This window comes from Benincasa hispida, chromosome 12, assembly GCF_009727055.1.
Source record: "Benincasa hispida cultivar B227 chromosome 12, ASM972705v1, whole genome shotgun sequence".
Lineage (NCBI taxonomy): Eukaryota > Viridiplantae > Streptophyta > Magnoliopsida > Cucurbitales > Cucurbitaceae > Benincasa > Benincasa hispida.
The window spans coordinates 5,505,795-5,571,514 of NC_052360.1; the positions used below are offsets into that span (position 1 = coordinate 5,505,795).

Below are 65,720 nucleotides of genomic sequence, written 5' to 3' on the forward strand. Positions count from 1 at the left end.
AGTTGCTGGGCGTTACACACATTTAGGGTTTTGGGTTTTTGTTTTCCTCTCTCTTTTTAATAGATGATTGGAGGAAAATGAAAATGACGGGAGGGAGGGAACAAAATTTGGTGTTTTAAACTTATTTTTCCATTTTATTTCAAACAAAAAATGGGAAGTTAAAATTTGGTTTTAGACCGATATTATAGCCTCATTAAAATATACTTATGATGTCGGTTTAAAACTGATATTAAAGATTTTTTTTTTTTTTTGTGCAACTGGCATTGTACGTCCGTTTTTACTTTTTCAAACTAACATCTAAGGTCAAATTTCTTGTAGTATAGTGACCAAATATAAACTAGACCCAAAACCTAATGACCAAAAAGATTTTTTTTTTTCCTTTTTTTGGTTTTTAAAGAAAATAGTAAAAATCACTCCTAATGTATGGCAGTAACTGCAATTACACTTTAAATTTTCTATTGTAAAAATTGAGCCCACATTCTTATATAAGTATTAAAATTATACTCTCAAATTTACAATAGTTTTATACTGTGAGGATCTAATTTCTACAACAATTATAAATTTGAATATCTAATTTTAAAATCTGTATAAGCTTGAGGGCTCTAAATCTACAATTGAAAGTTTGAGGTGTAACTATAACTACCACAATAATAAAATAATAATTGAATCTTTGATTTTAATATTTATAGTACAGGTTTGGTGTTGTTTAAACTAGCTCATTTTCTTTTCTTTTCTTTCTTTTTTTAGTACAACCATAGGATGGGAGATAAACCTTTCATCTATAGGGTCAGAGCATATATTAATACCATTGAGCCAATTTTACTTTGGTTAGATTAGTTTAATTTCACTTACATAGTACATACAAATCATATTATTTGATATTTCTTTTGCGATTTTTCTTTGTCCATTTGCATATATTGCCTTAAGATTAAATTTTGTTTTGGTCCTAAGTTTGTAGGAGTTTTTTTTTTTTTTTTTTTTCATGAAAGAATGTTAAATTGTCAAAAAATTTCTCCATGGATTAATAATTTTATGGAATAAATTTATGTAGCTTCTATATATGTTATATATATATCATGTTATCCTTCTATTCGTCTATTTACACATGTTTTTTAATTCAACAATTTACGAGGTATGAATTTGAACTTTTGATTTTTTTATTAAGGTCATCGTATATGTTCGAGTAGTTAAGAGAGAGGCATCTAAATCATAAGAGATAGTTTGATTCACACGGTTTAGAGAATAGAGGATATATTAAGTCATGAAATTATTGAATTTGTGATTCTAAAGCTTGAGTTTATTAAGTTTCTATTTAAGTTGTTGTTGGACTTGGTGAGCCTGAAAACTATAGCTGACTGAAACAAAATTATTTGGGCTTTAATAGAAAGTCTAGCCCGAAACAAAAGCAATACCACTGGTAGAATTTGAGCAGAAACAAAACTGTGTGCTAAAAGCACAATCCTTGTGAAGAATAATCTTCCCCCTACACGTCGATGGCCACGATTTACTTCAAGCACTGAATTAAAGGAACTTTAATGACTAGCCCTAATCTTTTTTTTTGCAGGCGAAACCGAGAGAGAAAAGGGAAAACCAGAGGGAAAATGCTGCCGAAATTCTTCTAAACGATGGAGTGCCGAGGTAAACGATCAAGAAGGTAAAGAAGATGAAGGGAAGAAGAAGAACACCAAGAATTTTACGTGGTTTGACCAAAGAAAACCTACATCCACGGGAGAAACTGATGATTTACTTTGATCGAGGAGCTACAAAGAGTATTACAAGATGAGTATTTTTCTGTAGCTATCTATCTCTCAAAACTATTTTCTCTCTTTTTGATGTACAAGTAGTTTCCAGATGTATTTATAGACAACTTGTATAACTAATTTTAACAACCTTTGAAGTTATTTTTCACTACTTGTAATAACAGTTATACAGAAATTAGGTTTCTTTGAGTATATATTAAGTCAGAAATTATTGAATTTGTGTTGAGCCTAGGTATAGGTGTGTTAAAGTTTGTGTTTGAACTTTAATTTGTTGAACATAGATTTTTTTAGAAAGTGTTGAACATAGATTTACTAAAAGTGTATTTGATTGGTAAATTTGAAATCTATAATAAATAATGGATAATTTATATATATTTCTAGTAAATTTGTTCGTCTATTTTTTTTTTTTTGTATAATAATTGTTTTTTAAAGGATAAATATTTGATTGTTCATAAAAATATTTTTTGAACTATTTCTTAAAGTGTAAACAAATATATAGATTTTTTTTAAACAAATACATTCCACATGAAATTATATATAAAGAAAATACTATTAATGATTTATTTAAGATTTAAATCCTATTTTGGTTCCTAAATTTTAAATATTTTTCATGGTCCATAAGCTTTCTAAAATATCCATTTAGACTCTGAAATTTTAAAAAGTAATTATTTTTTGGTCCATACTGTTAATATTATATTAATTCTTTAAAGATGAAATATGTTTAGAGATGAAGTTGTATTTAGCATGGGTTGAGCAAGATAAAAGTAAAGTAAAATATCAACAACTAACGTGTCAAAATAGTAAATGACCAAAATCTTAGATTCAAAACGACTTGAAATCTTCTATTGAAAATTATTTTACTACCTAATTCAAAATTGAAACTCTAGATTATTTAACATGACTAACTTAGTTGGCAACATGACTATAAAAAAATACAAATCATCTCACAATTATGTTTAAAAGTTAACAAAGTCTTAATAACATGGACCAAAATAAACACTTCTTAAAGTTTAAGGACTAAAATGAACGTTTTTTAAAGTTTAGAGACCAATAAAATAAGATTTAAAGTTCAGGGACCAAAATAAGATTTAAAATTGTATTTAATTATTCAATACTTACCATGTTAACTAAATTTATTTATTAATTATCGTCAAAATTACTTTCAACTTAATTTCTTTATTTACAAATATATTTTTTTTGTTATAAACTATTTTATTTATTATATGTGTTTTTGTTTAACAAACAAAACAGAAACAACAAAACGAATTATTGAAAAAGGATGTTTCTTTTTCTTTTTAGATTTTCCCCTTTTTTTTTATAATATGATTTGATTTTTATTGGGAGAAATTAATGTCGCCTTACGAAACCTAGGATGTTTACACCGTGATGTCTTTTGGGCCTTTAGAACTCATCAAGTCTCTTCAAGATTGACTCAACTATTATTGGGTACCCTACCTTAAAATGACCTTGTCTTTTAGAAGGGTCATTTAGAAGGTTTCTTGACCACATTACCTCTATGTTAAATTGCACGTTTGTTTTTATTATAAGATATATGCTCCAAATGTAATTGGCCCACGTTTACTAATTCATAATAAAAATTGATATAATTGTAATTGAATTTCATTGACAGATTAATTGTAATGAGTCTCAATCACAAATGTAATTAAATCTTTTTTATCACATTTCTCAAATTTATTGTTACTCGTTATGGTTACCTCTACCTCTAAGAGCCAAAGTGTAATAGTATAGTAACCATAAATGTGTCAAATTTCATAGTTTTTCCTGAAACAGTAATGATAATGGTAATCATAATCATAACCATAACCATATTGGTAACCATAACGGTAACGATAGAACATAATTTTCGGAGGCAATTCAATTGATCACTTCACGCTCGTCATTCAGATTAAATTACTTGATTACGAATTTTCAATTGGGATCCACCTGTCAATACGAATTCGAAACACCAGTAAAACACTAACAAACATGGGGAAAATCTCACTTTTCAAATGTGGTTTTATATTTTTGATAATCGAATTCAATACTTTTTTTTGTATGTAACTTTATTTTTTAGAAGTCGTTTAGCTTGAAAAGTGAGATTGGAGAAGGGTGGGATGACCAAGCCTATTTAGGTTTGAACAATAATTTTACCTTTTAACCCCTCAATCACTATTTAATTTCACCCAATCCCTTCTCTATAAGGGTGCTTCAGCCCATTAACTACACAATTAGCTACATAATCTTAATGGGTCTCTTCCAGGGATGTTCATGGATTGGATTAGGTTGAAAGACTTTTTAGACCCAATCCAATTGTTTGGGTTATAAATTTTTTCAACCCAAATAACCCTTATTAAAAAATGAACCCAATCCAACCCAACCATGAAATATTTGGGTTGGATTAGTTCGGGTTAATTGGATCATTTATTTAAAATTTTGTTATAAAAAGAAGTAAAACGTAAATATGTAAAAATCTAATTTAATTGTTTTCATATATTGAGTTAAGGTTAACAACTCAATTTCAATTTATATAGTGAAAATTTTCTTTCTAAAGTGTAGAAAAATTACTTTTAAGAGTTGAAGAATAAATTATTCAAAAAATATTAGAATTAAATAAAATTAAAATCAATATATGTATAAATAATAAAAGAATATATTTTAAAGTAAATGATAAATTTGGGTTGGTTCGGGTTATATTAAGTGAACCCATGAACCAACCTAACCTATAAAATTTTCATTTATTTGAATCCAACCCAATCCAAATTGCACGGGTTGGGTTGGGTTAATCGATTTTTTCGGGTCATTGAGATTTTTGAACACCCCTACTCTCCATTTCTCTCTCTTTTGGAGTCAAACCATCCTTCACTAATTTCAACATTTCCTTTTCTTTTAAAAGATGCTTTTAAATTATAATCGTATAGTTCTTTTCAATTAAAACGTAGAGCTATATCATATTTATCTAAATAAAATTATTATTTTTTTATTTATACAAGTTTAATTCAACTATCAATGGTTCAAAATATGTATACTTTTTTATTTTTAAAATAAAGAAAGTATATTTTAGATGACTTACTCATATTAATTAATATCAATTATGAGAAAGAAAGGGGTTAAAATGAACCAAAATATTTAAAATATAGTAAAATTTTATTATCTATTTACGATAGTCTGCGATAGACTACTATGTATGTCTATCATGGTTTCAAACATAGGAAATACCAAAATATTTACAAATATAGCAAAGTTTTACTATCTATTTGCGATAGACCACAATAGACTACTATTTGTGTTTATCATATGATAGACAAATATAGTAGTCTATCGCGGTCTATGTAGATAGATTGCGATATTTTGCTATTATTTGTAAATATTTTCAACACTTTTGTCATTTAAAATAATTTTTCTAAAGAACGTATTTAATTTTCAAATTAGATAATATATATATATATATACACATGTATGTATATATTTACGTATAACCTTAATTTTGAATTTAATTATATTAAATAACATAAATATATGTTTTTTTCATTTTTAATTTAGTATATTTAAGATAACATGGAGAATGTATTTTATCTTTATTTAATCAAATTAAAACTAAAAAAAAAACTGAATGTATTTTTTTATTTTATTTAAATTACAAAAAAAACTGGTAAATTTTAAATTTCACATTTTTCGTTAAAACATATAGTTTTAATCTCATTAACTACTTTAACCTATGACACCGACACCTATACCAAAATTTTAAAAAAATATATTTAAAAATATTAGGAAAAAACACATTTTATTTTACTATGTGAACTTTCTGTCAAACTACTTTGTAAAATACACTCTCAAAATTCTAAACTTTATATTAAAAAAATTAAACGTTCTTGCAAAAACAAAAACAAAAACGTACGTGGTGAAATGAACCATGTTTGAACTATTTTCAAACTAAATTCCTAAAACAATTGAAAAAACACAAGGTTCATTCAGTACATTGATAATGTTTTTTTAAGTACTTGATAATGTTACTTTGTTTGCACACAATATAATTCCAATTTGTATATGATTCTATTCATTATTTAACACGTTATTAATCGATTTATTAATTTTTTGATTATTTATTTTGTGCATCTCATATTATTATTAAATATTATTATTGTGATAAGCAACAATAGACATAGAAATACATAGCCCTATAAATTTTCTTCAAGTCGTCTTGAGTAAAGAGTGAAGTTGAGATTTGTGAAATCGCGGAGCCCACATGATAAGAAGTTAATAAAACATAAAATTTATGTTTTTTATCCATGCAAAACACAAATTATATATTTGGACCCTAGAAAGTACAAATACTCCTAATTGTGCGTAGAATCAGTGCATATCAAATACAAATATGTCTAGATACGTGATTTGAAGTATCTATTTTTTTTTTTTTTCAGATACGCATATCTATATACGTGAAGGGATACGTCGGATTTTTTTTTTTTCGTTTTTTCAAATTTAAGTCCAACCCACAATCCATTTTATTTAAAAGTCCATTTAAATCTAGCAATCTAAGACAAAATAGATTAAAAATGATAAAAACATAAAAAGATTTTTTTTAAAAAAAAAACTAATTAAATCTTTATTCTTCCTTCTCTCTTATGATTTACACCTCCCTTCATCCTCAACTTCATTCTTCGATCTTCATCTTCTACTCCTTTTTTACCGTATGCTCTAGTCGCTCAATCATCGCTCGTCGTTGTTGGATTTTTTTTTCAAGTTTTCACTCTCTTATTGAATCTACTTTAATCTAACTTAAAATAAATTATCATACATACATACATACATATACAAATATTATATATATATATATATCTTCAAGCCAAACATCCAACTTGTTTAAGGATGTGTTTGATTTAACTTTTTAAGTGTTTAATTTTAAAAATAAGTCATTTTGGAAAAAAATTAAAAATGTTTGACAACCATTAAAAAAAAACTTTTGAAACACTTTCAAAATTTATTTTAAACCGTTTTTAATCAAAAGAGTTTAAATAAAAATGAACATTTAAAAAAAAATCTCTAATCAATCCAAACCGGCCTTAAATTAGACTCGAAGTCGTCAAGACTAAAATGTGAAGAAAATTGTCATTAGTGATCACTTTTGCTCTATTATAACATCAAGGATGACATGGATGCTATATTCTTAATTAGTGGTGACTAGTGAACATAGTTAACCATCCATTGTGGTATAGGGGTAGACCTATTACATGGGATATAGTCTTTTTGTAGAACAACTTCGCAGATAGAGTTTTCACAATCAATTTTAGTAATAAACAAATTAATACAATGATTATAGTGCGAAAGTTGGCATATAGTTTGACCTTAAAAGAAATGGGGCGTTTGGGACAAAAATTATCATCAAAATATAATAACCACCTCTTAATACAACAAAAACTATTTCAAAACCTCCAAATAGCTACCCTCAATACTATTTCAAAACTTCAATTTGCTACCGTATTTATTATTTACTTGAGTTTTTACTATTTTATATTCATCTATTTCTATGCGTACTTTTTTTTTAAAAGAAAAAAAAAGACAAGTAACTTATATAATATTTCTCAATCTAAAATTAGGCAACATATTTAAAAAGCTCACTATTCGAGTCCAAAACTAAAAGATAAATAAATAAATAACGGACCAAACCATAGATTAGAATCATCTAATCTCCATCTTCACATTTGAGTCCCCACAAAATCCACGAAAATATAAATCATTTAGATGTCTTCAACATTAAGTTTTTCGTTTATATTCATACTTCTCTTTCTAATATTTTCTTCTTTTTCTTTGCAATATGAGTCACTTTTCTATTGTATTTTATTAACTATTGTACTTCAACATCAGCATCTTAGATGTTGCTTTTTTGTATTGTATTTCAGCGTTTGTATTCTATTTCGTGCTATTGTTATTCACTTGTATGCTAAATTTATCTATATCCTAGATTTTTTTTAAAGAAAAAAATGTATCTTCAACGTATCAATATCCTCGTTTTTTAAAAATATATATATTAAAAAAATATATATAAAAAAGTGACGTATCCTTAGACGTATCTGTATCTTAGTTTTTTAGAAATTGACGAACCGTATCATGTAGTTGTATCTGTATCTGTGCTTCATAGATTATAACCCAAATTAAAATAATCTACACCGCAACCGCAAACTATCATAATCCAACTATAATAATAACTCATTGCCCCAAACACCCCCTAAGAGTTTATTTGGGACATCCAATTGATTATTATAGTCGGTGGATTATAATAGTATGTATCTGTTAACATATTATTTTAATCAGGATTACAAATGAGAAGAGAGGATATTATAAAGTTATAAATTCTATGGATAATTTTACTGTAATAAAATGTGAGTTATAATAATTGAGAATTTCAACTACTATAATATGATAGAGAAACCCAAATACTAGTTATTAATGTGGTAACCTAACCCAAAGAGTATTTTTTATCTACACATTATTCAATGGAAAAGAAAGTTAACAAAATTGGTGCAATGCCACCAACTTCATTTTCTCACCAATTACAGACACATATGTCATTTGATTTTCCAACTGGGGTTTTGGTAACTGCTGCAGCAGACAAACATTCAATTTTATGGTTTTTTTTTTTCTCAATAATTATTAGAGGTGTTTGTAAATTGAGTTGGGTTGGATTGAAGTACTTTTTAGATCTAGTACAATTATTCGAATTGTAAATTTCTTCAACCCAAATAATTTTTATTAAAAAGTGAACCCAACCCAACCATGAAATATTTGGGTTGAGTTGATTCAAGTTGTTCGGATCATTTATTTAATTTTTTGTTCTAAGAATAAGTAAAATGTTAATATGTAGAAATTTGATTTAATTATTTTTATATATTGAATTAAGATTAATAACTCTATTTTAATTTATATAATGCAATCTTTTTTATGAATTGTTAGAGAATAAATTATCTAAAAAATAATAAAATTAAACAAAAAAAAAATATACATGTATATATAATTATGTCATACGTAAAAAAAATATATACATTTTAAAGTAAATAATAAGTTGGGTTGGTTTAGGTTACTTTAGACAGTTGAACAAACTCAACCCATAAAATTTTCATTTATTTGAATTAACCTAACTTAAATGAGTTGATAACCCAATCCAAATCGCACGGATTGAGTTCGGTTGATCAATTTTTTTAATGCCCTATTAATTACTATAGGCTTAGCTTATAAATAGTAATTTGATTTATGCTAAAGGACCACCATTAATTAATTAAACTTCTTCTATTCTACAAATAATTAATATATAATGTGGAAGATGATACATGCATGTAGAGTAGGTAAGGACTTGTAAATACAAATGAAAAGTCTCTAGCCAAATTTCAAAGTTGGGATTGTTATTGTGTCCTAAAACCTAATTTCATAGCATATTTCAAAGGGGGGATTTATTAAAGCATTTATAGTTTAGACTAAGACTAGAAGAAAATGAAAGATTACCCGAAGTTTGTGAAGATGACTTGGTTTCCATTTTTGATTGATTTTAAAGATAAATTGTGTACCGGTTGATCAATTGATGTTGTACACTTTTCTTTTTGTTTGTACTTCCAAAAGTTTTCTCTCTTTTTTATATATGTAATTTTGTTTTGTTATGTAGAAATTACTCACTTTCACTTGCTCGTAGTAAATTTGTTTATTTAGGAGAAGAGGTGATTGAAATGAAATGACTTGGTATGGCATGGCCACAAATGTGACAAGAATGAGGTGATATGAGATGGGACGACGTGTAAAATATAAGAAGATTGACATATTGATTGGTGAACCACACACGCTTTGATACTTAATTTATGGAGTAGAGTCCTGATACATAACGGTTGCTATTTTTTTCTTTTTTTTCTTTTTTTAAGAAAATTGGAATGAACTTGCTTTCAATTGAGTTGTAATAGTATATTAATAGAAAAGTTCACCTTGACCTCTTAGTTGTGGCCGAAATAAACAATCGAGCCATTCTGTCCAATTGCCTCATTCTCCAAGGCTAATTAGGTCATAGATGGAGATTCATAGACCGTCTTCGTGGTTATCTTGAAGTTGGTTGACTTGATGCCCATTTTCTTTTTCAGCTTTTTCCTTAATTTAATATTAACTTTTATTTTACGCTTTTAAACGCAATTTTCATATAATCAAAATTAGTTTTGAAGGATTAAATTTAATTATATGTGAACACATGACTTTTCTAGACCACTTACTCTGATACCATTTTGAATAACTGATTGACCTAAAAATTTAAATTAGTAAATGAAGGTAAATTTAATTATACATCATTAACCATCGTATAATCTATACTTAATGATAATGTGATATATATTGGAATACGGACTTGAAGGTTAATGGTGTGCCTTTCAATCAAAAGAGAGAGAATAATGGGCTCCGAATTATTATCAATTCAATTCACATTTTAATTAAGCACACAGTCATTGTTGGCAAAATTATAAAAGAAAAACAAATAAAAATTTGCACACGCCCATTTAGAAAACTATTTTTCACAACTATTCAATTTTATTTTTTGTTTTTAATTTTAGATATTGAATAAAAGATTCTATGGTTTAAATCGACTATCTTATTGTTACAAATTTATTAGATTAAATTATAAGTTTAATTGGTCCTGTTTTATAGTCATTTTGTTTTTTTTTTCTTAGTTTTTAAAAGTAATCTTACTATTTTTATCTCTAGTTTTCTTACTTTCTTATTTAAGTTTTAAACACATTTTTAAAAAATCAAACCATACTTTGAAAAACCAAAAAGAGAGAGAGCGTGTGTTTTTGAAAACTTGATTTTATTTCTTTAAGTTCCGCTTAAAATTCAAATGTGTTTTCAGAAATTAAAAAAAAAAAGAGCCTTACCAAAAACGAATTTGTTGTCAATAGTGACACAAACTTTCAGATTTGTATTTTTCTAAAAAACTTTTAAAAGTGCTTCTAATTTAATTTCATATGGTAATCGACCAGAAAATTTTGATCTCTTTTTAGATTTGAAATAATAGATAAACAAACCATTCGTAAAAGATGGATGCAATATGTTAGAATACGATCATTTTTAACCACAAAATGCTAAATTAGGTCATTAGAATAATTGTCATTATTATACTAAAAAACTGTCTTTCTTGAATTTTATATTTAAAAAAACAATAAAAATAACTAAAATGTAGGATTTTTTGTTAGGATAATTTCCTTTGATGGAAACAAATCTTTGTTATTTCAAATTAAAAAAATTAATCACTATTATAATTATAAGAGTATTATAAATATTAAGATAATAGATGATCATTAGATGCTCATGTTTAATGTCAATTAACCACGTATCATGCTATATTTCCAAAAACGTTGTCTATGTATTTCAACATTACACATTATTAGTGTCTATATAATCTACATTTTCCTTGTCAAATTGCCTGTAAATAGTGACATTCGGTGGATTTTGAAACACATACATATGGGACAAAATCCAAAAAAATGGAGAAAGTGGAGAAATTCATCATTTTTATTTTATTTATTTTTTTGTTATTTATTTATTTCATATATTTATAAATTATGTTTAATTTATTTTAATATTTATTTTATTATTATATTCATTTTAATATTATTTTTTATTGGTATTCGTGTTTCCATTGTGCTCTTCAAGTTCACGACGTCAGCACGAGTTTCTTTCATTTTCCTCGCTCAAGATAGGTCCTAAAGATATGTCGATTTTTCTCTTTATAATTATTATAAAATTAGAATATGTGGCATTTGATCTTAATGGTAATAATTATTTGTCATTAGTACTTGGTGCCAAAAATACACCTGGATGTCATAAAAATATGATCACCAGAAAACAATTTTTCTTCCTAAAGCTCGTCGTAAATAGATGCACTTGAGGCTCCAAAATTTTAAATCAATATATTAGAGAAGACATTTTTCTATATCTCGGATATGCTCTTGCAGTAGCAATATCGAGAGAAAAGGTTTAAAAATATTATGCACTCATCTGATCTCTTATCGTGGCTTAATAAACTAACAAGTTATTGATTATATATATGTGTGTATATATATATATATATATATATATATATATGAATCTCAGTCAATTAGAGTAACAACATTCATTGAAATGAATGATATAGATTTTAATAATCTTGGATGAAAAATCATGAATCTCGACCAATTTGATTAACAACATTCCTTGAAATGAATGTTGTGGATTTTAATAATAATCGTGGTCGAGGTCGTGACTGTGATAGGGGAAGAGATAATTATTATTTTCGTGGTGGTGGTTCTAATAATTCAAATTTCAAAATAACCACACAAAATGTTGATCACAAAGGAAAAAATCAACGAGATAAGAGTTCAAAAAGTGTTGAAAATAAATGCTTTCGATGCGGAATGACTGGGATTAGTCACATATCTGTCATACGTTAAAATACTTAGTTGATCTCTATCAAGCATCCCTAAAGGAAAAAGAAAAAAAAAATGTGGAAGCAAATTTTGTATACTAGAATAATGACACATTTGACCCATTTCATATGACAAATTTGGATGTGGCGGACTTCTTTGAATCTCTTGGAAAGAAAATCACCAGAATTGATGGAACATTAAATGTTTCCTTTAACTTTAAAAATATCTTGATTTAATGTTGTTTTTTATTCATCTCCATGTTTTTTTCTTTTTAGTAGATGTTAACATTTATATATTCTAAATGTTATTTTTCTTATTGTAATTATTTTCTTTTAATGAAGAAACATGGATCATTTTCATATGTTAGGTGACTAAAAAATGAATAATGAAGATCTATGTTTGTCGGACAGTGCAATTACACATACGATACTTACAAGTAGAAGATATTTTTCCAAACGGACGATGTTTGAAGTAAAAGTCAATATAATATCAGGTTCTACGAAGTTGATTGGAAGATTTTGAAAAACAAATATTATTTTGTCTAGAAGAAAGAAATTTACAATTGACAATGGATTGTTCTCTAGTCAATCAAAGAGAAATCTACTTAGTTTTAAAAATATATGTTGTAATGGTTATCATATTGAGACTGATAGAAATAATAATGTGGAGTATCTTTATATCATATCTACTGTCTCATATGAAAAAAGTATACTGGAAGAGTTACATACTCTATCTTATGGATTATATTATACTCATATACAAGTTGAAACATATGTAACAATGAACCTGAAGTTCATGAATCCAGACATAATTACAATTTACCATAACCGTTGGATCATCTAGAATCTATAATGATGAGAATAATTATTGAGAATTCAAATGAATGCTCATTGAAGAGTCAGATGATTCTTCAATCTAATGAATTATCAAGTCATGCTTGTTCTCAAGGCAAATTAATCATTAGACCATCACCAATCAAAGTGAGATCTAAATCACCTGCATTTTTAGAACGAATTAATGTTTATATATGTGAACCTATTAACCCACCAAGTGGACCATTTAGATATTTTATGGTATTAATAAATTATAAATGCATCTAGCAGATGGTCACATGTGTGTAATGAAACGAACACATGCGCATCGAAAGGGAAAACTTATCTAAAGTACTCTAATTAGGTTAATTTCAAAGAATAGGCATGCAATTAAATTAAGAACAAAGGAATAGAAGATATACAACTTTTGTAGTCTCAAATATTCTTCAAATTAGCTCAAATCTCCTCACGAACGGTTCGTAAACCACCACAAGAGTCTTCTCGACTATTCTTGGGCCTTAGAACAGGATGGTGAGATCCAATGAATGACTAATTTGGAGAAGAAAAAGTTATGGATCTTAGAGAAAATAAGTTTGAGATTATCAAATAATCTTATAAAAAACCACTTTGGCCAAGAGTTTTAAAATTCCTAAATCTCTTATTTTCAAAGGTTATTTCATGCAAAACATGCAACTTTGAGTTTGATGAAAATTCAACAGTAAAAAATCCATTAACTCAGAGTGGGATTAGTTGGGCAAGTGTCTTCAATTGAAGACAGCATCTAGCAACGCAAATGTTGAAATTTCTCACTCAAAATTGTTGGATTTTTCCACTAACTTGGTCAAAGGTCAAAGTTTGACTCTCAAAGTCAAAAGTCAACAATTTTGACTTTTTGACTTTCAAACATTGCATTTTTTATCTAGTCAATAATTTTGACTTTTGATGCAATTTTGATCTAGTCAACTATTTTGACTTATATTGTAATTGTGACTAATTCCATTTAATTTCAAAATTAATTATAATAATTAGTTTTAGAATTAAATTAGTATTAAATAATTAATTAAGAAATTTAATTAATTTAATTTAATATTAAACCCAACACTAATCTCAATCAATATGAATCCCTATTCATAATCTTGATATTTAAATCTTATTTAAATATCTCCTATTTTATCTCTCTTTATGTTTAATTCACAATTAAACATTAAATTACGCCTTGCTCCAAAAATCGAATTCGAAAACTTCAAATTCGTTTGTCACTTTGTTCTAAGGTTTAGTCCGATATGAATTAGTAGGGGGACCTCATGGACCTACAGATCATGGACTCTATAAATCTGAGATTAACCAACTAAACTATTTAACTTAATTAACAACCATTCGTTAATTATCGGGTTACTCCACTAAAGTCCGGTAGTTTCATTCCCCTCACCGTAGATATATCGTGTCCACTCGATATAACCATGATTAGTAAGTTAACCCTTCAAGGGTTGTTTGTAATAACGGCTAGATCAAAAGTTGTTTTACCTCCGAGATTACATCTTGTCCCTTAAGTTCCACTGATCCTCTAATGAATAATTGGTTTATAATCCAATCACTAAACTGAGTCCTTCTCGAGCCAATGAGAGGGTGGGACCCCTTATTCAAGTCCCGGAGTCAGCACTTAAGGGAATAACCTCTCTACTATCCTTAAAAGCGGGTAAGAAGTGAATTCCATCTTGCATTCTATGTCTTCAGCTATCTACTTTGAGATCGGAGGTTTATTGAGTCAATACTGTTGAGTCAACCCTCACCTATGAAAATCTAAGGATAATCCCGAATAAACAGGAGTTCATAGTTAGCTTAGAATTAAGGTCAAGTTACCTAGGTCATCGCTTTGAAAAAGTCAGTCTTAAATAGTAAGCAACGTTATAAAGTAAGAATGACTTATTTTTTGGTCCAATTTATGCAAACTCGTTGCATAGAACACTCCTCATGTCGCTACACGAATGAATCAGGATCACTTCATTTGTAACACTTTACAACAAATTGTAACAACTACAGAGTGGGTTGCATCCAATAGTGTTACCATAATAAGGAACCTAACATTATTCATATACTATAGACCGTTTTGGCTATTTACTCAAACTTAATCTATCTTTATGTCGCCACATAAAGTTCAAGTATTCATATAATGGTCATGGATCTTTAGTTTATTGAAACAAGTCCAATTTATATATTCAACAATAGTTTTATTGAATAGATGTCAATAACATCTTTATTGATAATATAATTTGTTTAACATTACAAACTGCAAGTTTTAAGACATATAACCCAACAGTGTGCTTATTATTAAGTTGAAATCTTATATTTGCAAGATTACTTGCTCAAATAATTAAGTTAAGAGCACAATTTCCTGATTATACAATTATGACCTTTTGTCTTGATAATGTTGGTGAATTTACATCCTAAGCTTTTGATAATTATTGTATATGAATTGGGATAAGTATTGAACATCTTGAAGCTCATGTTCATACACAAAATGGTTCAACATAATCATTCATAAAATGTTTGTAGCTAATTGCTAGACCATTGCTTATAAGAGTTAAGCTTCCTTCATCTGTATGAGAACATGCTATTTTGCATGCAACATCACTTGTACGCATTAGTCTAGTAGCTTATCATAAGTATTCATCATTACAATTAGCTTATGGCCATCAGTCAAATAGTTCCCATCTGAGAATTTTTGGATGTGCAGTATATGTTCCAATTGCTCCGCCACAACGTACTAAGATGAGTTCTCAAAGGAAGTTAGAAATATATATTGGATATGATTCCCCATCAATTATTAAATATCTTGAACCCCTAACGAGTGATGTATCTACTGCACAATTTGCTAATTGTCATTACATGAAATGTATTGTTATTGTCTCATTTAGATCCCTGTATAGATCAATGTGAACCTAAAATTCAGAAAATAATTCATTTGAAAAATATAGCAAATTAGTTACCAGATGCATTTGTAAATGCTAAGAGAGTGACTAAGTCACATATACCAACTACAGATGTTTCATGAAATGCAGTAAGTTATCACTAATGAGTCTGGAACATGCCAGAAGTGTGATAAACCATTCGGTTCTAAAGATAAAAATCCTCGAAAAATAAATAGTCAATAAATGACTCAATTAAGAATATGGATGTTCTAGAAGAAATTCTAGTTATGAGTACTCATAAGGATATTGAAGTAAATAAGGATAATAATGAGATCTCAATAAATTATGGAACCACATAAGTGATGGAGTTGACATTAAATATATGGAAGAGATTTGGATCTTAAACACTCTGATTACATTAATTTTAGTGGATTAGCATTCAAGTACGAGAAAATATCAAGAATAGGGTTTGTAGAATACAACCTTTGTTGAATCCTCCAATTGATGCAATCTACCCATGAAATCTCTTCAAGAATTTGTCGTGAACTACCACAATGATCTTCTCTATTATTCTCAAGTGTTTGGATTGGGTGGTGGAACCAAATTGAGAAGGATTTGGGAGGATTTTAATAGTTGAAGAGAGAAAAGAAATTTTAGAGATTTTTTTTCTTTAGAAATACAGATTGCATGTTTATTTCTCTGTGATAAATCTTGTATTTATGTAAAATAAACATGAAATCTTAATTAAAGTGGAGATTGACACTCGATCATCCACTAATTAAATAGAACAGGTGTAACAATTAGGAAAATCCAACTTTTCCCACTATTTTCATTTATATTTACATTTAATCAAAATATTTCTTAAAAAATATAATTGGAATTTAATTTATTTATTTATAATTAATTTTATGTTTTTGAATTTCACAAATTCAATTTTAAATAAATAAATTATTAATTGATTAGTTAATTTAAATAAAAATTAAATTAATAAAACACCAAACTCAAACATTAATCATTATTCATGTATTTGATATTTAAATCATATTTAAATATTCTTAATTCTCCAAACATCGTCTAATTCGATAATTAAATGTTAATTATGTCGAATATAATAATCTACACCCTAAACCAAATCTGAACATTTCAAATTCTCTCAACATGCTATTCTAAGATTTAATCCTTTTACGAGCTAGTAGAAGGGCCTATTGGGGGTTGTATTAAAACTCGTAGTTTGTAATGTTAAACATATTCTATTATCAATAAAGATATTATTGACATTTATTCAATAAAACTGTTGTTGAATATGTAAATTGCATTTGTAAATACTAAATCTAATAAACTAAATATATAGAGTTATTATATGAATATTTGAACTTTACGTGGCGATATAAAGATGGATCAAGTTCGAGTAAATAGCCAAAACGGTCTATTGTATATGAATAAGGTTGGGTGCCTTATTCTAGTAACACTATTGGATGCAGCTCGCTCTGTAGTTGTTACAATTTGTTATAAAGTGCTACAAACGAAGTGATTTTGTTTCGTTCATGTAGTGACATGAGGAGCGGGAGTATCCTATGCAATGAGTTTGCATAAGATCGGACCAAAAAATTAGTCATTCTTACTTTATAACGTTTTTTTTACTGTTTAAGACTAACTATTTCAAAGCGATGACCTAGGTAACTTAACCTTAATCCTGATCTAACTTAGAACTCCTGTTTATTCAAGATTATCCTTATATTTGCATGAGTGGGGGTTGCTCAACAACGACGACTCAATAAACCTCACATTTCAAGGGTAAGATCTGATAGATAACTGGGGACATAGGGTGCAAGACGAAATTCATTCCTACCCACTTTTAGGGATAGTAGAGAGATTGTTCTCTTAAGTGTTGACTTCGAGTCTTGAATAAAGGGTCCCACCCTCTCATTGACCTGAGAGAGACTCGGTTTAGTGAGTGAATCACAAACCAATTATTCATTAGAAGATCAGTGGGACTTAAGGAACAAAATGTAATCTCGGGGGTAAAACAACATTTAACTCAGCTGTTATTACGAACAACCTGTGAAGGGTTAATTTACTAATCACGGTTATATCAAGTGGACACAATATATCTATAGTGAGGGAGCAATTATTGGGCTTTAGTGGGGTGACCCAGTAGTTAACGAATGGTGGTTAATTAGGTTAAAGAGTTTAGTCGGTTAATCTCGGATTGTTGGAGCCCATGATCTGTAGGTCCATAAGGTCCCCCTACTAGCTCATATTGGACTAAACCTTAGAACGGTGTGGCGAATGAATTCGAAGTATTCGAATTCGGTTTTTGGAGCAAAGCGTTAAATATATACGATATATTTAACCTAATGTTTAATTGTGAATTAAACATAAAGAGAGAGAAAATAAAAGATATTTAAATAAGATTTAAATATCAAGACTATGAATAGGGATTTATATTGATTGGGATGAGTGTTGGATTTAATATTAAAATAAATAAATAAATTATTTAATATAATTTAATTTTGAAATTAAATGAAATTGGTCAAAATTGCCATAAAAGTCAAAATAGTTGACTAGGTCAAAATTGCATCAAAAGTCAAAATAGTTGACTAGGTCAAAATTGTTGACTATGTAGAAAATGTAATGAAAGTCAAAATGTTGACTTTGGACTTTGAGAGTCAAACTTTGACCTTTGATCGAGTGAGTGAAAAGATCCAACAATTTTGTGTGGAAAATTCCAACATTTGCATTGCTAAGTGTTGTCTTCAATTGAAGACACTTGCCCAACTAATCCCACTCTGAGTCAGTGGATTTTTTAGTATCAAATTCTTATCAAACTTAAAGTTGCATATTTTTGCATGAAATGACCTTTAAAAAGAAGAGTTTTATGAATTTTAAAACACATGGCTAAAGTGAATTTTTATGAGATTATTTTATAATCTCAAACTTATTTTCTCTCAAAACCTTAACTTTTTCTTCTTCAAATTAGTCACTCACCGAATCCCACCATCCCGTTCCAAGGCTGGAGAATAGTCGGAAAAACTCTCGTGGAGGTCTACGAACCATTTGTGAGGAGATTGGAGCTGTTTTGGAGAAGATTTGAGTATACAAATGTTGTACATATTTTTACCCTTTACTCTTAATTTACTTGCATGCTTATTCTCTGAAATTAACTTAATTAGAGTACTTTAGATCCATTATTTCTTCTGTTGTACATGTATTCTGTCCAACACCTACAATTCATGAGCTCCAACGATTTGAGATTAATCAAACTCTTTAAACCGAATTAATCAATATTTGTTAACTATCGAGACACTCCACTATAACTCAATGGTTGCACTCTCCTCACTGTAAATATATTTTTATCCACTTGATTTAAGCATAATTAGTAAGTCGATTATTCATAGATTGTTCATATTTATAGCTAGGTCAAAATTACCATTTTACCTCTATAATACATATTGCTCCTTAAGTCTCCGTTGATCCTCTAATGAACAATTGGTTTATGGTTCTACCAATAAACCAAGTCCCTCTAAGCCATAGAGAGTGTGGGGGTCCTTTGTCCAAGATCAGGAGTCAATATTTGAGAGAATAATCTATCTACTAACCCTAAGATGGGTAGGAGTGAATTCCGTCTTGCAAGATTATGTCCTCGGCTATCTTTCCAGTCTTATCCTTAAAATGGAAGGCTTATTGAGCGGCGATGTTAAGCCATTCTCATCTATGCAGATTAAAGGATAATCCCAAATAAATAAGAGTTCATAGTTATCTTAGGACTGAGATCGAGTTACCTTAGGTCATCGAATTAAAATTGTTGGTTTTAACAGTAAACAATCGTTATAAAGAAAACAACTATTTCATGGTCTAGTCTTATGTAAACATATTTTGCATAGGATGCCCCACTCGCACGTCTCCACATGAACGATCTTGAGATCACATCATTTGTATCAATATATAAAGTGAGCAGCATCCATAGTGTCCCAAGAATAAGGTACCCAACCCTATCCATATACTTATATATACCGTTTTGGCTATAACTAAAACTTAATCCACTTTTATGTCTCTACATAAAGTTTAAGTATTCATCTAATAGTCATGGGTTCGTTAGTTTATTGGATCTATGAATCTATAGATACAGATTATATATTTGATAACTTGTAGAAAATACAAGTTATTGTCTCTCAAAAGTTGGAACAATTAGGGTTTTTAATGATAAAATCTCATCATTCTTAGAGAAAACACATGGAATTACTTAAACATTATCAAACTCATACAAAAGAGTATTTATTGTTGAAAGCTGTGTCACTAACGCATAATATTGCAGGATTTCAACAAAGATTCTAAGTGTCGCAGGCAACGTTAACGCATGGACATGCGTTGGAGGGATTTCAACGCAACAAAGGTTTATTGACTCAGGCTGTTTGTGTCAAATCACCACTTGCAAGCATGGGTATCTGTAGCTAGCCACGCCTGAAAAATGTCTGAGTATCAGACGGCTGACCAGGGTATGAAATTTAATGTTGCCCCATCATCAGGCTGATGAAGAACAACGCTTATAAATAGAAGAAATCCCACCAGAAGAAAGAAGATCATCTCATTTTGTATAATTCCAAAATTCAGAGACTTAGAGTTGTGCTGTTGTGACAAGAAGAACACAAAAAGGAAAAGATCCACCCCCACCGTTGATCAAGGAGTGGAGAAAACTTAGCTCGAGAGAATTTTCTTCCATTTCTTCTACAAGTTGGTTGTACACGAATTTAAATTGAGCCAAAGAGGATAAAAGATTGTACTCTGCGGCTTGACTCTTTTCTTTTTCATCTCAATTTTATTCTCTTCATCTCATTCGATTAAGTATTGATCTTGTAAAGACAATATGGTTCTTTATGAATTCACATATTTGATCAACTACACTTTGCTACTGTTTATTTCTTGCCTTACGTTAGATGCATCTATAACTTCATGCAAAGTCCATTTCTAAACGCTTAAGCCAACATAATCACTTAGTAAAAGCTAATTTAGCTTGAATTATTCGAGAGAATAAGCAAGCAAGCATTAAGTTAAAAGCGCTCGGTACATCTAGAGATGAAGGTACTGTTGTTTTATTATATTATGTGATCAACGCATGCATCCTAGAGATAGGAATTTTTATGGTATCCGCATTGAGAAGTGCTGAATAGAAAGTAAGCGGAAACCTAACGCATTTAGAGAGTTATAAACAAGCAAAGTCATTTCCATCTGCATCACATTCTTGTACGTGTACATTTCACTTAGATCAATGCATACTACTTGCACTGAACACCAGTTTCACACGACCCCTTGTTTTCCACTTGACCTTTTTGTATCTTTTTGCTCGCACACAGTAAACTTAGTGTAGATAACTTATTTAACATTCACTTAAGATACTTCTACATTAGCTACAACGCAAGTTTTGCGTTAGCTTTAATCTAAATCCTTGAGTTCGACCCTGGACTTACCAGGAACCTTGATTAGATTTATACTTGAATTTAATTCAAGAAAACTTGAACGCATAAAGAGGAGTGTCACACGTCCCTTCACGCATCACTAACGCATCATCAATGCATCAATCACATTTGCACCCTATTTTTCTAATTTCCTCATACAATACATTCTTAAGCTCACATCACGAAGTGAACGAACAATATTCAATAACAAATTTCTTGAAACAATCTCAATAGCATATTTATTGTAAATAGAAATATGTTTAAAGTTTATAAATTGCGAGTTTTAGGACATATAACCTAACAATAAATTGGAAACATTTTTGCATACAATGTTACTCACGATATTATTTATGAAAGTGAGTATGAAAAATATCGATATAGAAATGATTGACTTATGTGGAAAGAAACAATATAATATAAATAAACTCAATTTTCAAATCGTGAGGACTAGTAGTCTAGATATCAAAGAATGTCAAATATGTGGGATAAAAGTGGAGATTTGTAAAACAAATAGAGTGAAATTACAAAATATAAAGCGGAACAGATCCCACGATAATTCTCGTAATAGACTGGTATTAATTATGAGAAAATATATTCTCTAATGATCAATATACAATACCATGATAAATTCAACTTATCTGATTGTGTATGAAAAGTTTATCATACATCTCATGGATGCAGTCATACCACATTTATACGAATCTCTTGATAATGGTATTTATTTATGAAAATTCTTGAAGAATTAAAGGTACCATAATCTTATATTTCAAATATTAGAGAATCATATTATGGAGATTCTTATAAAATATTTATGATAGATGTAATATAATCATTTAATTCAATATTTGTTGGTATAAGAGTACAAAAATAGGCCTACTTGTCCATATCCTTTTATTAAGAAATCACATCATGAGATTTACTATATGTTGATGATTTGAGCAGAAACTCCTGAAGAAATTTCAAATACAATAGAATTTTCGAAGAAAGAAATTGAGATGATAAATTTTGCCTTAGTTGGCAAATAAAGTATAAAGCAAATGGAATTGCATCAAATTATACACTAAAGATCTTTTGGTATTATGTACATCATTGAATATTCCCATGGCGGTTTATTCACTCGATGTGAAAATGATATATCATCTGATCTAAAAAAGATGATGAAGAATGTTAGGTCCTGAAAAACCATAAATTTTGAGAAATAAATGCACTTATATAATTTGACTAATTTATACATTACACTTTGTAGTACTTTTCAATAATTTTGTTACATATATATGATATTCCTCCAAGAGGAGGATATTGGAGTATAGTTTAAACATATGGTACGTTTTATTTGAGAATTGATTTACATTGATTTATTTTATTCCAATAAATCTAATTATGATCTAATTGATTGCGAAGATGCAGATTAGTTATCTAACCCATATAAGCTAGATCTTAAACAGGTTACTTAGTACATGAAGAATAATTTTTACATCATGACGATCAGTGAAACAAGCCATAACGGATACTCCCTCAAATCATGCTGAAATTATTGCAATTCACGAGGTTAGTCGAGAATGTATATGGCTAAAATCAATGACTCAGCACATTCATAAAACATGTGGTTTGTCTTCTAGTAAAAATCCTTTAGCAATATTATACGAAGACAACACAACATGCACATCCCAAATCAAATAAAATATATTAAAGGAGATAAAACAAAACTTATTTCACCAAAGCTTTTCTACACTGATATTGAAGAAAATAGGGACATCACTGTCGAACAAATTTGTTCGAAGGATAACTTAGCAGATTTATTTACAAAATCATTACCAACGGCAACATTTGAGACATGAGTGCATAATATTGGAATGCGGCGACTCAGACATCTCAATTGATGTTTCCATGAAGGGGAGTAGATGTACTGTATTCTTTTTAAGAGTATTAGATGATATGAAATATGTACTCATTTTCCTTCACTAGGATTTTTTTCCTTGTAAGGTTTTAACGAGACATGTTTCATAAATGTATAATGGACATCTAAGGGGAAGTATTATAAATATTATGATACAAATGTCCATTAGATGTTTGTGCTTAGTGTTCATTGACCATGCCATGCTCTCATTTCCCAAAGTGTTGTCTATTAACCATTCCGTGCTTCATGTCTATATAATCTACCTCCTACTTGCTAAATTGTCTATAAATAGTGATATTTGGTGGGTTTTGAAAGACACGCACATTGAGTAAAATCCAAAAAGATTGGAGAAAGTGGAGAAATCCATCATTTTTATTTTTTTTACTTTTGTTATTTATTTTTTTTACATATTTATATATTATGTTTAATCTATTTTAATATTTATTTATCTTATTATCATATTATATCATATTTATTTTAATATTATATTCTATTGATATATGTCTTCCCGTTGTGCTCATCATGTTCACAACAAAGAGAAGTATAACTCAAAAAAAGGGTTAAAAAGAAAAACCAACATAAACACATACTTCATTTACTAAAATGAAAAAAAAAAAAGACACACAATTAAACAACAATTTTGTATCCCAAACACAATTTTTCTAAACTTAGCAACCCTGCATCTTAGACATATATTTTATAAAATAAACAACCCTATACCTAATATATAGACCTTTTAAACTTAAACCAAACATTTGTATATTGTAAACATATCAATTATTGTTGAGCTATGCCCACTTTTAACAAAAATGTGAATCGATTTACTTATAAAAACCAACTAAATCTAACTCAAGTTAAAAATAACTTGGGTTAGATTGCCAGTCTTCAAGTTGGTTTTCTATATATGGTTGGCAACGGGCAGGGTGGGCAGAGATGCACCTTCGTTCCCACCCCATCGGGATTTGTAATCTCCATCCTCACCCCATTTCCCATTTTGGGGAGTTGGGGTCAGGGTCGAGGAATCCCGTTCGGGGATCGGGTCTCCGTGGGGAAAAATTTCCCGTTTACATTTTAATTTTAAATTGTTCGTTTATTTAAAATCAATTAAAATTTGATATTTATATTGAAATCGTATATATTTTAGATAACAAATTATTATTATTTTATTATTTTATTTAAATGAAAATAAAAAAAAAAAGTTTAAAAAATAGAGACTAACTACTGTTATATATATAAAGTTAATTACGTTATATATATTAAAAAATAATTAAAAGTAATATATATGTATATATACTAAAGTTAGTTATATTCTAAATGAAATTAAAAAAGTTAAAAAAACAATAGAAATAGTAGATCTGCTACTATATATATATATATTATATATTATTAAAAATATTAATTAAAAATATTCGAAGTTGGGGTCGGGATGAGGACGGGATACTCTCTTCGTCTCTGGTCGAGGACCTGTTTTGTATCCCTAGTTTGACCATATCTCCAGTCAAATCGAAGATTTCCTATCTTGATCGAGGTGGGTACTCGATCCCGGCTGAAATTTTTGCAACCCTATTTCTATATGACCTAAGAAATAGGTTTTAATAGTAGGTTAGTTTCTTCGAGGGATTAATTAACCGTTAATCACAATTAATCAAAATTTAATTAATTAGAGATTAAATAAACAGTTAATATGGTCTCTTTCCCACCATTTAATTCAATTTCTCTGCAAAAGCCAAAAAGCTTAGAATAAAGGAACCCGGGAAACAAACGGGTCGATTACAGATTTTCCCCCCACTACTCCAAAGCTTGCTCGCGGTCATCTCCACAATTAGCAAAAGCTTCGTTCATACAGCCGGAGGAAACGGGCCTTTGCTCCGGCGAGCGGCAGCAAAAAATGGGTGCATCGTCGCCATATGAGATGAACTTGAATAGAATTCTCTCATACATCGATAGCTTAACATTGCACGTCAACCGTATCGGCCAAATGGACCAATCCCAATTATGCAGTATCTGCTTTTCCATTGCCAGGTTTGGATTTAGTTACAAATCATTTAGGGTTTCCAAGTCTGTTAATTGTTCTTGTTGTAGAACTTCGCTTTGCATGTTTCTCTTGAAATGTTGTTAGTTGAGATGATTTGCGACTGGTAATACGAATACCTACTGTTGAGATAGTTGGTAGAAAATGGAGAGTTGAGTAGTTTGTTTGGAAGAAGGCATTTGTGTGGTTGGAAAGGAAGTATTGTGTTTCAGCGTTTGTTCAGATTGTTCTGTTTGATTTGTCCTGTGTTTATGCCCTGATGGAGGTGGGATGGGCGGATTGAATGTGGGGTGGGTTCATTTGAGATTTTTACTTCACTGTAATAGTGTCAAAAAATAATTGAAGATTCACATGGTTTTTCAGAGTGAAGAAGATGATTCTGAAAGTACTTCTTCTCGTAAGAAGAGATGCCTACACATTTCGCTAGTCAGTTTCTTCCTATGGAGTATGAACGTTTAAATAAGTGGTTCCAAAACTTTTGCACACCTCCTGTATTTTTGTTTTGAAAACTCAATAGTTGCAAACAAGAGGAGCCAAAGTAACATCCTAAGGGAGCCCATCAATAATAACACTGATTGTTTAAGGAGTATAGGAGGGAGCCCCTCTATATGCAAAGGGACTTTCAGCTTTCACTAGATCTTTAAAGGGGTAGCAAAGTATACTGGGAAATTGGCTAAAGGAAGGTTCTATTGATGAGTTCTTCTATGTTGATCCAGAAAGTTCCAATATTAGCGTGAATAGTGGAAGATATATTCATTTAAACTGTAAGGGAATTTTTGAGGTGGAAAAAAAAAAAGGAAAAAGAGAAAGACGAGGCCCTGATCAACATTGGAGACTGAGACTGTTAGATTTATTATTTTAATAGAGAATTTGATGATGGACATATGATGACAACTCCTGTCAGTGAGAGTTATGATGTTGGTTTTGCAAAATATAAATGACGAGATAAGTTTTGGGGGAGAATCAAAAGATACAGGGAGAATTCAAACCAAGAGAGAGCAATGTAGCTTAAGTACTCAATAAAGAGACAAAGTCCATAGCTTTATTCTCGAAGATGCAGTGGATATGCTCCAACCAAGTCAATCGGGTGAAATTTTGATGAAAGAGATCCATAAAACTTCTTTTTCTTTGCTAAAGAAGTGTTCCATGAAGATCATCCTAAGGAAGGTCTATGATGCACGAATACTCCATTTTAGGAGGAGTGTCCGTGTTGGACATGTGTCCAACAAGCAAATTTTCATGTCCTATTTTTATTTATTTATTTTTAGTTTTAGACACGTGGTGATACAATTAGGCCACTTCCTAGACATGCTTGGAAAATTTGTTTAAAGAGAAAATGGTCCACTCTATCCCTTTATGTTGGACCTGAATTTAAAACCCAAATCAATTATATGTCAAACAAAGATAAAAAACAAAAGGAAAGCCCACTTTTTTTTTTAAACGAACATAAAAAATTGAAGTAAGAAGCGTAAACATTTCATCTCCTATAATTGTTAAGTATTCAATTGGGTGAGATTCTTGGGCCAATACGACCCCTGTTCCAATGCAACAAGCATCAACAAATATTTGGAAAGGTTTGGAGAAATCGGGTATGGCTAAGTAAGGTGGAGAGATGAGCTTGAGTTTTAGTGTATTGAAGCTATTATTTGCTTCTTTTGACCAATTAAATTGTCCTTTCTTTAGGCAATTCGTGAGGAGGGCTGCAATAGAATTAAAGTTCTTGATAAATTTTCTATAAAAAGATGCAAGACCTAAAAATGATTGGACCTCTTTAACTATGGATAGTGTTGGCCAGCTTTTGATAGCTTCAATTTTTGTTGGATCTGTTTGTATTCCCCTTGCATTAATCACGAATCCTAAGAATGATATTTGATTAGTGAGGAAAACACATTTCTTAGTATTAATAACTAGATTATTAGTAGCTAAAGTAGAGAAAACTTCCTGTAGGTAAATGAAGTGGTCGTCTGTTGTTTTGCTATAGATGAGGATATCATCGAAGTACACGATCACAAATTTGTTAATGTATGGTAGGAAAATTTGATTCATTAGTCACATGAAGGTGCTTGGGCGTTGAAGAGGCCAAACGACATCACCAACAATTCGAATAGCCCTTCATTGGTCTTGAAAATTGTCTTCCACTCATCTCCTTCCGTCATCCTTATTTGATGATAGCCACTGTGAAGGTCTATTTTGAAGAAAACTTTTGATCCAATCCAACTAATTGATCTAATAGGTCGCTGGTTCGAGGTATTGGGAAGCGGTATTTGATGGTTATCCTGTTGATTGCTCTGCTATCTGTACATAACCACCAACTGCCATTTTTTTAGGAGCAAGACGGGTTGGGACAACGCATGGACTGAGGCTTGGTTGGATGTGTTGTCTGTGCAACAAATCTTGAATAATGTCATGTAGGGCTTGGTACTCGTGACTCATTCTGTAATGGGCAAGGTGAGGAAGGGCGGTGCCCAGAATGAAATCTATGTTATATTGGATATCCCTTAAAGGTGGTAGGTCCCCAGGTCTTTTTTTGAGGTCGGGGAACTGTTCTAACATTTCGGTCAGTCCAGGGTCTACTGTGTTAGGGAAAATTTGAGTTTCTTGGCCTCTTTAACCAGAAGGGCTAAAGTAAGCGTGGATGCTTGATTGATAGCATGTTTGGAGGGAACCAAGGAAAACAATTTTCCTATTGGCTTGGTAGAATTGCTCGAATTATGGTGTGAAGTATTGGTAGGTAAAGGTAGAAGTAGTACTTTCTTTCCCATCCAATCAAGTTAATGTGTTGTCATGTCCCTTGTGTAAAGTTGGTTGTCAAATTGCCATGGGCGGCCAAGGAGAACATGTCAAGCATCCATGTCAATAACATTGCATATGATTTGATCTTTGTAGTGGCTGTTGATGGAGAGGGGCAATGTACAAATTTTGTTGACCATGGACTCACCTCCCTTTTTAATCCAGTTGGTGTAACACCAAAGATTAAAAACTCAAATGATCTGTATTATTCTCAAAATGAAGAACCTAACCCCTTATTTATAGGCAAGGGTTAGTGACACAGCTGACTTACAAACTATCAGTTATTAATAGGTAATCGGTCAACAAAAAAAAAAAAAAAAAAACTAAAAACAAACTAATTCACTATAAACATACTACAAACTGATACATCATATTCCTCCCTCCCTAAAAGAAACTCGTCCTCGAGTTTAAGTGGTTAAAGCTCAAAATATAATGATGATACAAAGGAAAAGTATTAAAGGACACCAATTTGACCTTCTTGTTCTCAGGGGTACCCATGTACTAAAAACCTTCTTGTTTGCAGTGTTGAAATTGATTGTAAAACAGTTGTTCGTGATGAATCGATAGAAACCTCTTTTCCATAAGGCGCGACATCTTGGGCCGACTTGTAATCGGTTGCTTCCTATATAATTCCGGTTGGATTGCAATTGATCCCACCACGCGGATGGCTCACTTTTTACCTTGAAGGACGCCAATTTGACCTTCTTGTTCTTTGGGGTACCCATGTACTAAAAAAAAGAAAAATTTAACCTCTTTAACCCAATCCATGAAAATTTTGATGTTCATTCTTCCATTGTAGGTCGGTAGATCAATGTTCAATTTGTAGTCTGAATCTTGTTTCCATGGTGGTCCTCGTTGGTTATGTCTAATCTTGCCAGTCTTGATGTGTTCCCTGTCCGTAGTATCCATAATTTGGATATTCTTGAAACCGTTCTTGATAATCTCGTTGGAAATGGTGGTTATTTTGCCACGGTTGGTCGCCTTCTTTAGAAGATTCAGAGTCATACCCCAACAAATTATGAGGGATTCGTCTATTGTGAGCTTGCTGATAATTCGGTGCACCCCTTGGACCATGTCTAACCTCAAGAAACTGTGTATTGGTGGATCTTGGTTGGTTTCTTGGAGGGGATCTTATATGTTTTTGAATTTTGACACTGAATAGAGGTTTTTCAGTTCGCCTAGCCTCTTGGAACGGTTGCACTTTGGTTTCTTGAACTTCTTGATTACCGACATTTGTTTCTTCTGCTTTACCCTTATTGCTTGAGACTTTCTTGACCTATCTTGTCAATTGTTCCATTATTTTGTGCATATCTACCATGGACGTACGCATTGATGCATAAATTTCATTGAAAAGCTCTATGGATTGCTCGATTGTGCTGAACCTTCTGTTGAGTGAGCATGGAGAAGTTGATGCTTCTGCATCTGACGAAGAAGGAGGGTTATTGCCCTTTACCACCATGAGGCCCTATCACGTAGGATGCTCTGATACCAGTCTTGAAGTAGTCCAAAATCTTGGAAAAATCTTGAAGAGTAGGAGTATTACTAATGTGTTAAGTGTTAACAAAAGATCCCTTTAAATAGACCAAAAGGGAAAGGGTTGTTACACACCTAACTACCTAACTAGATCTCAACCTACGTACCCTTTAAATAGACCTAAAGGGAAAGGGTGTTTTCACACCTAAACTAAAACAAACTAAAATTATAAAGTAATACAATTGGAAAAATCACATAATTTGACTAAAATACCCCTACATCAGTGCGCCTCACAAAAAAAAAAAAAATCCCACGCTTAAGCCCCAGAAGACTATTGCGCTTTATTGTGCCTCGAGCTCTACAAAACACTGGTTGTGGTTGTGTTTCACAGCCATGCTTGATAGATTCAAACCTCCCGTATTTTTGCATGTAGGCAAAGGTGCATAGGATAAATGTCGAGTTAGAGTAGGAGCTGAGCTCTTTTTTTTTTTTTTAAAAAAAAATGTGTATAGAGGGACCAGTGGCCATTGTTCAGTTATGCTAGCATATGATAGGACTTAGGAGTGTAGTCCGTAGGAATTACCATGTGTCGTGTATTATGTTTATGTAAGAGTAGACATCTTGAATGTTGCGTGCTTATTTGTGCTTTATTGTTTTGTCTCATAGCAGACTATTAGAATATTGCTCTCAATTGTTCTACCAGCTTTGTACTATTATTGTATGCTCATATCCCCAAGTCAAATTTCTCATCGAGGATTTTTGGGTTGGGACTACTTAAAATGGATTTTCCCATTATTCTTTAACAATCTGATCTCTTGTTCTATTCTAATATCATTTCATGTGTTTGACTACACAAGTTTCGTGTTAATTTTTAGTTTCCCGCAGTGCAAGGTTACTACTGTGATCATTAATTCTTACTAGAGTGAAGAAAATCAGTTTTTTTTTCCTCCTTTAAATTCTTTTTATGTACGTGCTTTAGCTTCTGCCCATGAGCATCAATTTATCAATTATCATCTTCCTTTACTTGGTTAACGTTGATAATACAGAAGTATCGACGTTGCAATTGCGAACAATCTTTTTCCATCTAAAGCTCACGGTTTACCCATTCTCTTCAAACAGGTAATGTCTTTTATTCTAGATGTACATGGATTTCTGATGTTTTCAATATATTTTCCCCTCAAGTCACTCGTTTTGAAAGGCAATTATGTCACTTCCCATTTCTGTTAGAAAAAAAAGTACCTTTTTTTTAGCAGCAATTTAGGATGGTGTCATGATATGACTCTGGCCAATTGAAGGCTTTTTGGGCATAATTTACATTATGTGATTAATTTTCTTGCCCTAGAATGTCCAATTTCTGTCGCATCACCTGTTAGGTTTCATTCCTTGTTCTTGTACAATCACACAATGGTACAGCTTCCTAAATAGTTTGACTGTTCATCTTCAAATTATTTTGCAATTCTTGTTTTGGTTCTAAGCTATGCCTTAGAGATCTTGGAAGGACATTCAATAGGTTGAGATTGCAATGCCTATTAATTAGTTGAAACCTTAGCGTTTGTGGGATAAAGATGTTGGGGCAAAGGCTTGTATTTGGATTTGTAAGATGCGTCGTTATCCTATCTGTATAATATGTAGATTGGGTTGTGGCCTCATGTTAAATGATCTTATATCAGTTCTTTATTCAGAATTTTGTATCCGGTTGCAATGTCTTTTCTATTATAAGTTTGCTTGAGCACTAGTTCACATAGAATATTTATTTGTCCAGTTATGTCAGATGAAACATTCTCATCGCTTAAAAGCAGCACTCATGGTGCTCATGATAACCGTCAAGGTATGTTTTTCTTGTCTTTTACTTCATATTTGTTTATGATACAATGTTTTCTTTTTATAAAACTCAAGGTTTGATTAAATATTTGTGTTATTGAATCAAAATTTGTTTGAGATGAGTAGTAATCTGTTAAAAATAAGTAAACTTCAACAGCACCTCCAAGGGATGAAAGTTGGACAGTATTTAGGTGAGTAGCTTGCGGATGATGTTTATCTATGGAGAAAGTATGATTTTTTTCCACTCGGTTTATCTCTTTGAGTCATGCTGCTTTAAGTTTAAATTGGAGGAGAAAAGGAAGTTTCATTCTTTCTAGACCAGGTTATATTTAGGTGAGTAGCTTGCAAATGATGTTTATCTATGGAGAAAGTATGATTTTTCCACTCGGTTTATCTCTTGAGTCATGCGGCATTAAGTTTAATTTGGAGGAGAAAAGGAAGTTTCATTCTTTTAGACCAGGTAGCAATGGCCCCTTAACCGCATAGAAGAGGAAAGGATTTAATGAGGGGCCTCAAGTACGGATTTCTCATCATCAAACTAAGAACAATGGCCATCTTCGAAAAAAATTTTAACTTCTATAAAATCTTTATCATCATGAAGCTTGTTTTTTTATAGTGGACTGCAACTTTGCGAGTATGCGTACAAGGCTTGTTTCGAAAAAGGAGTGATTTGACTGGGAAAACCCATTGTGGTGGGTTAAAATTTCTACTGTTAAATGAATGAATAGTTTGGAAGAAATTTGATGTTGAGCGGTACGCTAGTGTCTTGGAGAAAGGAGTTGAAATATTCTGATGAAAAATAGAGTAGGGAAAAGAAAATAGCACACCAAGAATTTACGTGGAAAACCATAATTAGGGAGAAAAACCACGGGATAAGGGGATTCTTATTAGAAAACTGATACAAAGAAATACAACAGACCAACAGCTTAAATAGAGAACAGGGAAACTCTAGGGTACAATGAAAAAGACAAAATTGCCCCTAGAGTGCAAAACCCTAATTTCAACACTCCCCTTCAAGTTGGGACGTAGATGTCAATAAGACCCAACTTGCTCACACATGCGTCAAACAACTGTCTGGGTAGTCCCTTTGTTAGGACATCTGCAATCTGTTGATTGGAAGGAATATAAGGAACACAAATGTTGCCACTATCAAGTCTTTCGATAAAATACTGGGTCAATCTCCACATGCTTGTTCTGTCATTGTTGAATGGGTTATTTGCTATGCTTATGATTGCTTTATTATCACAGTAGATTTTTATTGGACCGGTATGCTCTTGATCAAGGTCTTTCAAAACTTTTTCAAGCCAGATCTCTTCATAGATTCCCAGACTCATGGCCCTGTATTCTGCCTCGGCACTACTGTCTGGCACTTGCTTTTTGCTTCTCCATGTAACAAGGTTGCCCCACACAAAGGTACAATACCCTGATGTTGATTTTCTGTCTACTACAGATCCTGCCCAATCAACATCAGTGTAAGCTTCGATGCATCGCTTTTCAGTTTTCCTGAACATCAAGCCTTTCCTTGGAGAGGTTTCCAGATATCTCAAAATGCGCTCTACTGCCCTCATGTGTTCTTCGTATGGAGACTGCATGAACTGACTTATCATACTCACTGCATAAGAGATGTCGGGTCTAGTATGAGATAAATATATTAATTTCCCAACAAGTCATCGATATCTTTCTTTGCTCACTGGAATACTTTTACTCATATTACTTAACTTTGCATTTGCTTCTATAGGGGTATCAACTGGTTTGCAACCCGTCATACCTATTTCCTTAAGCAAGTCCAGAGTATACTTCCGTTGGGAAACGAAAATTCCTTCTCTTGATCGAGCTACTTCCATTCCAAGGAAGTATCTTAGTTTTCCAAGGTTCTTGATCTCGAATTCTTCAGTCATCTTTGCCTTCAATCGGTCAATCTCTGAGGTATCATCGCCTGAAATAACAATGTCATCAACATAGACAATCAAAACTGCAATTTTCTTGGATACAGACCTTTTAGTAAACAGAGTATGATCAGAATGACCCTGTTTATATTCTTGGGACTTTACAAACATAGTAAATCTGCCAAACCAAGCCCTTGGTGACTGTTTTAGCCCATATAAGGACTTTCTCAATCTGCAAACTCAGTGATTAAATTGTTTCTCGTATCCTGGGGAAGGACTCATATAGACTTCTTCCTCCAGTTCTCCATTGAGAAAGGCATTCTTCACATCAAGCTGGTGAAGGGGCCAATCCTTATTAACTGCAACAGAAAGGAGGACCCGAACTGTGTTTAGCTTTGCAACTGGCGAAAAGGTCTCGGAATAATCAACCCCAAAAGTCTGAGTAAAACCTCTGGCAATTAATCTGGCTTTGTATCTGTCAACAGTTCCATCGGGCCTATACTTTATTGTGAACACCCATTTACATCCGACTGCTTTATGACCATTTGGAAGATTGACTTGATCCCACGTATGATTTTTCTCGAGAGCTCTCATTTCTTCCATAACTGCGGCTTTCCATTCAGGACTTTCCAACGCTGTGTGTATACTATTTGGTATCACCACTGTATCTAGGTTTGTAGTGAAGGCCTTAAACTCAGGAGATAAATTACTATAGGACAAGTAACTCCACAACGGATATTTAGTACATGATCTCGTACCTTTCTATAGGGCAATCGGAAGATCAAGGGATTCATCTCTATCATTACTTTTTTCTGACATACTGCATTTTCCCTCCGGTTCTGTTATTTTCCCACTCTCAACATTTTTTTCAGCGGGAATAAGAGATGCTTCTTTTCCAGGTTCTACCATGTCCTTAAGAGTCACACAATCATCTGTCTCTGCACCATCATCGACCTCAATCACATCCTTGCTGTCATTATCTTCCCTGCTTTTGCTCTCAACATTTTCAACACAAGCATCAGTTTTATCACATTTATTATCATGATCAGGGATAGGATTACTAGTACCTGGAACTGATCTCTGTTCAGACTCATGAACTGGAGCCGGAGAGATAATAGGCGGCGCTATTTCCTTCCTGAGATTCTTTCTATAGTATGTGATCCAAGGGACTGGTTTTGGTTGGGAGGATAGGTGCTTGGAACTGATACTGACATCAAGATGGGTTCAGGTTCGGGTAAGGCAGAAAAGGCTGGGACCCCAATTAGTTTCTTCACTGGAATGCTCCCCCTGAAGAGAACCATGAGAAAGAATCAAAAACGCATTTTTGTGCCCGAGGGATAAACTTGGTACGAGGTCCGTGTGTATGTGATGAACACCACACAGCCAAAGACACGAAGGGGTACATTAGAAAGAAGTCTGGAATTTGGGTAAGACTCTTTGAAGAAATCTAAGGGGATTTGGAATTTTTAGGACCCGGGATGACATGCGGTTATTAAATGGGCTGCTATCAAGATAGCATCACCCCACAAATAAGAGGGAAGAGAAGTTTAACAACATAAGAGAGCGGGCAACTTCAACGAGGTGATGGTTTTTCCGTTCGGCCACTCCATTTTGTTGAGGAGTGTACGCACAGGAAACTCTAATGGACAACACCTTTTGGAGACAAGGAATTCACGTAAGGCGTTACTAAGGTATTCTCAATCATTATCACTCTGAGAATAGCGATTTTAGTGTTGAAACTGGGTTTCTATTAGAATTGTAAAATTGTTTGGAAAATTGAAGTGACTTTCTGATTATCTGTCAGAAGGAAAACCCAGGTTAGTTGAGTATGATCGTCAATAAAGGTTACAAACCAACGCTTCCTAGTTATGGTAGTGACTGGTGAAGGACCCCAAACATCGCAATGGAACAGAGTAAACGGTTTAGAGGGCATATAGGGCTGGGAAGAGAAAGAAACACGAGGCTGTTTGGCCTGGACACACATCACATTTCAATTTAGAAATATTAATGTTGCGAAAAAGATGAGGAAACAAATAATTCATATTACTGGAAATTAGGATGGCCAAGGCGGATAATGCCATAACATATAATCAGTTTCAGAAATAGAAAAATGTGAAGGAAAACAAACTAGTCCTATCACATATCCTAAAGGAAGCTTCTTCAGTGAGGAAATAGTCCCCTGTCATGCGGGTAGTGCCAATCGTCATCCCTGAGTTCAGATCCTGGAAAAACAACATCATCAGGTGAGAGATAACACGACACTACAAAATCTCTTGTAAGTTTACTAATAGATAACAGATTGTAAGACACTTTTGGCACATGCAACACATCTTGGAGTATTAAGCCGACAAAGGGTGACACCCGTCCTTCCAGCAATGGGGACAAAGGACCCATCTGCAATTCTGATTCTTTCATTTCCAGCACTAGGTTGATAAGATAAAAATTGATCAGAAGAGCCAGTTAAGTGATCTGTGGCTTCCGAGTCTAATATCCACGGTTTATTACCAGTTATACTCACAAGGCCAAAGGAGTGAAAAGTACCTGTATGGGCGATTGCACTTACACCAACTGTAGTAGTAGTACTCTGAGTAGTTTCCTGATTCTGAGTCTGAGTATCTCCAGTAACAGATTCACCTACAAAAGCCCGACTTGGTTGTCGTTTCTTACCATTTGGCGGTCGGCCGTGAAGTTTCCAGCACTGATCTTTAGTGTGCCAGGGTTTTTTGCAATGTTCACACACTGGGGCGGCTTACTGTTCTATTTATCTTTTACAGGGCCTGATGTTTTGAAAACAACGGAATCTGTTGGTGTTACGAGTGTACTGTTCATGGCCCTCGACCTATCTTCCTCCAGGCGAACTTCAGAACAGACTTCCATTAGGGATGGTATAGGTCTGGTCCCCAATATAGGACTTCGTACTGTATCAAATTTAGAGTTGAGTCCTGCAAGAAAGTCATACACGCGATCCGTTTCTTTAGACTGATAATGTAACACTCCTCCACAAGGACAGTTCCAAATCATTTCATGGCACAAATCCATCTCTTACCACAATAGAGATAGCTTGTTAAAGTAAGCAGTAACGTCCATCGTTCCCTGTTTGCATTAATGGACCTGCTTACGTAGAGTATATAAACGTGACGCATTCTGTCTCCTGGAATAGAGTTTTTGGTCTGCCTCCCAAATATCACGGGCTGTAGCTGTATACAATAAAGGTTTTCCAACCTGAGGTTCCATACGTCCAATCAAAATCGATCTCAACAAAGAATCCTCTCCTTTCCACATTCGCTCTTGGGGATCACCGATCCTTGGTTTTGGTATTTCACCTGTCAGATATCCAAATTTGTGACGGCCCTCAAGGGTCATTTTAATAGATTGGGACCAAGAGAAGTAATTATCACCATTCAACTTTTCTCCTATAATAATTCCAGAAGAATTGCCTATAGTTCCAGATCGTAAATTCGAGGGGTAAATAGGGAACGAAGTTACTGAGTTTTCAGGGTATGGGTTTTGATTTGATTTGATCTTGGATGTCGATCCTAGGGGTTCCCCAATAGCAGCAAGCTGCTGCTGAAATATCTCGTTCTGTTGTTTAATCTGCAACTGCAACTGGGTAAGTTGATCTTGGATTATATTTCCTTGGTCCTAGTGGTATGATGAAGATTCATCCCCTCCAAACTCATCCATGATCGGTGAAAACTGCCCCATTCGGTTGCTCATACCCGATTGGAAAATACCCATACTTCTTCCATCTGTCCTTTGGCGCGGCAGAGGTTGAGATGAGACACTGATCTGAGAGGAGAAGGCCGGTGGCAACTGGACTGATTGGCGCTGGGCATCACGGATCTAGACTGATTGGCGCTGGGTATAGTAGATCGGGGCTCCAAGTCGTCGGTCGGCGGCGTCTAAGATCGGCCGAACAGGTTTCGAGTGGCCGGTCGCTGGTCACCCTCGTCTGCGCACGTCCGAACCGGATGACCGTCTTCATCTGCGCGCGGTTGGATCAAATGGGTAGCAGCTGGTTCGCTGGTTGCCGGTTGCTGGGTCTAGCGGCGGTTGTTGGGTCTGCGAAGGAGGCGACCGGCGGTGGGTAGGGCGGTGGCGGCTGGTCTTCACGGAAGTGGGGAAGAAGGGTTTGGAAGTACCTGTCAATGGTGTTTTTGGATAATACTGGTTATATCTGGGTTATTGGTTTGGGATTCTCCTGTTGGATTTTCCTCAATGGTGGCCAGGGTTTCGTCTCCATGCTCTGATACCATGATGAAAAATAGAGTAGGGAAAAGAAAATAGCACACCAAGAATTTACGTGGAAAACCTTAATTAGGGAGAAAAACCACGAGATAAGAGGATTCTTATTAGAAAACCGATACAAAGAAATACGACAGACCAACAGCTTAAATAGAGAATAGGGAAACCCTACGGTACAATGAAAAAGACAAAATTGCTCCTAGAGTGCAAAATCCTAATTTCAACATATTCAATGTGGAAATTCTTTGTCTACCTTAGGCCTTAGGGATAATAATTGGTGCCGTGTCCACTAAGTTGCTTCCGGATTAGGAACATGGATTCTTTTCTTAAAGTTATAAAAGGGCGCAAAAGGAGTTTTGTGTATGGAAGGAAGTGAATCTTACTGAAACATGCCTTTGTGATCACTAGACGAAATCTTTGTAATGATTGGATTGTAATTGTTGGAGCCTTGAGGAACAAAGTTAATTCATAAAGTGGGCTTAATCTAGTCATGTGGAGATAAGCCTTTTTAATTGTAGAAACATGAGGAAGCTGATGGGTTGTCCAATTTGTCTGGTGGACAAAAGTTGGAATTCTTTATTCTAAATTTGAAATGTGGAATGTCAAAAAGCATGGAAAACGAGATGCAATTCCTAGCTATGATGGATAGGTAGATTAAAGTTTCATACATTTGATGTTATGGACGAAAGATATCTTTGAAGCGTGAAGGCCTCATCTAATGTGTTTCAGAAACTGTCAATTTGATCGATCTTTTTGTATCTTCTATAGAAGGTAAAATAAGAAGTCATGACAGAAAATGCTCAAGTGATCCCTGGTACTTTAAATGCAAGAAATGTTATTTTAAACTTGTTTTTATTTTTATTTTTTCTTAATGAATAATTGAGAGAGAAAAAAGGAAAGACTATAAGGCATACAAATTCTAAATTAAAGGAGTAGAGCTATAAGAAATGACTCTAATCAAGTAAAATATGATTTGCTAGATAATTGCAAAAAGACTTTGATATTGAGGCTCTAGTCCCAAAAAAGATACATGGAATCAAACAAGGGATCAATCATCATTGACAGATCTTTCACTCTAAAGACTTCCTAAAATTTCTCAAACGTTGACTAAAATAGAAGGGCCCTCATGTCACTAAAGGGATGAAGAAGGAACTCTTCGATCGGCCTCAGTTGAGTTTGATAAAAGGGAGTGGTCCATTTCAGCCTCGGGTCTTTTCACGATCAACTCTCTTAAAATCCACCTTTCTCCCTCCTCCCCTTTGGATAACTCTCTCTTCTCGGCCTTGTGGAAGACTAATAGCCCTCGAAGAATTAGCATTCTCGTCTGGATAATGCTTTATGGTCAGCAGAATGTAGCCTCGGTTTTACAAAGCAAGTTGCCATCCAACTCTCTCCCCCCTTCAATCTGCCCATTGTGCCTACATTCTAACGAAGATCGTCTCCACCTCTTCTTTGCATGCTCTTATTTAGTTTTGTGCTGGGAGAAGTTGCTGTCCATCTTCAATCTCTCATGGGTTATGAGTAATGATTTCAGGGGAAACGTGCTGCAGCTTTTAGTTGGAACAAGCCTCCATAGTTCCAGCCGATTACTTTGGATTAACGCGGTCAAAGCTCTTTTGGTAGATCTATGGTTTGAGAGAAATCAACGGGTGTTTCATGATAAATCTCTTGGGTGCCAAGATCGCCTCGAATTTTCCCGTCGTCATGCTTCTTCTTGGAGTATCCTTCCAAGCCTTTTAATAGCTACAGTTTAACAGATTTCAATCTCAACTGGAGAGCTTTTATCTCCCATCCCAACGGTGGATCTTAGCTTCGTCAGCTGTTTGTTCTTCCTTGGTTATTTCAGTCTATCTTGTTTTGAGTTCTCCCCCTTTTTTGGCCATTGTTTGGGCTTAGTAGTGCTGTTTGTTTTTATTCTCTTATTATTAGTTTTAATTTTCTTTTCTTGGATGTGATGAGGGTGCTAAGGGGGTGTCAACCTAGTTGAGATGCCCGGGTGCGCTTGCTGATCCTTTTGGTCTTTGCTTTGCTCATTGTATAATCCTCTTGTACTTTGAGCTCTAGCTCATAATTTTCTTAATATAATGAATCGTTTGCTTTTCAAAAAAAATAAAGGAACTCTTCGATCATGGAACTGGAACTCTCCGACTGGGCTAACTGAAAATCAAACACCTAAGCAATTCCATACATCTGCATTTCTATACAAAATATAACACTGCAACCTTATCAGACAAGGTACCTTTGTTGAAACATGATTCAAGGTATCAATACTTTAGTGAAGAATCTGCCGCATAAAAAATTTAACTATATTGAAAATTTTCACCTTTCACAACGAGGAAAACACAGTGTAACTAGAAAGAAGAATCCATCAAACATTGAAAGGAGGTAAAAGAAAACTCTTTGGAAGGATTAGGACCCCAAGGACGAAGGTCTCTTCCATCATGACCAATCTGGAACTCTCCAATCAAGGACAAGAGAGCAACAATATCCGTCTTTTTCCTATTGGACAATGGATGACACATCCCAAGAGAAAAAGAGGGTGTGCTTCTTGAATTTAGGACAAAAGCTACCAAATGATTTTTCATAGAGGACAGATGGTATAAATGAGGAAACAAAGAGGAGGACTATCCTTTGTCAAGGAAAACCATTAGATATTGTTGTTGAAGCTTTTGTCATTATTGTTTCATTTGCTCTAATCCAAAAATAAAAAAAAAGCTGTTTTATTTGTTATGTTTGATAGTTTTTTTTTTTTTTTTTGGGTTGGTAGTTAGTTGTTATTTACTAGCTTTCAGAACGTAGCCTTCTGTCTTTTTTTTTTTAAAGGAAACAAGTCTCTTTATTCATTAAGAAAATGAAGTGAGACTAATGCTCAAATTACAAGAAAACCAAAAGGATCAGCAGGTGCACCTGGATATCTCAACTAGGTTGACACCCCCTTAGCACCCATCATCACATCCGAACACTAGAAGTAAAAGGAAATCCTCTAAATTTAATGTAATACAATGGGATACAAAACTTAAAAACAAGAGCAAAAAACAGAGCTGGAAAAACTAAGAAAAAGAAAACACGGCCATGAAAGCTAAAAGCTCTTTGTAGCAGGGACTTCAGAATGCCGGAGAAAGAAATGCATGCCAATTTAGACTGATTTCCTGACTAGAGTAGGCTGCAAAGGAGCTTGTGAGGGAGCACCAAAGAGAGGCTTTAAGCTTGGCTGCTTCATATCTTGAAAACCATGGAGTTTCCTTGTCTTGGAAGACTCTTTGGTTCCGTTCAAACCACAACTCAGCTAACACAGCCTTTACAGCATTGACCCACAATATTTGATGAGATTTCTTGAGATTTGGACCTATCAACAGCTGCTGAACATTAACTCTAAAATCTGCCCCAAAAACCCAACTTAATTTAAAGACATTGAAGAGTGATAACCAACAGTTTTGTGCATAAATGCAATCGAAAAGAAGGTGTTGGAGATCCTCCTAATCCCTTTTACACAAAGCACATCTTTTGGGAGAGATGTAATGGGAGGCAAGCTTCTTTTGCAGCACACTTGAGTAGTTTAGAGTTCCATAAATCATTATCCAAAGGACTATATTTACTCTCCTCGGACTTTTGGACTTCCAAAGAGCTTGACTTAAGAGAGTATCAATTCGAGGGGCTTTGCGAAGGTGCTTGGCTAAGGATTTAACCGAAAAAATTCCATTGAATTCCAATGACCAAGTCCGTGAGTCAGGATGATCTTGCATTTTTAGATGTGAGATTAGGCTTAACAACTCTTGAAATTCAGTGATCTCTTCATCTTTCAATAATCTTGCACTTGGCACATCTTACTTCAAGAAGATCGGGGTTGGAGATGGCAGACCAGGGGTTTTGAAAGGAAGTGTGCTTTCTGATAAAGTGCCTGGGGAAGGGCTGAAGCCCGAACGACTTTCTTTTAATTGAAGTGAGAGACTTGTTTGACTTACTTCTTTTCAATTTTTGGAGTCGGAGGGGAGCAAAAGTCTGTTGCCGTGGACGGGAGTTCTGATTAGTGTTCATGTCGTGGAAGTTCTTTTCTTGTTCCTTCACTTAAAAAAAAGATTCCTATAGATTTTCTATACTCAAATGGGTGAGAAAGTTGCAGATTCTCAGTTTCAAATTACGTTTTGTTTTTTTGTTTTTTTAAAGGAAAGTTTTTAGGGCTAAGAGGTCATGAGTTCAATCCATGTAACCACCTACCAAAGGATTTAATATCCTACGAGTTTCCTTGACACCCAAATATTGTAGGTTCAGGCGGGCTGTCTTGTGAGATTAGTCGAAGTGCACATAAACTAGTCCAGACATTCATGACTACCGGAATATTTTTTTTTTTTTTTAACCATGTAGTTTTCTTTCTGGTCAAGGAGCAGAATATGACTCTCACTAATGTCATCGCTACCAAATCTAGACAACTCACTCAAAGAAGTATCTTCTTCTTGCACAAGAAACAAGGACTGAAGAACATACTATTAATGCTGAAGGTTCCTTAGCTTCCATCAATCTTGGCACTCAAGATTCATCCAAGAGGAATATCTTTACTGACCAACAAAAAGGAAATAAAAAATTTCAGAATAGTAGAGGGAGAGGATGACATTCTCAGAATAAAAGAGGATGATGGAGCTGGAATAATTGTAAAAAAACCACGGTGTCATTTGTGTATCAAGTGTGAGCATACAATTTTAAAATATTATTTTCGATCTCATCCTTCATTTCATTAAATTGGTAATTAAAATGGAGGTTACAATGGGAATAACAAAAATTATCCGTAGGCTCAGACCACTTAACATAATTCCCAAGTGCAAGCCATTGTGTTATCTTTATTGAAAGATAGGAAGAAAAGAGACAAGACAAGGTTTACGTGGAAAATCCTAATCCAGGGAGAAAAAATCACGATAGTAAAGTTTCATTATTTAATGTCATACATACAAGAGACCCCAACCTCATATATAAATAGAAGGAGGGAAACCCTAATTTTAGTAGGTATAAAGGAAAAGACAAATATGCCCTTAGGGCTAATGCACCATATTTCAACACTCCTCCTCAAATTGGGGCATAGATATCAGCAAGACTCAACTTGCTAACACAAGTTTCAAACGTCTGTCTTGGTAATCCTTTGGTAAGAACATCTGCAACCTGTTGGATTGAAGGGACATAGGGAATACAGATAACCCCATGGTCTAACTTCTCTTTAATAAAGTGTCTGTCAATTTCAACGTGCTTGGTTCTATCATGTTGTACTGGATTGTTGACAATACTGGTGGCAACCTGTTAGGAACCCTCCTAACAAGAACGGTACTAAAAGATATAGAAAAACTAAAGGACAATTCAATTATAGAAATATAGGAAAATGTATTGAAATATGCTATAAACTCACAAACTAACAAGATAAATCCTAGCCTTTCGAAGCGCTAGTCTCTCCCAAATTCCCAAATGGAAATTTCCCACCAAATTTCTTCACCACTCCTACCACTCCCACTCTATTTATAGCCATATTCACTAACTAACTTCCTTTCTAATTACTTTATACCCCTTTACTAATACCAATACCAATACCAATATTCTCCTAATAGTCCTACTATTTCTATACAAGGGGCCTTACAATACTCGCCCTTCGAAGATACCTTGTCCTCAAGGTGTGCTTACAAAACACAATCACAAAAATTGGGCAACAATTTTTTTTTTTTTTTTTTTTATTAAAAAAAAAACCCATAACTCCAGTAGTGTGCTCTTCAATCTTGAAAGAGGAATTCTTCTCTTCAGCTTTGGAAAGCTATTGGATCCAATTAGTTCCCTTAACTTCAGCCCATAGCCCAAAATCATCCTTCAGCCCATAGAGCAGCCCAAGAGAAGAAGCTCTCAGCTTTTGACATGTGCTGAGCCCCACATTTAGAAGAAAATTGTTCCACTTCAGCAGCATAAAAAATCTGCCCTAAATTACTTCTAGAGCAAAGCAAGAATTGGGCTTCTTTCCCAATTCCCAGCCCATAATCCCAACCAAAATTAATGCTGCCTTTTGCTCCAACTACTGGCCCATCGCCTGACAAAAAATATTGGTTGCATAAAACGAAATGGGCCCAAAAGCCCTTGCTGGCTTGCAAAAATATTGGGCTTCTCTTACTAGCACATTAACCCACACCTTTTCTTCAGCCTTGGAAGGATAATGGGCTTCTCCTTGTACTTCAGCCCATGAACTAGACTCCTGGATAATGCTGCAACTTCTTTTCATCACCTGACACTTCACGTGGGCAGGGATTAATTTTCCCACCACCTCAAGAAAACTGCAGCAGTCCCAAGCCTTCATCTCCCTCCATTGCCGACAACCTTCCTCTGCACATTTCAGCAATTTCACCCTCTTCTTTTTCTTCATCTCTAACTGCACGCCTCCTTCTGCCGTCGTCAACCACTCTTTCATACGCCGATAATCGTCGATGTTTGGTAGTTCAGATGGTCGTTCAACTCCGTCGCACAGAATCCTAACCGTTTCCTCTTGCCATCGGCCTCCCCTGTTATGTCTCCTTATCCGACCACCATAGCTTGACCCTGTCTTCGATGTTTAGTGCCTCCGATCTCGTCGTTCTCCCAATATCTTCGACTCGTGCAATCGTTAGCAAGCCCTTCGGTCGTCGTCGCCTTTTCTTATGCCTACGTCCTTGGTTTTCCGGCCATTTGCTCGACGGATATCTCCTTTTCTCACGCTTCTTCTTCTGCACACTCCTTCGCCTCTCTGAACACAGGTTTGTCGTGATGTTCTTCTTTTCACGCCATTCTTGTTCTGCCTCAGGTTTCATCGGGGCTTCTCCTTCCTTTTCTTTTGGCCTGATCGATTCATTCCCCCTCGTTTTTCTAGAAGTGCCCTAGGGTAGGATCTTCGTCTTCCAGCCACTTTTCGAACTCGTCTGGATAGTTTTCGAACAAGGTTTTCCTTTTCTTCTTTGATGGTTGTTAGTCTTTTTTCTCTCTCTCTCTGTCTTCACATCTTTGCAGGTAATCCTTCAATGTTTGTTGCATTGATTCCAAGATCTTGAACACCTCATGTAGCCTATCACACATTGTATCTGAATCTATAGCAATATGCCCGGAATGAATAGGCTCTGATACCAATTTGTTAGGAACCCTCCTAACAAGAACGGTACTAAAAGATATAGAAAAACTAAAGGACAATTCAATTATAGAAATATAGGAAAATGTATTAAAATATGCTATAAACTCACAAACTAACAAGATAAACCCTAGCCTTTCGAGAGGGTTAGTCTCTCCCAAATTCCCAAATGGAAATTCCCACCAAATTCTTCACACTGCTACCACTCCCACTCCTTCTATTTTTAGCCATATTCACTAACTAACTTCCTTTCTAATTACTCTTATACCCCTTACTAATACCAATACCAATATTCTTCTAATAGTCCTACTATTTCTATACAAGGGGCCTTACACAACCTTATTATCACAATACAGCTTCATGGGACCCAGATTGTCCTAGTGAAGATCAGCCAAAACTTTCTGTAACCATATTTCTTCACACTCCCAGGCTCATAGCTCTATACTCTGCCTCAACATTGCTTCTAGCAACTGTACCTTGTTTTTTCTCCGCCAGGTCACCAAATTTCCCCATACAAAGGTACAATATCCCGAGGTTGACTTTTTATCTGGCAGTGAACCTGCCCAATCTGAGTCAGTATATGCTTTGATGCTCCGTGTGTCATATTTTTGAAAACTAAGTGCTTCCCTGGGGTAGACTTCAGATATCTCAGAATTTGAGTCACTGCTTCCATGTGTTCCTCATACGGATTTTGCATGAACTGACTTACCACACTCATAGCATAGGAGATGTTGGGTCTAGTATGAGATAGGTAAATCAGTTTCCTACAAGGCGTTGATACCTTTCCTTCTTTACAAGAACTCCTTCCATAATGTTTTTCAGTTTGTCATTGACCTCAATAGGAGTGTCAATGGATTTGCATCCAGTCATTCCCGTTTCCTTTAATAGGTCCAGAGTGTACTTTCGTTGAGACACTGATATTCCTACTTTCAATCTCGCCACTTCCATCCCGATAAAATACCTCAGACTACCAAGAACTTTGATCTCAAATTTGCCTGTCATCCTTTGTTTTAATTTAACAATTTCTGTCGTATCATCCCCTGATAAAATGATATCATTGACATAAACCACCAAAACAACAATCTTCATTGAAAGTGATTTTTTGGTGAACAATGTATGATCAGAATGCCCTTGAACAAACCCTTGGGATTTAACAAACATTGTGAACCTATCGAGCCACGCTCTCAGAGACTGTTTCAACTCATATAAGGACTTTTTGAGTCTGCAAACATGGTTCCCAAATTTAGCTTCGAAACCTGGAGGAGGACTCATGTAAACCTCCTTTTCTAACTCACCATTCAGGAAGACATTTTTTACATCCAGTTGATGTATAGGCCAATCCTTATTCACAGCAACAAATAGAAGAACTCGGATCGTGTTGAGCTTAGCCATTGGGGAAAACGTTTCTAAATAATCAATCCCATACGTTTAAGTAAACCCTTTAGCAACTAACCTGGCCTTATATCTCTTGAGCGTTCCGTCAGACTTATACTTCACTGTGAACACCCATTTGCAACCAACTGTCTTGTGACCTCTAGGGAGAGCGACTAAATCCGAAGTCTGGTTCGCCTCGAGAGCTCTCATTTCTTCCATAGGAGGGAACATCCCTTATATATACAACTGTGATAGCCAATTATGGAAAAACTTATAACAGTAAAAAAATTGTATATATGGTAAGAATAAGAATAAATGCAAATTACAGGGAATAAATTTCATATGGACAAGGTAAGAAGAGGGTTTCCATATTCAACACTCCCCCTCAAGCTGGGTAGTATATGTTGATTAAGTCCAGCTTGGTTTTTAAGTCTTCAAACATATTCTTGAATAGGGCCGTTGTTAGTATGTCAGCAATTTACCTCTTGATAGGTATGTAGTTGAGTGAGATGCTTTTGTTTTCAATTTTTTCTTTAATAAAGTGCCGATCAATGTCCACATGTTTTATGCGATCATGATGGACTGGGTCTTTGGCGATACTTATAGTAGCTTGATTATCCAGTGTACCTCCATTGGTTCTTCTGATTTGATTTTAAGTTCAAATAGAATGCTTTTGAGCCACATTCCTTCATATATTCCTTGAGCTAGAGCTCTTAGTTCAGCTTTGGCACTACTCTTGTATACTACAGATTGTTTCTTACATCGCCAGGTGACTAAATTTCCCCAAACAAAGGTGCAATATTCGGAAGTTGATCTTCTATCTATTTTTGAGCTTGCCCAATCGGCATCTGTGAAGATTTTGATGTTTCTTCTCTTAGATTTCTTGAAGTATAATCCCTCTCCTGGAGTTCCTTTCAAGTACCTGAGTATTTTGTATACAACTTGCATATTGTCTTCTGTTGGACTATTCATAAATTGACTAACAAAGCTAACTGCAAAATAGATATCAGGTCTTGTGAGTTAGGTAAATCCATTTTCCAACTAGCCTTTGAAAAACTGATCTTTGTTAACCATTTTGTGATTGTTTTCTTTGATTATGTGATTGTTTGTGTCAATTGGGGTATTAGCGGGCTTGCATCCAAGCATTCCAGTTTCCTTTAATAGGTCAAGGACATATTTTCTTTGAGAAATGCTCAAGGCTGTTTTTGAGCGGGCCACTTCCATTCTTAGGAAGTATTTAAGGTTGCCTAAGTCTTTTACTTCGAATTCCTTGGCTAAAAGAAGTTTTAGATTTCTTATTTATTCTCATGGTCTCCTGTAAGGATAATGTCATCGACATAGACAATGATAATTGCTATTTTACCCGTGCAAGAATGTTTGACGAAGAGAGTATGGTCAGATTGACATTGTGAGTATTCGTTCTCCTTTACCACTCTTGAGAATTTATCAAACTACACCCTGGGGATTGTTAGGCCATAAAGGGATTTTTTGAGTTTGCATATGTTATTTATGGTTTGAGTAGATTCTACACCAGCAGGTATATCCATATACACTTCTTCTTCTAAGTCTCCATTAAGGAAGACATTTTTCATGTCTAATTGGTGAATAATCCAATCATTATTCACAGCTAGGGAAAAAAGTACACGGATAGTATTTAATTTTGCCACCAGGAAAAATGTTTCTTGATAGTCAATGCCACAAGACTGGGTGAACCCTTTGGCAACAAGTCTAACTTTGAACCTATCTATTTCTCCATTAGCTTTGTATTTGGTGGTGAAAATTCATTTACATCCTACTGTTTTCTTTCCTGGAGGTAGGTCTGTTATTTCCCATGTGTTGTTCTTTTCCAAGGCCTATATTTCGTTTAATATAGCTTGCATCCAATTAATGTCCTTGAAGGCTTCATAGACATTGTTCGGAATGTGTACTTGGGATAATGTAGTTGTGAATGCTTTGAACTTGGGAGAGAGATTTTTGTAGGATAGGTAGTTTTGGATGGGATGCATCATATAGGTTCTTACCCCTTTCCGTTTTGCAATGGGAAGATCAATGTCTTCAATAAGTGTTTCTGCTCTGGAGTTGGAGACATGATTTTCCTGTATTTTGGTTGGGTTTTGATTGAGTACTGGTTCACGTTCAAGGTGTTCTTCCTTCTAGTTTAGACTATAGGATCCTTCCTACTTTCCGGTGGGCCTTGATTGGGAACATCGATTTCATGTATATAAGGAACAGGCGGAGCACTCTCTTCAATGAGATCTAGTTTTTGGTTTCCTTCGTTTTCCAGAAGTTTTCGTTTTCTATGAGAGTGGAAGGTTCAGTGGTGTCTTGCTTTTGGAAGTAAGGTTGAGTTCCAAAGAAGGTTACATCCATGGATGTATAGAACCTTTTAGTAGTTGATGAGTAGCATTTGTATCCCTTTTGGCTTGGAGCATAACTGAGAAAGATTCATTTTATTGCCTTAGGATCTAACTTACTCCTATTGGGTTTATGATCTTGGACGAAAACTGTGCAACCAAATATTTTTAAAGGAACTTGAGAAAATAATCTATTATGTGGAAATACTTTGTTAAGTTTTTGTAAGGGAGTTTTGAAGCCTAATATTCGAGAGGGCATTCTATTAATAAGGTAGGAGGCTGTTGGAACAGCTTCTCCCCAAAAAAGGTGGAGGGTGTTAGCGTGACACATTAAAGCTCTAGTAACTTCTAGGAGATGTCTGTTTTTTCTCTCTGCAATTCTATTTTGCTGGGGAGTGTTAGGCCAGGTACTTAGGTGGACAATACCTTTTTCGTTTAGAAAATTTTTCAAGGAAGTGTTAAAATAATCCTTAGCATTGTCACTGTGAAGGATTTGGATTTTGGTGTTAAAGAGATTGAGAATCATGGCAAACAAGTTCTGGAATATGGAAGTGACTTCAGATTTTTCTTTCATTAAAAATACCCAAGTAAGTCTAGTGTGATCATCGATAAAGGAAACAAACCATTTAACTCCTGTTACATTTTGAACTCTACTAGGTCCCCAATGATCTATGCATCATAGAAAAGGGATAAGAGGGTTTATATGCGCTTACTGGATATGAAGATTGAGCCAACTTTGCCATTTCACAAAACTTACATTGAAACACCTGAGAACTTTTATTAAAAATATCTGGAAACATTCGTTTCAAATATAGAAAATTGGGATGTCCTAAACGATTATGCCATAACATTATTGTACTATCATAATTGTCTTTAGAAGCAACAAAAGTAGATGTACTAACATAATTATCTTTAGAAGCAACAAAAGTAGATGTATAGTCATAATTGTCTTTAGAAATAAAAATGGATTTGCTAAGACCTAACTCCTTGACTTGTGGCTTAAGAGCATTTAGTATGTAGAGATTCGAGGTTTCCTTAGCATTGTCAATCATCTTCCCCGAATTCAAATCCTGAAATATGCAATTATGTGAGTAGAAAGTTGCACTGCAGTTTTTCATAAACGTTAGTTTGCTTATGGAAAGGAGATTGCATCTAAGATTTGAGACATGCAACACATTCTTTAACACTAGATCTTTAGATACAAACACATTGCCAATTCCCATTACTCTAGAATAGGTATCATCAACAATCTTTACAGTAATTTGACTGTTATAGTGTGTGTAGTTAGTTAAAAGTGAAATGTCACTTGTCATGTGATCTGATGCACCAGAATCAATAATCCAAGTACTATAATTTTCTTTGGTCGCATTAAGGGCCCAAAGAAAGTTGCCTGATTGTGCCATTGTTGCTAGGCTGGTTTCTGATGTTTTTTGAGTAGGTTTCGGTTGGCCAAATAGTTTTTGGAGAAGGTTCAACTGCTCCTTAGTAAACACATTCTGTTTAGGGTTGAAGTTACCTTTTGATGATGTACTTGCTTGATAGGCCTTTCCACGTCTGTCTCCTACACCTTTGTTGGGCTTCCAATCTAGAGGTTTACCATGAATATCCCAACACACTTCTTTAGTGTATCTTGGTTCTTTACAGTGTTCACACCACGGTCTTGGTTTTCGTTGTCGATTCTCAGTTCCTGTATACGTACCTCATTACCAAGGTTTCGAGCAAGTAAGGCCGATCCTTCAGATTCAGAACTGGTAGTCACTCTTAACACTAGTTTCTTCCTAATTTTTTCTCTTCTTACTTCTGCAAAAACTTCTCTGATGTTAGGTAATGGTTTAATAGCTAAGATTTTACCACGTACCTCATCGAGTTCTTTATTAAGGCCAAGCAGAAATTTGAACACTCGTTTCTTTTCAACTATCTTTTTGAATTAGCTTCATCTGCAGTGCATTCCCACTTATGGCTTTCAAATACATCCAGGTGCTGCCAAAGGTGAGATAGTTGAGCGAAATAGTGAGTGACTTGCATATCCCCTTGTCGTAGCTCATGAATTTTGCCTTCAATTTCAAATGACTCTGCAGTATTTTCTTGGTCAGAATAAGTTTCACGAGCTGCTTCCCAGATTTCGCTTGCAGTTGAGAAGAGTAAAAAACCTTCACCAATCTTTGTCGTCATGGAGTTGATTAGCCATGACATAACCATATTATTTTCCGCTTTCCATGTCTTGTATCTTTGATCAGCTTGGTCTGGGATAAGATTTTTGCTTGATAGGTAATCTTCCTTTCCTTTTCCACATATGAACATCATAACTGATTGTGACCAATGTAGATAATTCCTTCCATTTAATTTGTGATTAGTAATTGGAAGTATGGTCTCTTCAATATTGTTAGAATTTACGGATGCCATAAAAAATCGTTGATTGGCAAAACAATAAATTAAGAAAGAAATAAGAAAAGGAAAAAAAACATAAAAAAATTACTCTAGACTCGGCTCCAGACCCAAAAATTACTTCGGACAAAAAAAAATTACTCCAGACCCAACTCTAGGCTCCAGACCCGACTCTAGACCTGATTTGTTTACTCCAGACCCGCGACTTAACACGATCCGACCCACAAGGTGCAGACACGACTCCAGGCTCCAGACCGACTCCAGACCCGATTTCGTTTACTCCAGACCCGCGACTTAACACGATTTGACCCACAAGGATTACGACAAATCGACCCAGTTGAAACAACTAAACAACACTTTCCAGTAAAAACAGGAGACAAGTTACTATAGGTCAGAAAGCTGTGCATAGGATACTTTGTACATGACCTGGTTCCTTTCCTCAGAGCAATTGGCATATCAAGAGTGATATCATAATTGCCAGTTTTCGTCGGCCTCTCTCTAGTATCAACCTTCTGAGACAATTTTTCACCTTCCTGAGAGTCTTCTAGCACCTCATTACCTCCTGTAATTTCAACCTTCTCTGAGTTCGTCTTACTGTCTTCTATGTGCCTAGACTTCTCTTGAAGGACCTTTTTTGAAACAACAGGTTCTTGAACCTGAGCTGGTTCCGATGCTTGGACACTTTTTGATGGAACAACAGGAATTTCCTAGGTTTCCTTTATGAGATTCTTCCTATAGTATGTTATCCGAGGCATTTGTTAGTAGGGAGGATAGACACTGGAATATCAGGGAGGACAAACCCTGAAATATCAGGACCAAGTTCGGGACCAGGCACTGGAATATCAGGACCAGGTTCAAGACTAGGTAGATTGGGTTCAGGAACGGTAGGACTAGGTTCAAGATTGAAACTAATAGGTACGGAGCATGTGGAACTGTTAGTTTCTTCACTCGTGGTCTCCCCCTGAAGACGACTAACGGGAAAGAATGGTTCATCTTCAAGGAATGTGACATCCATAGTGACAAAGTACTTTCTGGAAGGTGGGTGAAAACATTTATAGCCTCGCTGATGAAGGGGATTCCCGACAAACACACACTTCTGAACTTGTGGGGCAAACTTAGTTTGGTGAGGACCATGAGTGTGAACAAAAGTTGTACATCCAACACACAAGTAGAGGAACTTTAGGGATAAGACATTTAGACTGGCAGGACTCTTTAAAGCACTCAAGGGGTGTTTGAAACTTTAGAACACATGAAGGCATTCTATTAATGAAATGGGTTGTAGCGAGGACCGCGTCTCCTTATAGGTACGGTGGGAGAGACGTCAGAATCATCAAGGAACGAGCAACTTCAATGAGATGGTGATTTTTCCGTTCAACCATTTCGTTTTGTTGTGGAGTATAAGCACAAGAGTTTTGATGGATGATCCCTTTTGACGTTAGGAATTCCTGGAGGGTGTGATTGACAAACTCACGCCTATTGTCACTTCGAAGGATGACAATCTTCATATTAAACTAAGTTAAGATAGTGGTATGGAATTGTTGGAAGGTAGACAGGACCTCGGATTTATCAGCAAGGAGGTATGCCCATGTAAGTCGGGTATGATCATCGATGAAAGTGACAAACCATCGTTTACCAGACAGGGTAGAGACGTTTGAAGGATCCCAAACATCACTGTGGATCAAGTGGAAAGGCTGGGTAGGTTTATAAGGCTGAGAGACAAAAGAAACACGAGGCTGTTTAATACGTATACAGACATCACAAGACAAAGAAGAAATATTCACATTATGGAATAAATGGGGAAACAAATATCTCATATATTGAAAACTTGGATGTCCAAGACGAAAATGCCACAACAAATAATCTTTTTTAGACATAGTAAATGAAGATAAAAAACTAGTCCTAAACAAATTCCTGGAGGAAGCATCTTCAGAAAGGAAATAGAGGCCCCTGTCATAATAGCTGTCTCTTATACACATCTAGATGTGTATAAGAGACAATAAATAATCTTTTTCAGACATAGTAAATGAAGATAAAAGACTAGTCCTAAACAAATTCCTGGAGGAAGCATCTTCAGAAAGGAAATAGAGGCCCCTGTCATATCGGGCAGTGCCAATCGTCTTCCCCGAGCTCAAGTCCTGAAACAAAGCAGTATTTGGTGAGAAGAAAACTCTACAATTCAAATATTTTGTTATTTTACTTATTGATAACAAATTGTAAGAAATTTTTGGCATATGTAGGACTAGGACATTTTGTAGAACTAATTCCTGAAATGGTGACAATCTGCCTTTTCCAGCAATAGGAGCGAAAGACCCATCTGCAACACAAATCCTTTCATTTCTAGCACTCAGATAGTATGAGAGGAATCGATCAGATGAGCCAGTTAAGTGATCGGTTGCTCCTGAATCTAGAATCCATAACTCATTGCCTTCAACAAGGAAACTAAAAGATTGAGGGTTACCTGATTGAGCAACTGTTCCGATCCGTATGGTACTTGAATCGCCTCGGTTGGTCACCGGAGGTTGTGTCTGAGGTTGTGTGGCCCCCTTAACCGATTCACTCACCAGAGCATGTCCAGATTTTGACTTGTCATTTGAGGGATGACGTTTACCATTAGGAGGTCGACCATGCAGTTTCCAACACTGATCCTTCGTGTGCCACTGTTTTTGCAATGCTCACATACTGGGGGTGTTTTGCTATTCTGCTTGTCACCATTAGATCTAGAGGATTTCACCCCATAGGCAGCTGACTCTACAGTGGTAACCCCAGACCCATTCATTGCACTCGATCTATCCTCTTCCAATCGAACCTCTGAACAGACCTCCATGAGAGATAGTATCGGTTTTTGCCCTAGTTTCGACTTCGAACCGTATCAAATTTGGGGTGCAACCCCACAAGAAAATCATACACATGATCAACCTCTTCTATCTACGAGTACTGAATTCTGTCATGTGGACAGTTCCAGATGATCTCCCTACATAGATCCATTTCTTGCCATAACAAAGACATCCTGTTAAAGTATGACGTTACATCCATGCTCCCTTGTTTGCACTCATGAACCTGTTTACGTAGAGTATACAGGCGAGATGCGTTCTGATGTCTCGAATATAACTGTCGGACCGCATCCCAAATATCTCGTGCGGTGACTGAATAGAGTAAAGGTTTCCCAATTTGTGGTTCCATGCTACCGATCAACATCGAGTGGAGCAATGAATCCTCTCCCTTCCAGACATGCTCTTGAGGATCCCCAGGGCTTGGTCGTGGTATCTCTCCGGTCAAGTACCCAAACTTATGGCGCCCCTCAAGAACCATTTTAATTGTTTAAGACCAGGAGAAGTAATTCTGTCCATTCAGCTTCTCTCCCGTGATCATCTCTGCAGAATATCCTATAGTCCCAGATAAAAGATTAGTAGTAGGAATAGTAGAAAACATTGTTACCGAATTTTGTGAGTAGATTGTGACATTGGAAGAATCATGGCCATTCAGTTTGGCCCTGAGAGCGGCCATTTGTTGTTGGAGACTGGCCAATTGCTGTTGGAGTTCCCCATGGGATTCAGATTTGGGATGTTTCTGTCCATAGGGAATGGAATTTTCTCCAATATAATCTCCCATTCGAAACTGAGGTTGAACCGGGTACATGTGAGGGAGGGGCTGTCCACCATGGTATTGTGAGGAGGAAGTTGCTGTCGGAATTCCAACGGTGGCAAAGGAGAACTGCCCATGATCGGCGCTGCTCCCAGACGGCTACGAAGGTGGGTGGTGAATGAAGGGCTCGGCGATCGGCTGTGAGGTTGAAGCAAATGTGCCGATCTGACCCGACTGGGTGGCTGGAGCAAAACCATGGCTGTTTGGAACAAACCTGATCGGCTGCGAAGTCGAAGCAACCCCGTGGGCGGCGTTCGGCTGGAACGAACCGGACTGCTAGAGTTAGGAGGTGTTCGGCGCTCTGGCTGGAGCAAACCCACCAGATCCTTGTGTAAAACGCGATCTGAGTTTAAGCTGTGGTCTGAGATACGTGCCGGTTGGATTGATAATGTTTGGCCGTGCAATTCCAGATGATGGGTTGATGAAATCCAATGGCGCGACTCCAGGGACTGGTCGTGGTTGCATCGGGTTCAAGATGGTTCGGAGATATCAATCCACGACTGCTTGAATCACAGCCACATTAGTCGTGTCTGCCAATGTTCCCTCATTTACCAAGTTTGATGATTGAATTTCTTCTATCAGGACTAGGGTTTCATCACCTTGCTCTGATACTATATTGAAAGATAGGAGGAAAAGAGACAAGACTAGGTTTACGTGGAAAACCCTAATCCAGGGAGAAAAAATCACGATAGAAATTTTTTATTATTTAATGTCATACATACAAGAGACCCCAACCTCAGATATAAATAGAATGAGGGAAACCCTAATTTTAGTAGGCATAAAGAAAAAGACTAATATGCCCTCAGGACTAATGCACCATATTTCAACAATCTCCAAATCTGGTAGATACAAATTGGTATCCGCAGAACCACGTGACGGATATTTTTTAAAAATTTCATTGAGCACCCTTATCAAAATGGAGGCCATATCCAGGCTGCAAGCAGTGTCTACTAGCCATTTTGGTTCTTCAACTCTTTCTATGCTTGATCAAAAATGAACTTTCCACATACATAATCTCCTTCACGTGCCTAAAATTACCAAAAATCTCCTTCATGTGCCTAAATGAACTTCAGGATAGTATGTGCTGGCATGATGAGATGTTTAAGTTATATATATGTTTGGAAATAAATGAAAGTTCATTGACAAATGAACCTAAGTTTATAAATCTTTACCTTCTGGTCAAGAGTTTACTTTATCACATAAGGTAATCATGCAATACAATTTTGGACAGTCCTACTATTTGATTGGATTTAATTGTCATTTCATTTAAAGGTATAATTGAAACTCAAAAAACTAAAATACTGGGAATGGTTTACTGCTTATAAAATATGAGACTTTTCCATCTTTGGGGTCATACTGTCTCTGTGATATAGGCATTGGTGTCAAACTTGTAATTGTCTTACTTTTGTTAAGTCCCTAGAGTGGTTATTTTTTTCCCCTTGGCGGTAACTTATGTAATTTATCTTCTCTTCTTTAAGCCTTATCTATTTACGCAGGTGGGTATTCTCCATTCTATATACACTTTTGAATCAATAAATAATCTTTGTAAATTCAACTATCCACCTCTCTGGGTATTATAAATGTTAAGTTCAATTGAAATAATCTTCTTTAATATATTACTTGGAAATCTTTGTAACACTGATGCAGAATCGCATACGATACACAGGTTTGTTTCTCTCCGGCTTGAAAGACCTTTTACCCACGATATTTTTTTCCCCAATACTGATTTAAGTCACTCGACTTCTTTTTCTGTTGAGTAGAAATCATTATGAAATTTTATCTGGCGGTAACAAATATCTTATGTTTCTTCTATATTCTTAATGGTAGAATGCTTGCAAGGCGAGATGGTTTTCAGAAAAGGATGCAGAGGAACTCTACAGTCTAGCTAATGAGGTTTTTATTTTTTATTATTTATTATTATTATTATTATTTGGTCTAAAATTAGTGTTGACTCGTCCTCATGGTAAATGTTTATGCACATTTATGGATTTTTAATATTTTATTTGCTGATAAATTATTGTTTTATGTAGATTGGTAATGATTTCTTTGGAGATACGAATATTGGACAAAGCAATTCCCTTACCACGATTACTACAGTTATTGAAAGGTCTGAATTTCATTCTTGGTTTATTTGCATTCCGTCGTCTTTAATCTTCTTTCAGTAAAAGGAAGCACATCAATGAGAAGTTACAATGTTCAATAATCCACATTACAAAAAACAGCACCAGAACCCTGTCCACTCTAAACCTCCCATTTATCTCACAGTCTCAAAACAGAATCCTCAAAAAAATAATTTCTAACTGGAACTAACTATGGTAAATGAATAACAAAGGGACCTTTTTCTAAATATACCTAATGTGAACAATTTACTTTAAAAAGCTTTCATTGAAGTAACCTCGATTGATGTAATAGAATAGGGATATTTTTATGATGTAATAGGATAGAGATATTTTGGTAAAATCAAGTTAATCTTGATTAATCCTTGATTAATTACATTTTAGTTATCAAATTAGTTTGTAACCATTTTTAGTTATCCTTTTAGGATCCTTATAATTCCCTATAAATAGAGTCCCCTTTTGTATTGGAGATATACTCTCATTAATTAAAGACTCTTGATTTGATTCTTGGAGATTTCTCTCCTCTTAGTACTAGGCTACATCAATTTGGTATTAGAGCATCCATCTGGGCCAATGTTGACTACCGCCGGTGGAAGACCGGGAAACACTTGGCGTCGTCGATTGCAAGAGGGAGTTTCGTGAGTTGTGCTCGTTGCCAAACAACACACATCTAATTAGGGGAAACCTTGAAATTCAAGAAAATCGAGAAGAAGTTTGAAGAATCATCCAAGAATGGAATTCTATAAAAGAACTACTACAATGTGGGATTGAAATTATTCTTCGTGCTATGAAGAATGATCAAGAAAGATCATAACATGTTCGAGCAAATTCAAGAATTGGTCCTACAACAATTATGACGAAGAAGCTTATTCAAGAACACCCAATTTCTACGTTAATCCTGAAGTATTGGTAGAAATGAAGAAGAGAGTCAAGAAAATCCAATGTTTCTTGGGAAAAATGACTCAAAATGTGAAGTGGGTGGCAAGAGCTTAAGAAAGAAATAATGCAAGAAAATCATTAATTCAACCAAGTGGGCTGTGAAACCGTGCAAGAAATGAACATAGGAGAAAATCATTGCGAAGAAAGTGATGAAAAAAAATTGGGGAACCCACACAAAATTTCAAAAACGAAAAAACTATGATCGAAATTCTAAGTGTTGAAGTGAAAATCGTCGACAACATAAAAAAAGGAGCACCGAATTGCTCCCTTTTTTATGTGCAAGAAATGAACATAGGAGAAAATCATTGCGAAGAAGAAAGTGATGAACAAAAATTGGGGAACCCATGCAAAATTTCAAAAAAAAAAAAAAATTGACCAAAATTCTAAGCGTTGAAGTGAAAATCATCGACAACATAAAAAAGTGAGCAATTGAATTGCCAATGCTGGAGGAAAAAGGTGAAATCGGTGATGTTACAATCGATTGCGAAGAAAAATGGAAGATGAAATGTCTCGAATTAAAAAATTTTGGGTTTTTCACCGGTGAAGTAGACTTGGTTGAACTAAAAAACGTCAAAGTGGAATTGGAAAATTTGATTGTGTATGTCAAATAAGAAAATTTTGGGTACCCAAATAGAACCGCCAGCAACAAAGAGGAGATCGATTCAAACATTCCAACGAAGAAGGAAGAAGAAGGAGATCGTATGACCGAACAGAAAGTTCCTATAAAGAGGAAGGAGAAGGAGACCTTGTGATTGATGGAGAAAATCGCTGGAATCTCATTTGCAAACCAGTTACAGTTGGAGACAAGATGCACACCTCTTTCACAGTCACACACCAGAAAGGAGAAGACAAATCAGCTTTGCGAGATGAGGGTTTTTGTGGAAGTTTCACCCAAATTCTGAATCCCTTTTGCAATTTTGACTCGACCCGAATTACACCACACTAAAACCGGTTCCTGAACCGGTTTCACACTTCTCCCACCCCTTTTCTTCCTCTTGACCCGACCCAGAAGATCCAATACACTCCTTTTGAAATTTTGCGCTTTTCAACTAATGACCCGTACATTCTAGCCCAAAAACAACCCCATTCCCAATTCCAATTTGGACCCCATTCCCTTTTATTGAGATCTACTAACCAACCCATCTATTTCAAAGAATTGACCTGAGGACATTCGGCTACACTAGTTTATCAGTTCAACTTTGTGTTTTTAAAGGAAGAGGATACTAATTTTTGGGTTCTTTTATGCCAATTTTCAACATCTTTGGAAGTGTCTTTAATTTGGGAGATTTGGCATGTTCATGACCTTAAAAGGCAATTTTCGGTGGGAGTATTTTGCAATCATCGAAAGAAGTATTTTTGCAACAAGTTGGCTCAATCAATAGTTTCATTCCAAAATTTTTTAGAACTCGAGGACAAGTTTCTTTTGAGAGGGACAAAATATGATGTAATAGGATAGGGATATTTTGGTAAAATCAAGTTAATCTTGGTTAATTCTTGATTAATTACATTTGAGTTACCAAATTAGTCTGTAACCATTTTTAATTATCCTTTTAGGATTCTTTTAATTCCTTATAAATAGAGAGTCCCCCCTTGTATTAGAAATATATTCTCAATTAATAAAAGGCTCTTGATTTGATTCTTAGAGATTTCTCTCCTCTTAGTACTAGGCTACATCATCGACCCAATTCCTCGAAACCTCATTAAATAGAGTATCATTCCTTTCCAACCAAATATTCCATAGAAAAAATTTTACAACATTAACTAGCCCATGGGTGCCTAAGTCTTCATTTGAACATATTTCGACAAAGCAATTGTGCCACATTTGCTTTTAATTAACTATGAAAATCCATGAGATCCAAAAACCTTGTAACAAAGCCATTTTTTTCTGCTCACTTAACATGAAATGGAAAGATTATTGAAATCTTCACTCTCCTTTAGATACTAGGTGCATTGAAAAGGATTTATCATCCAAGTTGGACATGAATTCTAATCAATGTAAGACTCTCAAGGTATGCTGCCCCCTCCAAAGATTTAACCTTTTTTTGAATGTGTTTCTTTTTAAATTGTAGAGCATGATCCCCTTTCCAAAACATTTTCATTATCCATTAGTTTAAGAACTAAATATTTTACCTGGGCCGTCTTATGGACCACAGTTTTTCCAGGGGCCTTATTGCTGCCCATCCTATTGGTAGCTCATCTTTTTCTATTAACCATCTTCAATTTGCTAATGATACTCTTTTGTTCTCTATAGCAGATCGCTCGGCCTTGCAGAATTTGTTTGATATTATATGTATCTTTGAATGTCTCTCTGGTCTTAAGATTAATTTTTCGAAGAGTGAGCTTTTTGGGATTCATATTCTTGACTCTGATTTTGAATGGCTGATGAGTTCTTTCCATTGTAGGAGGGGTTTTTGGCCAACTACTTATTTGGGATTCCCTTTGGGTGGAAACTCAAAGTCTATTAATTTTTTGGAATTCGGTGGTGGAGAGATTTCAGTAAAAACCTCATAATTGGCTCATCATTTTTGTTGGATGTGATGAGGGTGCTATGGGGGTGTCAACCTAGTTGAGATGCCCGGGTGCGCCTGCTGATTCTTTAGTTTTTTGCTTGGTTCTTTGTATTTGCCTTTATTTCCAGGTACACATCTCTTGTACTGAATCTTATTGATTAATAAAGGCCTTTTCCTTTTCAAAAAAAAAAAAAAAATGAAACCTCATAATTGGAAGTATGCTTATTTCCAAGGGTGACAGACACACTCTTATTCAGGTCACTCTTTCGAGTTTGTGCACTATAAAACTCTTAGGTTTGTGAAAGAATCATAATACTCTATTCATTCACCAAATATATGAATATATACAAGTGTACAAAGCATAGAAAAGGAAAATATCACAAAATTTACAAGAATGGAAAACCCTACTATAGAATTATAACACTCCCCCCTCAAGTTGGAGCATATATGTTAATCATGCCCAAGTTGTTACATAGATAATCTATACGTCTTCCATCCAATGCTTTCGTGAAGATATCTTCTAATTGTTCTCTAGTCTTTACATATCCTGTAGATACCAACCCTTGTTGAATTTTCTCACGTACAAAATGGCAATCAACTTCAATATGTTTAGTCCTTTCATGAAATACTGGATTAGACGCAATATGAAGTGCTATTTGATTATCACACCACAACTTTGTCGGTGTTGTGATTTCAAATCCCAACTCAACAAGAAGTTCATATATCCAAATCAATTTACACACAGATTGTGCCATTGCTCTATATTCTGATTCCGCACTTGAACATGACACCACATTTTGCTTCTTACTCTTCCAATAAATCAAATTACCACCAACAAAAACACAATACCCTGAGGTTGATCTTCTGTCTTATTTATATCCTGCCTAATCGGCGTCTGAGAAACATTCAATATTAGTATGACCATAATCCTTATATAATAAATCACGCCCGGGAGCAGCCTTCAGATAACAAAGAATCTGTTCCAATGCAGCCCAATGATCAACTGTAGGGCATGACATGTACTGACTCACAATACTTACTGAATAGGCTATGTTGGGTCGAGTCACTGTAAGGTAATTAAGTTTTCCCACTAACCTCCTATATCTTTCAGGATCTTTTAGCAATTCTCCATCTTTTGTGAGCTGAAAGTTGGGCATCATTGGGGTACTACATGGCTTAGCCCCTAGCTTTCTTGTTTCAGTCAACAAGTCAAGTACATATTTTCTCTATGATAATAGAATTCCTTTCTTGCTTATTACCTCAATTCCTAAGAAGTATTTTAACATGCCCAAATCTTTTATATGGAATTGACTATAAAGAAAGGTCTTTAGAGATTGGATACCTAAAGCATCATCACCAGTAATCACAATATCATCCACATATATTACTAACAAAATGACACCACCCTCAGATCTCTTAAAAAAGACCAAATGATCTGACGTGCTCTTCCACATTCCAAAGCTTTCAATCACTTGACTAAATTTTTCAAACCAAGCTCGTGGGCTCTGCTTTAATCCATACAAGGATTTACGAAGGCGACACACCATTCCATTCTCCCCTTGAGCAACAAACCCTGGTGGTTGCTCCATATATACCTCTTCTTGAAGATCAACATGAAGAAATACATTTTTAATATCAAGCTGAAGTAAAGGCCAATGATTGATTGAAGCTAATGAAATAAACAACCTTACAGATGCCATGCTTGCTACAGGAGAAAAAGTATCAGCATGGTCAACGCCATAAATTTGTGCGTAGCCTTTCGCTACAAGGCGCACTTTTAACCGAGCAACAGAACCATCAGGATTGACTTTAACTGCAAACACCCATTTGCAACCGATAGCCTTCTTTCCTGCAGGGAGAGAAACTAAATCCCAAGTGCAATTATCATCTAAGGCAGTCATCTCCTCCACCATTGCGACACACCAACCAGGATGAGATAAAGCCCCATGAATAGTTTTAGGGATGGATACAGACTCTAAGGATGCAATGAATGAACATGTGGAAGGCGACAAATGGTTATATGAAACAAAAGAGGAAATAGAATGAGCACATGTACGTTTACCTTTAGGAAGATCATCACTCGTTTCTGGATCCAATGACGAAGAAGACTCTGGTACAGGGCATGGAAATGAATGAGGTTGTCGTTGAGTGTAGACCTTAACGATGGGTGGAAGAGTAGAGGTAGCCACAGGTAGAGATGAATCAAGAAGAGGATCGGAAGGAGAAATAACTGTGTAGACAAGGAAATCATCCTCTAATTCCTTATGCTCTCCCTGACTCTTATTCGAAGAGAAAGACGGTGATGAAAAAAATGAGGTATGTTCAAAAAACGTGATATCAAGATAGACGAAATATTTATTTAGACTAGGACAATAACAACAGTACCCCTTTTGAACACGGAATAACCAAGGAAAATACATTTTAAGGACTTTGGATCCAACTTGCTATGCTGAGGCCGAACATCTCGAACAAAGTAGGTACAACCAAATATTTTGGGTGGAATGGGAAACAAATGTTGCTTGGGGCATAAAGTATGAAAAGGTATCTCACCCTTAAGAATGGAAGAGGGCATGCGATTTATTAAGAAACAAGCTGTGGAAACCGTATCAGCCCGAAAGGATTTTGGAACATGTATTTGAAACATCAAAGCTCTGGTTGTCTCAAGGAGATGACGATTCTTTCGTTCTGCAACCCCATTTTAAGATGGAGTATCGACACAAGAAGATCGATGAAGAATGCCATGGGCATCTAAATAAGACTTGAGTGTATGAGAGAGATATTCCTTAGCATTATCACTCCATAGGATTTTAAGAGCACCACTAAACTGAGTTTGAATTTCAGCATGGAAGTTACGAAAATCAAGAAAGTGGAAAAAATGAAGGCGTTCCAATTGAGACTGATGTCTTGAATAGAGAAATCTTTAAAATCTTTGGAGAGAGAGCACCATGAAGAGGCATTGATATGAGCGGTATCAAATTTGATGGAGTAAAGAGATGCTTTGTCATGAAACACTATTTGATTCCTTTCAAACCCTAATTCTGATAACAAAGGTTTGACTGCATTGACCTAAAGTAACCTTGGCTTCTTCTTCAATTTGGGACCAATCAGAAGTTGGAACACGTTTGCCTTAAAATCATTATAAAAATCCTAGCTGGCATTGAAGCAATTAAGTAAACGTAGCCAACAATTTTCTGCAAAAACACACTGGAAGAACAGATGAGAAAGAGATGGTTGCTTGTGTGTGTGTGTGTGTGGCGGGGGGGGGGGGCTTGGGAGGAGGTCTCGTGGATGGAGGATGTCTCTTTCAAAGCAAAAGGAAACGCAAATGAGTTCATGCCCTTGGTTTGTTACCTTTAGCTCGAGGAAGCCTTTCTTTTTGTAAGATTTGTTGTTGAGAGTTTTTTCTCAAGAGATGGTAGACTTGTTATTTCCCGAAAGTGGTAGACTTACCCTCATTTGATTGGGATTTATGTTTACTTGTTTATCCTTTTTTAAGATCCCTCGATCGATGAGTAAAATTTAAGAAAAACTTATGAGAAATTTCCTTTTGGAGGGGGGTTGAAGATGAGAAAAGGTCAAATTTAGTCAAGTAAGACATGGTGGCTTGCAAATGGACCTTGCGGGTTTAGGCTTAGGCAATTTGAGAACTTGTAACGAGGCTCTTTTGGCGAATTGGATTTGGCAGTTTCATCAAGAGATTGATATCTTATGGTTCAGATCATATATGGCTCGCTCCCTTTTGAATGGATCTTGAGGGGATTAAATGCACTTCCAAAAATATCCGGAGAGGCAATGGTGAGGAGCACACTTTCTATCCCCTTTTTATCAAGTGCTCCACTCTTCTCCCTTTTCTTCTACATCTTTACTTTGTCTCCTCAATGAGGAATCAGTCGTAGGCTGCTGGCCTCTCTCATTCACATCCTTCAACTCATGATTCTTCAATAATTGTATGGTTTGTGAGCCTTCGGTTGCATCTGTATGAGTTTGGATTTTTTTTTCTTTAATTTATTTATACTGGCATTATGGTTTGTTATTATTATGACTTAGATCTTAGTTGATTCTCCCCATTTTTTACTTTATCTTTGCCATTGTTTTCTAGCCTTTTTGACGTCGCACAGTCCTCCTGCCTTGGTTATGATGTGTTGCCTAGATTTATATGGGGTTTGAATTCAACTACTTCATCTTCTTCCCTTTTTTTTCCTCATCAATCTTGTGTAGAATTTCTTTTTGTTTCACCTCTCCACTTAATTGCCTTTTGATATAAAGATTTACCGTCGCTTGCAAACCTCTAACCAAATACATTTATGATCATTGAATTCTACTACTATTAGAATAGTGGCAAGTTCAAGTCAATCCGCAGGGAAGCAAAGAATAAGTTTTGTAAAGCCAATTTCCTGGGTCGGGGGGGGGGGGGGTTGTTGTGTGGTGAATAGAGTGATATCGTCATGAAAATAAAGCATGTGGGTAAATTTAATCCATGAACTGGAGTTTAGATTATAGAGAAGTAGGCATTTTATGCAATTTTTGATGACTCTTTATTGAATCATTGTATTCACCACTTATTGATGGTTGACCTTACAATCTACTTGCACCTATCCATGTCACAAGCAGCCATTTTGTTGGTTTAACCAAGCAATGCCCTAGTTTATATTAAAGCTAGCCCTATCAACTAATGATTTGGTCCTAATTGAGTGTTCGATGCGTCCATATAAATTAAAACCATTTGCCATTATTCTAGGGTTACTTTTGTGAAAGTCAATTTGATTGGCCTAAGCTGATTAATCAGTTATCTTTGGAATCTAGGTTTAAGCATACAACTTAAAGGTCTATGGATAGCCTACATTCCCTTATCATTTCACACAATTAAGCCCTTGTACATTATCAGAATTTTTAGCTAGAATGACAAGAAAGGACACAAGCTCAAAGATCTTTAGCTAAGACATTACATTCAAGGGGAGGTGTCAATATTCAAGAACATACATCTAGATTATTGAGATTAAGAGCCATAAATTTAAATGCTATACCATTTAAAAGAGTCTCACAAAAGTTACATAGTTTTGCTCCAAAACTAGAAAATCTTCCTCTTCGGTCCATAGACAAGATTTGATGATGACAGGGACCTCATCCATAAAATCACCCAAAACTAATGAAATCCTAAGCTATAAGATGAAAAAAGAAAGAAGAAAAACAGGCTGGTGGCTACCTCCTCTGATTTTCCAGATCTTCACCCTAAAAATCGACGGCTGATAATTATAAAAAAGCTGCTGGCGCCGGCGATGCTACTGTCCCTTGCCGGAGTGCAGTGCTGCAACGCTAGTGGTGTTGCGGCATCCAATGTCTTTGCCCATGAATCGGCCTTGCACGCAGCCAAGAGAGTGCCGCCGGCCGCTGCACCATTTGGGTCACTACTGAAATGTGTGCCTGCTGGTGCAAGGCTGCCTTGAGCTCAGTCTTTTCTTTGCCTCTAGCGTTGCTTGCTAAATGCTTCTGTTTGACAAATAATCATCCGGAACGTCCGATGGTCTCCTTTGCCATTTCTGTTTAATCATTCTTTTTGATGAAACTTGGATGAGTAATACCATAACCTTCCCCATGGTTGCAGATATTTCTAAAGACCATTATGTTTTTGGAAACAGGTGAGAAGATTACAAAAGAGAGTGAAGAAGTTTTTTCCTTTTTCCTTTCTTTACTTTTGAAAGAGATAAATACAACTGTCAATTCTTTTATTCTTTAATGGTGGTCATAGGAAATTTACTTCCGAACTTGTCGTTTAGGCAAGTAGT

At 34.9% G+C, this 65,720-nt stretch overlaps 1 protein-coding gene across 2 annotated transcripts; it reads left to right on the forward strand.

Moving 5' to 3' along the window:
• Positions 1 to 24,980: 24,980 nt before the first annotated feature.
• LOC120092868 (E4 SUMO-protein ligase PIAL2-like) lies at positions 24,981 to 60,251 on the forward strand. 2 transcript variants are annotated; one of them, XM_039051110.1, is made up of 6 exons: positions 24,981 to 25,277; positions 30,597 to 30,669; positions 31,313 to 31,378; positions 56,199 to 56,264; positions 56,402 to 56,478; positions 59,830 to 60,251. In XM_039051110.1, the coding sequence occupies exons 1-6, from the start codon at positions 25,144 to 25,146 to the stop codon at positions 59,936 to 59,938; spliced, it is 525 nt and encodes a 174-aa protein (XP_038907038.1). In that variant the 5' UTR covers positions 24,981 to 25,143; the 3' UTR covers positions 59,939 to 60,251. The 2 variants fall into 2 exon arrangements, with proteins under 2 accessions (XP_038907038.1, XP_038907040.1); XM_039051112.1 differs by lacking the exon at positions 59,830 to 60,251 and adding an exon at positions 59,366 to 59,392.
• Positions 60,252 to 65,720: the final 5,469 nt, after the last annotated feature.

Coding starts and splice junctions, on each gene's coding strand:
- LOC120092868 (XM_039051110.1), top strand. CDS start 25,144: ATGGGTGCATCGTCGCCATATGAGATGAACTTGAATAGAATTCTCTCA. Junction 31,379..56,198: donor TGCTCATGATAACCGTCAAG/GTATGTTTTTCT, acceptor TCTTAATGGTAG/AATGCTTGCAAGGCGAGATG. Junction 56,265..56,401: donor TCTACAGTCTAGCTAATGAG/GTTTTTATTTTT, acceptor TGTTTTATGTAG/ATTGGTAATGATTTCTTTGG.